Source organism: Aegilops tauschii, chromosome 1 (assembly GCF_002575655.3).
Source record: "Aegilops tauschii subsp. strangulata cultivar AL8/78 chromosome 1, Aet v6.0, whole genome shotgun sequence".
Lineage (NCBI taxonomy): Eukaryota > Viridiplantae > Streptophyta > Magnoliopsida > Poales > Poaceae > Aegilops > Aegilops tauschii.
Genome location: NC_053035.3, coordinates 44224615 through 44290044, shown reverse-complemented (window position 1 = coordinate 44290044; position 65430 = coordinate 44224615). Strand labels below are relative to the sequence as shown.

The window sequence follows — 65430 nt, the reverse complement described above, 5'->3', positions numbered from 1 at the left end:
ATTAGCCATGTCCCCAGTTACGGACAATGTGAGCATCTGGAATTGGATTATCGAGAGATCCTAACATTGTTACTTTTAAATGAATTGGGTTATAAATAACTTTGGGCATGAGATTGAGTTGGAGGAACTAACTCATTAATGACATCAACTTTGTAGTAACTTCTGATTAACTTGAGATAGGACAGAATTAGCTTTATGCAAATTTAAACTTAGAGCCTCCACCAGCCAAATTATCCTCATTTTACTATGTATGACTTGCCAATACATTCAATGTATTGGCCTATATGGCTGCAACGTTTCATGTTGCGGGATTTTTATCCAACGAGTAAGTGATACGATGTAGGGTTACAATGTCTACACTCAACTTTGTCGTTGGTGTTGATGGACTCCACCTTTCTTTGTTGCTATTTCTGTTGTGTATTCTAGCCCAAGGGCTATATGAGGTATACTCTAGATTTACGTTACTTTTTAACATGTGATGTTATGGTATTTTATCGAGTACTATTTGTGCTAGCATACTGATCCAACGATAACACATAGGCACAGGAGTTTCGGTTTCTTAACGGATCCGAGTCGCTACAACCTACCAATAGTTATGCAATTCTTAGCACTACAAAAAAAGACACTTCCGTGATGATACGTGTTTGTCACAGTAGGTCACGTTTTTTGTCATGCATGTACATCCATGACGATTTTATGACAGAATCAAGATAGGCATACATGTGTTGTCGGAGAAGTATTCCATGACATTACCAAAATTATCATCACAGAAGTGTCTATTTCCATGATGATAAATCACGCGTCATAGAATTGCTTTCGTCAAGGGTGACCGACACGTGGCATCTACTGTAATGGGTCATTGTTAAGCTATCGGGTTTCGGTTTGGATCCGATAACCCGTTAACAGCCCCAACCAATTGGGATTTTCCACGTGTAAAATTCTGAGTGGCAAGAGGAACCGCGTGCCGCCTCACCATTGGGACAGATGTCATCCACTCATTGGACCGAAGGCGCCTATGATACGTCGACACATGGCATGGCCCAATAGAGGCCCATTCCAGTGAAAAGGCCAGCCATTTGACTTGGTCAAAAGGTAGTGGGCCAGCCCACGGAAAGCCTGTTAACGGCATGCTTGCATAGAGCCCATTTACAGTCCGCTAAATCACGGCCCGTTACGGCCTACCCGAATTTGGCCCAATAGCATCATCTGGGCCGTCCAATATGATTCCAGCCTGTTGTAACTTCCGGCCCATGTATGGCCCATGACATCTTTCGGCCCATAGGAGGCCCTTTGTAACTCTGGGCCCACTAAAGGCCTGAGAAGAAATTGGCCCATAATGAACAGTTTATCGCTTTATATCCATTAACGGCCCATTATTCTGTTGGCAGTTTCCAGCCTGTGTTAACTTTCGGCCTCCTAAGGGCCCATTTATTCTTGGGCTCATTTCCAGAATCACGGTCCGTTACTGGCCTGTCTCACTTGTGGGCCAAATTCAGCCCGTGGTTACAGTCGGCCTGTTTGTGGCCCGTTAACCCATTGGGTTGTTTTCATAGCGTCATCAAATATGGCCTACTAACGGCTCGTTATGGTCGGGCCATAAAATAGACGACTATCACTCTAGTCCGTTTACGGCCCATTTGGTGGACCGTTACACGAATAGTACGGCCCACGTTTGGCGAAATGACTATATGGCCCGTAGAAGGCCCATGGATCCAACGGCCCATAGAAGGCGCATGGATCCGTCGGCCCGTAGAAGGCCCATGGATCAGACGGCCCGTAGAAGGCCCATGGATCATACGGCCGGTACATGGCCCATGGATCGTATGCCAGGTACGTGGCCCATGGATCGTACGACTCGTGGAGGGTCATGGTCACTACAACGTTTGGGCGAGTTGGCCCCCGTTTGAACGATATAGCATATTCAAAGAATTATCCTACTCTATACTATCGCCTCTAAAAAACATACACTATACAATAAGGAGACTAAGGCATAGAAACGTAGAATAATCCTACACTATCACTACAGGAAACAGCTATTTTGCCGTCTGCCACGGCGGACGGCAAAGGCTCGAACGGCGGACGGCAAAGGCCTTTGCCGTTAGCCACGGACGGCAAAAGGCTCCGGCAAAGTAGGCTACGGTAAACAGGTCCTTTGCCGTCTGCTTTTTATGGCGGACCGCAAAGAGTCCTTTGCCTACAGCGGCGGATGGCAAAGAGGAGGGACGGCAAAAATACTGGACGTCCGCCAGCGTTAGTCCGTTAGGCGGCTAACGGCGGCCTTTGCCGTCCGCCAGCGGACGGCAAATTTGAGCGCCTCTTTGCCGTCCGCCAGTTGACGTCAGCAATGCGTCAGCGCCCGCTGTTTTTTGCCGTCTGCCACGGCGGACGGCAAAGGCAAAGTCTTTGCCATCAGCTTAGCTTTGTCGTCCGCCACGGTAGGCAAATTTGCCAAATGGCCCATCTCTCAGGAAGCACAGGTGGGCGCCACGTGCCCCCTTTGCCGTCTGCCACCGATGGCAAAGGTGTCTTTGTCATCCGCGGCGGACGGCAAAGAGCCTGCACTGCCTCTTTTTATTCTGTTTTTCTTATATCCAACAATTATCACAGGAAATATATCACAGCAAATATATCATAGGAGCCAGCACATATATATCCAATATAATAAATATCCAGCACATATATATCCATACATACATAGTAGGTTGCACATAGTTCCATCGATCCATACATATTACAATATGCAAAGTTTCATCATAGCAATCTAGTTTCATCATAGCAAGCGAGCACAATACAAGAAGTGCATCAAAGGAAAAAACAAGCAATCCATCATAGAAAGCTGGCTTCCGTGAAGTGAACGAAACCTGCAAAATGACAAATAAGAAAGTTAGAAAAAGAAGACTAGAAGAAGAATTAGACTAGAAGAAAAAGAATAGAAGAAGAAGAAGACTAGAAGAAGAAGTATATGCCATTTATTAGCTAACCTAGGTGAAATGGATCGTTTATGAGCTATCTTAGGTGAAATGGATCGTTTATGAGCTAAGTTAGGTGAAATGGATCGTTTATGAGCTAACCTAGGTGAAATGGATCGTTTATGAGCTAACCTAGGTGAAATGGGTCGTTTATGAGCTAACCTAGGTGAAATAGGTCGTTTATGAGCTAACCTAGGTGAAATGGGTCGTTTATGAGCTAACCTAGGTGAAATGGGTCGTTTATGAGTTAACCTAGGTGAAATGGGTCGTTTATGAGTTAACCTAGGTGAAATGGGTCGTTTATGAGCTAATTATGCAATTTTTGACATAAGTTAGCTAAGTACATATCGTTTTAGAGCTAACTTAGGTAAAATGGATGGTTTATGAGGTCAGTAAGATTATTAAGTCATTTTGGAGGAAAAGAAGCTAACTATAGGTCATTATGGTAAGCATATTGGAGGAAATAAAGCTAAGTCTAGGTCTTTATGCATTTGTTAAGCAAAACACTAGAGAAACTTACCGTGATCAGGGAGGTGTAGGAGCGGGGTGGCTAGTGCCGCTACCTGGAGAAGGATCGTGCGATGCGTTTCTGGAGTTAAGCTGCACCAAAGATCATTTCCAATGTCTCGTTAGCATTATGACACTCAAATGTTAAGACTAGCAAGTAATGTCCATTCAAATTAAACCCACCGTGCTCCCAGGAGCAATCACTGGCATCGGCGGAGCGGGCTGACCGGACTTCTCGCACACAGACTGCACATTTGGTTTTCACAACAGAGTCATACTAGTTAGTAATGAGACTCAAATGTTAAGACTAGCAAGTAATCTGCAGAAGAAACTTACCACAAGGAGCTCGTACATGGCCCTTGCCTGCATGTCATTCCGTGCCCTCTCCTCCTCCATCATCTTTCTCGTCCTCTCCTCCATCTCCCGCTGCCTCTCCGCCGCCTCCGCCAGAAGTTTCTCCGTTCTATCTCTCCCAGTCTGTATAGCAGCCTGCAACACCACTCACATGACCATTTGTAATCATTGATGGAAGCGCACACAATGTAATGGAGAAAGATAACTGAGCACGTATCACTAACCTTGATGGCGAGTTGCACTGGCCGTTCACGAGGCCTTATCTCAGGAGCGGAGCTCGACTGGCGCGCCTTGATCTCCGGGAGAGTGCTAGGACAACGGATAAGTCCATCTCCAATGGCTATGGAGCCATGGGACCTCCCGCCACCAGATATCATCACCAGCTCTGGATCAATGGGACCCTGGCTCGGGTTAAAGTCCTCCCCTTTCCTCGCCTTCCCCTCATCTCTATATCTCACGAGCTTGTTGTGGGAGGAGATGTTGGTGAAGTTGTTTGCATCATCGAGGTCAGACTGAGAGAAAGCCTTGACTTTCTTGAAAGAGCCAGTGTGGGCCATGGCATACAGGTCGTGCACCTCTGGCACCTTATCCGCCTTATTGTAGCGTGCCTGAAAGAGAGAAACAATGAAAATTAGTAATTAAAGGGCTCAAGCTAGCATGATGAATGAATTGCATGAATCATGAAGCAAACCACATACCCAGTTGCGCCCGAACTGATATAAGTTGGAGCTGCCTTGATGGTGTGGCACACCTTCCATTTGGGCACGTTTGTCCTTGGCCTCGTTGTGGAGGGCTAGCCATTCTTTTGAGCACCACTCATCGACCAACACCTCCCAACAATCCATCCGATCCGCACACCATCTCGGAGGCGCCTAAGTTAGCAAATAGAAACTTGAGCGCTACGGCTAAGAATTACTAAATGAAGGAACTTAAGTAGAAGGCCTTAAGAATTACCTTCATGTACTGCTCCTTACTCAGGAACTTTTCGTGGCACGCCGGCTTGGTCTTCTTGATACCACGCAAGGCATAGTAGTCTCGAACAGCCTGCACCCGAGCCTCGTGCCGTAAGTTCTGGAGTAGGCGCTTGCAGACGTTCTGGATAACATTTGCCGCGTCCTCCTCGTATCCCTCCTCACACCTGTAGAATGTCTGCAATCAAATGAGACAATATTGATTAGTACAATTAATAACTAGCTAGTTGAAGATTTTGAAATGTGTAAAGGAGAAATTACCCAGAACGTCCTGATCACCATGTCTGCCCTCGTGTTGCACACGACACCGTCGATAATGACATCCGGCGGGGCCGGGGCAGCCACGTAGTGCTCCCAGCTCAACCCAAGCTCTGGAAGCCGACCCTCACCAGGCAACGTGACAAACCCCGGGAAGTTTTGCCGGCAAAGAACTCCAAGGACGGAGTTGGGCCGGCGGACACTATGATGGTGGTCCCAACCCCTGCAGCATGACAAGGCCAATGCATTAGTTATTTGAAGAAACGTGAATGCAGAAGGTACAAAAATATTAAATGCACGTACGTACCTCTCCCCATCAGGGAAAATCAACCACCTCTGCTCGCGGGTCGCCAGCACGGACGGGAGCCGTGTAGCACCACGCTGGTAGACGGTGCCACCCTCCTCCTCAAGATCAGTCGGCTCCCCGCCATCATCAGCATGGCCACTCGGCTCCTCTGGCTGATCCGGCCAGGTACCCCATCCGGACGTGTGCTCCTCCGGGGTCTCGTGGGGTCGGGGTGCCGTGTCGGGTCGGGGTTTTTTTTTCCTCTTTTTTCCTTTTCTTCTTCTTCCTATTCTTCCTTTTCTTCCTCTTCTTCTTTTTTCTTCTCCTCCTCCTCTTCTTCTTCTTCCTTTCCTTTTTCCTCTTCTTCTTCTCCTCCTCTCCTCTTTTTTCTTCTTCTTCTTCTTTTTTCTTCTCCTCCTCCTCTTCTTCTTCTTCCTTTCCTTTTTCCTCTTCTTCTTCTCCTCCTCTCCTCTTTTTTCTTCTTCTTCTTCTTTCCTCAAACTAAAGTAAACCTAAAACTAAACCTAAAACTAAAACTAAACCTAAAACTACAACTAAAACTAAATCTAAACTAAAACTAAAACTAAAAAGGAAAAAACAGAAAAAAAACAGAAAAAAGGAGGGCTCACCTGGGGGGTGGAGGAGGCCGGTGGAGCAGGGGGGCGGGGCGGTGGAGGAGGCGGCCTGGGGCGGCGGGGGGCCGGGCCCTGGCGGTGGGGCGCGGGGCGGCGGGGGGCCGGGCACGGGCGGTGGGGCGCGGGGCGGCGGGGGGCCGGGGCGGGGGGGGGGGGCGACGGGGCGGTGGGGGCGACGGGGCCCCGGGGCGGCGGCGAGCCGGGGCGGGGGGGGGCGACGGGGCGGTGGGGGCGACGGGGCCCCGGGGCGGCGGCGAGCCGGGGCGGCGGCGGCGGGGTGGGACGAGAGAAATGGCGAGGGAGAGAAGAAGTGAGTAACGGGCGGGGGGTACGGGCCGTTAGGTAGTGAGCTCTTTGCCGTCCGCCCCTCTTTGCCGTCCGCTTTTTTGCCTCTTTGCCGTCTGCTAGCGGACGGCAAAGAGGTGGCCCGTTAAGTTTTTCCCAAACGGGAGGGGGTGGGGCCACCTCACTCTTTGCCGTCCGCCAGTGGACGGCAAAGATTCTTTGCCGTCTGCTGGCAGACGGCAAAGAGCTGGCAGATGGCAAAGAGCTTCTTTGCCGTCTGCCCTTTCTTTGTCGTCTGCTTTTGGGTAGCTGATGGCAAAGAGCTTCTTTGCCGTCAGCTAGCAGACGGCAAAGAGCTGGCAGATGGCAAATTAGCTGATTCCAGTAGTGTATACAATAAATAAATTACAGCCGATTATACCCACTGGGTATTATGGTTCGGCACCAGTAATAATAAAGCATACACAAACAACAAATTACATACACTGGGCAAATACAGCTCATACATCATGGACGCGCATCAATAGAACTTACCATTTGAACTATAATCTCTTCAGAAAATAGGATTGGCCGGATTCAGATAGCACAAATTTCAGCCTGCAAAATCTCCAATTCCTTCATGGTTATCTCAGTCTCTCGTTTCATTTTCTTGACTCCTGCATCCAATACCTGCAAGTCTAGTGTCAACTTGTTGATTGCATGTTCAGAATCATGTACACGTTGTCTTGCCACCTCTAGTTGATGCTCGAGAACATCAGCACATTCCAATTCCAATCCATAATCATTTGGTAACGGCCATGCCGCACTGCTCGCAGATCTTTGTGTTGATGTCACTTCATCCTGAAATGTTTCTGTAAGTACACATGGCTAGGGCAAAAATATAGTTACAACAGTGAAGCGAGCAAGACAGACTATTTTGTACATGGCAAAACAAGACTAACAATAATGTTACATGTCATGAAGCATAAGCAGGTGATATTTTAAAAGTTATAAAAATGGTAGTCTGTGCAGCCCGCATACAGAAATCTCTCTTAGCTCACCAGAGGAGCATGATGTTTGGGCAAATCCAAAGCACAGACAAGTTACAAATTTAGACAACATGTTGCGTATAAGCAAGCAGTTGGCCATTCTGTAGCTCAATTAAAGTCTTAGGGAGCATAATGAACAACAGAGGGATTCATACAAACCTACTGCAGCAAGAAAAACTATGCAATCATTAGCCTAGTATAAACTAGATTGTGAGCCTCATGTAGTAATAGTTGGTTAATAGACTTCAAAGCTTCAGGCACACTTCGCCAGAGTAAGTAAATGGTAAGGCCTTTAATTATGTCAACTAATAGTTATACAGTACCCAACATCAGACATCATTGTTTGGGCATTGTAAGTGCATCTAGTGCCACCCCTAGTTGGTTTTGGAGTATTGATGACAAACTTGGTTGAGGGACTAATGTGTTTGTGAGAATTGCAGGATAACACAGGTAGTAGTCCCATATTGATTCGGTTTACTTACCAGAGATGACCCCTAAAAATATGTGAAGACATTGAAGACAATGGTGGTCTGTGAAGATATTCACATTGAACACTATGACAGGAGAAGACATCGCGTGAAGACTATGGAGTGCGACGACATAGTTGTTTCGTAGTTTCCTTTTCTTCTTTGTTGAGTCATACGAACCACCGTACTGTTAAGTGGGGTCCAAGTGAACAAAGTCAGAGTGACTGATGTGATGCTCAACCAAATCCTATGTCTTCGAGCGAAGACACTGAGAGCAAATCTTATCCAGAGCTGGATGAGTCAGCTTTGCTTGTAGCCCAAGCTGAGCTGCCGCGTGTGTTTGAAATTTGACCGTTGGACACGTGTCAGTTCCTTAGTGACCCAGGGTCATTTTGGACAAATCAGGTCGGGTTGCCTCCTGGCTATGAATAGCCCACCCCCTACACCATAAACTGGTGGCTGCTTAGAGTTAGTGCACGGCTTTTGTCGTTTGAGAGCAACCCACCTCCGAAGCCTTTGAGAGAGAAATCCTTGCAAGGACAAAGCCCAAAACACCCAGAGCCAAAGAGTGTTAGGCATCACTGATGTCTTTCTGTCCGTGTGATCTGAAGACTTATTACACTTGAGGACCGCGAATCCTCCAGCCGGTTAGGCATCGCGTTCTGAGCATCCAAGAGTCATTGTGGATTGCCGGTGAACGAAGTCTATGAAGGTTTGGAAGTCTCCCTTGAAGACTTACCAGAGTGATTGGGCGAGGACTAAGTGTTCTTAGCTCAAGGGGAATAAGGTGAAGACATGGTCTTCTGAGTTGAATCTCAGCCTCCTAACCAGACGTAGAGTTGTCACAACAACTGGAACTGGTCCAATAAATCCCTTGTCCTCTCCGAGCAACTGGTTCTATCCTTCCTCTCTCACCTTACTTACAGTTTGTCTTCATGAAGTCTTTGCCCACTTTCCTGATCTGATTGACTTCACTGTGTGAAGACTGTTGTCTGTTTGGCTTCATACTATCTTCCATCCTGATCCATACTACCTAGCTGCTGATAGTCTTCGTGCTTTCACTACATTGCTTACTTGACTATGGCTTGTCTAGTGTAGTCTACCGTTCGGTGCATGTCAATAGGTTCATTTCTATTGTTTGTCTTCAAAACACCCCTGTTTTGAAGACTTTCATAAAAATCGCCTATTCACCCCCCTCTAGTCGAATACTAGCACTTTCAATTGGTATCAGAGCCTGGTGCTCCCTTGTTCTGTGTGATTCGGTTTAACCACCTGGAGTTTAGCTATGTCGACTGCAGGGATAATCAAAGTCTCCGCTGCATGCCCTGTCTTCGATGGCACTGATTACCCCTACTGGAAGAATAAGATGCGTATGCCTCTTGAAGCCATTGACGTCGATCTCTGGTATGTCATCAAGAACGACGTTCCCAAGGCCAGTGAAGGTGTCACTCCTGCTGATGTCAAGAAGTTCATCCAACTGGACTCAACTGCCAAGAACATCATCTGTGGTCATCTGACCAAAGGGCAGTATGGTCGTGTGAGTGCTCTGGAAACTGCGAAGCTAGTCTGGGACTGGCTCTCCAAGGTCAACGAAGGCGTCTCAACATAGAGAGATTCAAGGATCAGTGTTCTTCGCAATCTCTTCAATCGCTTCAAGAGAAATGACAATGATAATGTCCAGCTCACATTTGATCGCCTCACTGATATCACCAATGAGCTTCATGCACTCGGCGCCACTGAGATCACCAAGCACGAAATCGTCAAGACACTTCTGAGATCTCTTGACAGGTCATTTGACACACTGGCCCTGATGATTCAGGAGCGCACTGACTTCAAGACTCTCGATCCGTCTGACATACTTGAGAGGCTCAACACACATGAGTTCCAGCTATCTGAGAAAAGAGATATCTATGGTCCCAACTATGGCCGTACTCGCGCTTTGAAGGCAAAGGTTGTCTCCTGATCTGAAGAAGAATCTGACTGCAGTTCTGGGGATCCTGGAGATATTGGAAAGGAGCTTTCTCTGCTTGTGAAGAAGTTTTAGAAGTTCACCAAGAAGAAAGACTTCAGAAAGTCTTCAAGATCCAGCTCAAGAAATGATGAAGCTTCCTCTCGTGATCACAAGAAGAGAACTTGTCACAAGTGCAAGAAACCTGGTCACTACATCTCTGAGTGTCCACAGTGGGACAATGAGACAAAGAAGAAGAAGAAGAGCAAGGAATATGATTCTGATGACAAGAAGAAGAAATCCTCAAAGTCTTCTTCCAGATCTTCATCAAAGTCTTCATCACACAAGAAGAGCTCATCAAGCAAGGCTCGTGCATTTGTTGGCAAGGAGATGGATTCAGAGGAGGAGTCTGCTTCCGAGGAGGCAGAGGTGGAGTCTGAAGAGGAATATGATTCTGGAGTAGCAAGCCTGGCTCTAGCTTCTGCATACGTCGCCAAGTCCATCTTCAACACTGAAGACAATGGCCTCGTCACCAACGCTCATGCCAAGGATGAGGATGACTCTGCTTCCACCTACTGCTTCATGGCACGTGGTGCCAAGGTAAACTCACGCGACGCTTACTTTCAAACATCAAGTGAAGATAACTCTGAATGTGAATCTAAACCTAGCTACAAAACACTTGCTAAAATTGCAACTGAACAACAGAATGCTATGGAACATATTAAAAAGCTGTTAGACAAAAGCGATGACCTGTTGGACATGGAAATGACCCGAACTCAGTCCTTAATTGAATACATTAAAAATCTTCATGTTAAGTATGAGTAATTTGAAAGTCGTCATGAATCGCTCTCCTCTCATGAAAAGCTTTCCTATGATTATCTTCAAAGGAAGCAGGAACTTGAGAAATTGAGATCGGCTCATGAAGATCTTCAAAAGGAGAACGAGTCACTCCGCGCTCAACAGATCAGTTCCGCTCAGGAAGGATTTGAACCACCATGTCTAAAATGTATTGAGCGTGATAAAGTTGTCTCCGTTGCTGAATGTTCATCTGCTGCTACTATTGCAATATTTTCAACTGCTAATGTGGTAACTAACCCCTCTGCTGAGGACACCACTACTGTTGCTGATGATAATGCCAGGTTGAAGTCATTGCTTGAGACAGGAACGTAAAAAAGTCTCAAAGGGCATCAGACACTATGTGATGTCCTCAAAAAGTAGATTCTGAACCGAAACCCTAGGAAAGAGGGTGTTGGGTTCGAGAGGAAAATGAATGTTTATGGTTCTTACTGGATACCTGAGCAGTACCCCAAAACCACATGGGTTGCTGCTAAGGAACCTTCAGTGGACCCATCTACCTTATCTGGCTTCACTAGTGCTAACCCAATTATCATTGATGAATCCTTTGATGCAAACTATAAACTGTTCAGGAATCAGAATGGTGAAGTGTTTGCCAGGTATAGTGGTACTAACTGCAGGAATGGACCACCTCTTAAGAAGATGTGGGTACCCCAAACGTTGTCTCGAAAGTCTTCCCGTGAATGTCGTCATGACACCACCAGGGAAGAAGACAAATCCCGGACCAAAGGCTTCATATGGTCCAAAGGCTTCATTTAGATAGAGGACTCACCTGAGTCACCCTAACGCCAATGTTTTACAGGGAAATCATACTCAGACTTTTGAATATGAGTGTGTTTCGTCAAACCGCTATGTTCATAAGTCTAAGAACTTTTTTGCTTATTCTTATGAGTATTATTCTCCTCCTGCAAGGCTATTTGCTACGGCTCCAAAGCCGAAATTCTCAGATGCTACACTTAGACTCATTGCTTCTAAGCCACCCCTGAAGATGTGGGTGGTTAAGAAAACTTAACTCTCTTTTGCGGGGAAAGGTCTCCAGCCGGAAATCAAAGGCGTCTGATGCTTATGCTGGGGACCTTACACATCTTGTGGGACGCAAGATAAAATGTCCAAATGGTCTTACTATGTATTTCGTCCCGGGATTCCTTGACATTCATCCTATCTATCCTAACCAAGATCTGAACTTTTATGTTCCGCTTGTTCGTCAAATGTTTCTGCTTCACAACTCTCTTGGTTAAGCCTATCCCCCAAACTGTACTGTAGGATATGACACCTCAAGCTTCAGAATGGATTATGGATAGTGGCTGCACCAACCACATGACTGGTGATCGAAGTCTTCTGATGGATTCAACGCTTCGCCCGTCTGATAAAAGTCATATCACATTTGCTGACACTGGTAAAATCAAGTCTTTGAAGGGTATCGAAAAGATGATCTTTATATGGTAGATTTCTTAGTAGGACCACAGTTAGCCGTATGTCTTCTAGCAAAAGCTTCAGAGTGCTGGCTCTGGCATCGGAGGCTAGGACATGCGGGCATGAGGAACCTGTACACTATCGCGAAGAAGAAGCATGTCGTGGGCATCGAGGGCGTCAAGTTCAAGAAGGATCATCTGTGTGGTGCCTGTGAAGCTGAGAAGATGACTAGGGCCAAGCATCCCTTGAAGACAATCATGACGACATCTCAACCCTTCGAGCTACTTCACATGGACTTATTCGGCCCTACTCACCACTCTACTCTTACTACCACTGCTTGTCTCTATGGTTTCGTTATTGTTGATGATTACTCAAGATATACATGGGTGCATATAATTCTCTACAAGACTGAAGTGCAGGATGTCTTCACACGGTTCGCAAATCGTGCCATGACGAACTATGGCGTCAAGATCAAGCACATCATAAGTGAGAACGGCACAAAATTCAAGAACACCGGCCTCGACACTTATCTTGATACACTGGGCATCACTCATGAGTTCTCTGCTCCGTACACACCTCAGCAGAATGGCATCATGGAGCGCAAGAACAGAACCCTCATCGAGATGGCTCGGACGATGCTTGATGAGTACAAGACTCCAATGAAGTTCTGGCCTGAAGCCATTGATACTGCATGCCACATCATCAACCGAGTTTATCTTCACAAGCTTCTAAAGAAGACATCATATGAGCTGCTAACTGGTAAGAAGCCAAACGTCAGTTACTTTAGAGTATTTGGTGCTAAGTGCTGGATCAAGGATCCACATCACACTTCAAAATTTGCAGCGAAGGCACATGAACATTTTATGCGTGATACGGAAAAGATTCGCACTCCTACAGAGTCTTCAACCTCTTTCACTATAAAGTGGTTGAAACTGTGGATGTGCGGTTCGATGAGACTAACGGCTCGCAAAGAGAGCACCTGCCAAATGTGCTAGATGAAGTCCCTCCTAGTGAATCTATCAAGCTTATGGGTACTGGAGAAATCATACCTTCAGAAGCTCAGGCTGAAGACGAACTCATCATTGCACCAAGTCAACCTGAAGACAATGCTCAACATGAAGTCAGTGCTGATACTGAAGACAATGATCTGCGAGGGCAAAATCTTCGTCCAGTTCATCCCCGTGTTGCAAATGAAGTACATTTTGAGAAGATAATTGATAGCATCAATGCACCTGGTCCACTCACTCGTTCAAGAGCAACACAACTAGCAATTTTTTCTGGGCACTTTGCGTTTGTCTCTATATCTGAACCCAAGAAAGTTGCTGAAGCCTTTATGGAACCTGAATGGATTCAAGCTATGCAAGAAGAGCTTCATCAGTTCGAGCTGAACAATGTCTGGGAACTGGTGAAGCGTCCTGATCCTTGCAAGCACAACATCATTGGCACCAAATGGATCTATCGCAACAAACAAGATGAGCATGGTCAAGTTGTCAGAAACAAGGCTCGTCTAGTTGCTCAAGGTTACACTCAAATAGAAGGAATTGACTTTGATGAAACATTTGCTCCCGTGGCAAGGCTTGAAGCCATTCGCATACTGCTAGCCTATGCCAACCACCACAACATCCTTCTGTACCAAATGGATGTGAAGAGTGCCTTTCTCAATGGCAAGATTGAAGAAGAAGTGTATGTTGCACAACCACCTGGCTTTGAAGATCCAAAACATCCTGACATGGTATACAAGCTCAACAAGGCACTGTATGGCCTCAAACAAGCTCCTCGCACTTGGTATGACACTCTCGAAGACTTCCTGAAGAGCAAAGGCTTCAAACCTGGTTCTCTAGATCCGACACTCTTCACGAAGACATATGACGGTGAACTGTTTGTGTGCCAAATCTATGTGGATGACATTATCTTTGGCTCCACTGACAAGAGATACAGTGATGAGTTTTGGCACATGATGCAAGAGCAATATCAGATGTCCATGATGGGTGAGCTGAAGTTCTTCCTTGGTCTTCAAATCCGTCAGTAGAGGAATGGCATCTTCATATCACAAGAGAAATACTTCAAGGATTGCCTGAAGAAGTTTGGAATGCAAGACTGCAAAGGATACACGACGCCAATGCCAACCAAAAGTCATCTGGGTCCTGACGACAATGGTAAAGAGTTCGATCAAAAGGTATACCGCTCCATGATTGGTTCTTTACTTTACTTATGTGCATCTAGGCCAGATATAATCCTTACCGTTTGCACGTGTGTCCGATTCCAAGCGGCACCAAAGGGGTCGCATCACCTAGCGGTGAAGCGAATACTTCGATATTTGGCTTACACCCCAACGATAGGACTATGGTATCCAAAGCGCTCAACATTTGATCTGATTGGGTATTCTGATGCTGATTATGCTAGTGACAAAGTTAATCGCAAGTCCACCTCAGGAACATGTCACCTTCTTGGTCGATCACTTGTCTATTGGTCTTCAAAGAAGCAGAACTGTGTGTCCCTCTCCACTACTGAATCTGAATACATTGCTGCTAGATCGTGTTGTGCTCAGCTTCTATGGATGAAGCAAACTCTCAAGGACTATGGCATCAACACGAAGAATGTATCACTCTTTTGCGACAATGAAAGCGCCATCAAGCTGTCCAAAAATCCAGTTCAGCGCTTGAAGATAAAGCACATTCAGATCCGTCATCACTTTCTCAGGGATCATGTCAACAAGGAAGATATTGATATCATTCACGTCAACACTGAAGAGCAATTGACAGATATCTTCACTAAGCCTTTGGATGAGAAAAGGTTTTGCAAGTTGTGGTGTGAGCTAAATATCTTAGAATCCTCAAATGTCCTGTAATTGGACACACATCCTAACGCTTATGCATGTTGACGACTTAGATGTGCAACACATGAAGTAACGTATATCTTCAATCAATGAAGACTTACCCTCTGAGTGTGAATACATTAATTTGGAATTTGACTTCGGAGCACCATGATAATTGTGCGCCGTGTCTGGGTCTAATATTTCCTATACGGTGGGTAACGCCACAACCAAATTCTTATTGAAGTGTTTCTCTTGGTGTTATGATTGCAAAGTCTTCGCATTTGGATTGTCTTCAACATTGATTTGTCTTCATGATTTATCTTCGCAATGTTGAGTTGGTTCATATATATATATATATATATATATATATATATATATATATATATATATATATATATATATACACACACACACACACATATATATATATTTGTGTTCTGTCCTCTACAGCATTCACTTATGGCTATGTCTTCACTCTTGAATCTTTTTTGAACTAAGTGAATGTGATCGGACCCTAAACTATTCTGTGCTTCTACCCCAACTCTATCTGTCCAAATCATATGCATTCTATTGAAACCTGTCTATTGTCTTCTCTGAGTCCTTTTCAGCAGAGGACAATCTGACAAACATTTAATCTGTTTTAATGCTGCATCCTTATTGCCTGAAAACCGGAGTAGCCGGAACGACCACCCGACAATCCAGGCGTGCGTGGGAACATGGAACAACTTTTAATGAGTTGCATGCATGCCACGTGTCTCTCAGATGTGAACCGCCAGGGGCACCTGCGTAATTGCATTGCGCCGCCCTCCTCCTTCTTATAAATACACACCTGTGCGATCATTATCTGTTCTTCCCCTCGCCACCTTGCACAAACCCTAGCGCATCCGCTAGCTTGCGTCGACGCCGGAGACGAAGCGCTTAGCTACCGCGACTTCTTCGACGCCGTCTTCACGCCGGCCGCGGACCTCGTCCTCTCCGCCGCTGCCGTAGGTGTCTTCCACCGCCAAGTTAGGGCACGGGAGATTGAACTGCTCGGCTTCTTTTCCAACCCGTCTAGCAGTTCGTCCAGGGTAAATAAATCTTACTTTTTACTACCTTTTAGATCTGTCAAATCCGTCCACTTCAACCAAAAGTGGTTTCTTCACTTCCAAATCTAGATTTGTTCTCTTCTGCATCTCATACCATGCTAAGTATATTCACTTATGCTGCCTAACTAGTTAGATTCCTCACTTGTACTTATTCATGGATTTGTACAAATCTGGAACCAACTCTCTCCAAATAAGTGAATGTCTTCGCACTATGAGGTTAATGTCTTCTAAACCGATTTATCTTCAAAATCTTCTAAGAATGCATATGACCTCTTCCCCTTCCCTCGCATCTCTAATGTTGTCACAGGTACATGCACTACTAGGAAAAGGCCTACTAGTGGCGCACCAGTTTTGCCTACTAATGGCGCACTACTGGTGCGCCACTAGTACCACGCCACTAGTATTTTGTACTAATGGCGCACCACTGGTGCGCCATTAGTATAGGCCACGGTGCACCATTACTATCTGACAATTTTTTTTCAAATATTTTTTCAGAAATATTTTTTTCAAATATTTTTCAAATATTTTTTTCGTTTTTTTCTTAATCTCGGGTCAATATGCTTAATCTCAAGTCAAATCGCACTAAGTGGTCAAACTTCCCGAAAGGTCACCCATCCTCACACTACTCCAGCCCGAGCACGCTTAACTTTGCAGTTCTATCCAACCCCAGCACCACCTCACTTAACAACCACTTGTTGATATATCTATCATATCAATCCTATTAAACCTTGTTGATGTCTAGGACTTTGTTCATATTCATGAGTATGATGAAATTTTGAAAAATATTTCAAACTTCCCGGTCATATTACGAATCATTTTTTGAAAAAAATTCCAAAAAAAATTCAAAACCAATATTTTTTTTCTGTTACTAGTGGCGCACCTAGCAAATGGTGCGCCACTAGTAAGTTTGAAATTTTTTGAATTTTTTTGCCTCTAGATGTTGAAAGCCCCGCAGTTAAATCCTTATGTAACTTTTCGAGTAGATGATTTTTCATATATAAAACTTTTTAATCCGAGTTCGTATGCAAAAGTTATGCCCATTTTACAAATTCCAGAGAGATTTTGCAAATAAAGTCGAAATTCATATTTGTAAATTTTCCCAACAACTAGACGACATATCACATGGGAAACTTATTTTCTTTTATTTTTTGACATTCCCATCATTTTCTTTTATATTTTTTAAAACTGAAAAGGCAGTCCACGGGGGGGGGGGGGGGGTTGCATTCGGTGGAATGGGCCAAGTTACTAATGGCGCACCGTGGGGGTGGTGTGCCATTAGTAGTTCAACTAGTAATGGCGCACCACCCCCACGGTTCAAAAAACTACTAATGGCGCACCGTGGGGGTGGTGTGCCATTAGTAGTTGAACTAGTAATGGCGCACCACTCCCACGGTGCGCCATTAGTAGTTTAAAAAAACAGTTTGAAAAAAAATTTGTAACAAAATTACTAATGGCGCACCGTGGGAGTGGTGCGCCATTACTAGTTGAACTAGTAATGGCGCACTGTCCTCTGGTGCACCATTAGTAATTTTGAAAAAAAAATTACTAGTGGCGCACCGTGGATGTGGTGCGCCATTAGTATTTGGACACTAATGGCGCACCAACACATGGTGCGCCATTAGTATATAGTAGTGGCGCACCACATGTGTGGTGCGCCATTAGTGTCCATATTATCTTTAGCCCTTTTCCTAGTAGTGATGACTGTGGGAGAATCCCTTGGTTCTCATAGTCTGCATTCATTTGCATAATATTTACATCGTCACATTGAATCACCTGAAGCCAGTTCTTGTCTGAAGCCAATCAGACGGAAGCCATTCACTGTACTGAAGCCAATCAGCTTGAATATTATGGCTTTAGAAAAGTCTGCTTGGAAGGGTGGCAGGCAACGCCGAGGCAACACAACACTTCATCTGCCTCCTGCTTTGTATGAGCAATACAAGTCAGACCCTGACGAAAACTACAACCAGCGCAAGAACCAGATCCAGTGGATCTGAAGATAATGGGCTGAGGAATGGTTCAAGTACAGATTCGTCACGCCTGAATACGCTGAGAAGAACGCCATCAAGTACCCATGGGGAGACTGTCTATATCGCGGCTTGGTGCCGAAGAGCAAGGCTGAAGCCATTGCTCAAGAATTCTATCCTTGCATGGTCAGAGGACCGCAGCCTGAAAATACCAACCCATCTTCTTTATTATGGTCTCGTGACGACAATCTCTTCAAACACAACTTTAAGTTTGCAAAAGATTCAACTGCCCAGAACAAAAAGGACTATGGCCTCAACTTCAACCATGGCCCCTCTGCTCCCAGATCTGATGGGACACGTGAAGCCACTGAGAACAAAATTGGCCCCTTTGCCAATTTTAATGGGCTTCTGTCTCACATTGCTGCTCAGAGAGCAGTAGTGGAGCAATCTGATGGTGATGCTGATACTGAAGCTGCTCCCTCACCTCCCAAAGAAAAGAAGAAGAAGAAGGCAAAAGCTTCAAAGCCATCTTCTTCACCAAAAGCTTCAATGAGGAAGCCTCTGATGATTGCACTGCCTGAATCCAGTGTGCAGTCTGAAGACTTATCTCGCGTGTCCAAGAGGACCAAGAAGCCATTGCCCAAGAAGGCCACTGGGCAACCCCTGACACCATTTGCTGTGCTACGCAACAAAGATGAAGCCATTGATCTGTCCAGTGATGAAGATCTTGCTGATGATGCTTTGGAAATGCTTATCAAGAGCAAGCAAGAAGCTGAAATCTTCAACGATCTGCTGCTCTTTGATGTTGATATTCTGAATAACTTCATCGATGAATGGTTCGACAACCAGGACATCAGTATTGATGATCTTTAGCTCCTTGTGGACATCAGCGTCACTTTCCATGGTGCCATTGCTGGTGAACTGGCCTTGGCTCAGAATATTGTCGAGCTGAAGAACAAGATTGATTATGAGAAGGCTCACTTCAAGAAGAACATGGACAAGCTCAGCGTGGCAGATGTTCAAATCTTCAAGAAGATGCTGAATGACCTCAAGGAGGAGTTCCACAAAAAATGAACTCAAGCTAAAGGCTCAAGGCAGCGCATGAAGTATCTTGCTGAGAAATGCGTTCAAGCCCACAATGAAGCTGAGAAGCGGAAAGCTCTTGGGTGCCCTGGCATTGATCCCAGGATGGCTGCCAAGAATAAGAAGACTGCTGAGACCCACACTACACCAAGGCAGGAAGAACCTTGCATTGTCTTCCCTGCCAGCATGACAGGCTCGAAGCCTAAGGTCCCCTCAGCAGCTTCAGAGCTGAAGAAAACAAGGGCAGCCGAAGCTGAAGCCAAGAAGCGCAAGCACAAGGATGTATCTGACGATTCTCCTTCCAAGAAGAAGCTGAAGATTAAGGGAACTAAGTCTTCAAAGAAAGAGCGTGCTGCAGCCTCTTAGCCACTCATTGTTGAACCCATTTCAGTTGCTCCCCCTGCTGCCACAAATCAAGAACGTCGAGTTGTACTCCACCAGCCTGCTTCCACAAAGGCTCATGAAGAACAAGTTCTAGCTGTTGACCCCAATGCAGCTGAAGACATTGGTCATGATGACAATGTTGAAGATGATGAAGTCCTTCAAATCGAGCATCAGTTGGTATCATCGCCTGCTCCAACAAGCAGCGAATACATCAGCATTGGTCGTCCATTGACGCCAATTGCTCAGGATGATTCATGGGCTGAGCGCCCGCAAGAAGAAACCCTAGTTCATGATGAAACACCCCGCACTCCACCAGCGCAAGTCACCAACCCAATGGTGAATGACGACTACATGGAGACCACTCCATCGGCAAAGGCGTCGCCCGTGTTCCAACGGCTTCGCAAAGGCCTCAGGCCATCGTTCTCCATGTCAACCATCCCAGAAGAAGATTGAAAACAATCTAGCTCAGTGGCATGTCAAGTGTTCCCTGAAGAGAATCCTTCTGCGACGGTTCCTAAGTCTGAAGCCAAAGCTGCTGAAGACATTCTGGCTGCATCAGCTGATGAAGAAGAAAGAGAAAGCAGAGAAGAGAGAGTTTCTACACCCCCTGCCCCAGATCAAGTCATTCTGGAGGAGAATGTGATTGTGCAAGACCCTCCGGTCATTGACCATATGGAGGTTGAGAATATTGAGGCTGCCGCAAACACTGCTGAAGCCAATGACCCTGTCTTGGCTAAAGATCATGTGGAACCTGAAGCAAATGCTGTGCCTGAAGCCAATGAGAATCTTGAAGCTTCTATCATGCCGGTTGAGGGAGTCCTGGATTAAGGGGTCTTCGGACATCCGGACTATATGCATATGCCGGGCTGTTGGGCTATGAAGATACAAGATAGAAGACTTTGTCCCGTGTCCGAATGGGACTCTCCTTTGCGTGGAAGGCAAGCTTGGCGGTTAGGATATGAAGATTCCTTTCTCTGTAACCGACTCTGTGTAACCCTAGCCCCCTCCGGTGTCTATATAAACTGGAGGGTTTAGTCTGTAGGACATGAACAATCACAATCATAGGCTAGCTTCTAGGGTTTAGCCTCTATGATCTCGTGGTAGATCAACTCTTGTAATACTCATATCATCAAGATCAATCAAGTAGGAAGTAGGGTATTACCTCCATCGAGAGGGCCCAAACCAGGGTAAACATTGTGTCCCCCGCCTCCTGTTACCATTAGCCTTAGACGCACAGTTCGTGACCCCCTACCCGTGATCCGCCGATTTTGACACCAACATTGGTGCTTTCATCGAGAGTTCCACTGTCTCGCCACCATAAGGCTTGATGGCTCCTTCAATCATCCACAACAACGCAGTCCAGGGTGAGGTTTTTTTCCCGGACAGATTTTTGTATTCGGCGGCTTCGCACTGTGGGCCAACTCGCTTGGCCATCTGGAGCAGATCGATAGCTATGCCCCTGGCCATCAGGTCAGGCTTGGAAGCTTGAACTACACCGCCGACATCCGCGGAGACTTGATCTTTGACGGATTCGAGCCAATGAAAGCCGCACCCGGCCGCCACGATGAACATGACCTAAATTTGTCATCAGGCTGTGTGCAGGAGATAGTGCCTGTAATCGCTCTAGCCCTAGATCCAGAACAGAGCGCGCCATCCAAGGACGGGAAGCTCAACCTCGCCACGGAGTCCGCAGACTCAGCGGCGCTAGAGCCGAACACACATCTGACCTCCAAGGAGGCCTGTGTCATTGGAACCTAGGACTCGTCTCCGGCCGTGGGCTCCGAACCGCATGTATCCGCACCCATCGAATCTAACCGGGCGCCGATCTTAGAGTTCAGCTCCGCGGACATCTTCCAACACTCACCCTTAGGCGATGTGTTAAACTCATTAAAGACTCTCTCCTTGTCAGGAGATTCTTGGCCGAACTATGTCCGGCTTGAGTGGGAAGCCGACGACGAAGAACTTTGTTTCCCACTCACCACCCACTTGATAGCCACTGTCGACGATTTGACCGACATGCTTGATTTCGACTCTGAAGACATCGACGGTATGGACGATGATGCCGGAGAAGAACAGGAACCACCGCCCACAGGGCGCTGGACGACCACCTCGTCATACGACATATACATGGTGGATACACCCAAAGAAGACAATGACGATGACATAAAGGATCCAGTTGAGGATAAACCTACGGAGAAGCAGCCTAAGCACCAACGTCAGCGGTGCCGCTCTAAATCACGCCATGGTAAAAATAGCGATACCGGCACAAGAGAAAATAGCACTCCGGACGATGCCGAAGACAACGAAGACCCCACCAAGCCAAGTTTCGAACAGGCTAAACGGGAAGACGGGCGAGCCAGCCCCGATGAACAGGCCATGAATGACGACTCGGAGGACAGCAATTACATGCCCCTCTCCGAGGACGAGGTGAGCCTCGGCGACGAAGAATTTATCATGCCTGAGGATCCCATTGAGCAGGAGCGCTTTAAGCGCCCGCTTATAGCCACGGCGAAGAGCCTGAAGAAGAAGCAGAAGCAGCTTCAAGCTGATCAAGATCTGCTCACTGATAGATGGACTGAGGTCCTGGCAGCCGAGGAATACAGACTCGAACGCCCAACCAAAAGTTACGCGAAGCGTAAATTGCTACCCCAATTCAATGACGAGGCACTGGAGCTAGCACTACCAGCGCATAATGCGGCTGACCGACCACCACGTGGCCGAGATAAAGCGGCAATTCAGTCGGAACACCAGCCGGCACCACGTCGCTGAACAAATAGAAACACAACAGGTCGGGGATACACACATGACCTGCGGTATGACTTGGAGAACAGAGCAGGCCAGACCAGATCGATCTATGGATCGCGGGGGGGGGGGGGGTGGGGCGGGTGGGGGGGGCACCCCAATGCGCAACGACGACCACCACGCCGGATATAACAAATACACACCTGTCCGGGCCGAATACCGCAGACCGGCTCCATCCGAGCTGCGTCCCGACGTAGCCCGACACAGAGGCGCCGCACACCCCCTATGCTTCACCGATGAAGTAATGGAACATGAATTCCCAGAAGGGTTCAAACCCATAAACATTGAATCATATGATGGAACAACAGATCCCGCGGTATGGATCGAGGACTTCCTTCTCCATATACATATGGCCCGCGGTGATGATCTCCATGCCATCAAGTATCTCCCACTAAAACTCAAGGGACCAGCCCGACACTGGTTGAACAGTCCCCCCGAAAACTCCACTGGCAGTTGGGAGAACCTGGAAGATGCATTCCTTGAAAACTTCCAAGGCACTTATGTCCAACCTCCGGATGCCGATGACTTAAGTCATATAATCCAAGAACCCGAAGAGTCAGCCAGGAAATTCTGGACTCGGTTCTTAACTAAAAAGAACCAAATCATCGACTGTCCGGACGCCGAAGCCCTAGCGGCCTTTAAGCATAACATCCGTGACGAGTGGCTTGCCCGACACCTCGGCCAAGAGAAGCCGAAGTCCATGGCAGCCCTTACAACGCTCATGACCCGCTTTCGTGCGGGTGAGGATAGCTGGCTAGCTCGTAGAGACAGCACCTCAAGTAAACCTGGCACTTCAGAAGCCAGAGATAGCAACGGCAAGCCCCAACGCAACAGACACAAGCGTCGAAATAATGGCGATAACGCCGAAGACACGGCCGTCAATGCCGGATTTAGTGGCTCCAAGTCTAGTCAGCGGAAAAAAGCCGTTTAAGAGAAATAATCCGGGCCCGTCCAGTCTGGACCGCATACTCGATCGTCCATGTCAAATCCACGGCACCCCCGATAAACCAACCAATCATACCAACAGAGAATGTTGGGTCTTTAAACAGACCGGCAAGTCAAACACCGAAAATAAGGAAAAGGGATCGCAAAGCGACGACGATGAGGAACCCCGGCCACCAAACACAGGGGGACAGAAGAAGTTTCCTCCCCAAGTTAAAATGGTGAATATGATATATGCTACCCATATCCCCAAAAGGGAGCGGAAGCGCGCACTAAGGGTCGTCTATGCGATGGAGCCAGTCGCCCCAAAATACAACCCGTGGTCCTCCTGTTTGATCACTTTTGATCGAAGGGACCATCCGACTAGTATCCGTCATGGCGGTTCAGCCGCACTGGTGCTAGACCCTATCATTGACGGATTCCACCTCACACACGTCCTCATGGACGGTGGTAGCAGCCTGAACCTGCTCTATCAGGATACAGTGCGCAAAATGGTTATTGATCCTTCAAGGATCAAGCCCACAAAAACCACCTTTAAAGGTGTCATACCAGGTGTAGAGGCCTGCTGTACGGGCTCAATCACACTGGAAGTGGTCTTCGGATCCCCGTATAATTTCCGAAGCGAAGAATTACTCTTCGATATCGTCCCCTTCCGCAGTGGTTATCACGCACTGCTCGGACAAACCGCATTTGCTTGTTTCAATGCGGTGCCGCACTATGCCTACCTTAAGCTCAAGATGCCCGGACCTCGCGGTGTTATAACAGTCAATGGACATACGGAGCGCTCCCTCCGTACTAAGGAGCACACCGTGGCCCTTGCAGCAGAAGTACAGAATAGCCTTCTTAGGCAAAACCTCAATTCGGCAATAAAGCCCCCGGTCACCATCAAGCGAGTCCGAGCTAATCTACAACAGGACCGTCCGGCTCATCCAGAGCTTAGCTAGCAATTCAGCCTTCGTCCCGGCCCCAATAAAGCGGTGAAATTCGTGCCGCGCGTACACAACTACGCACTTAAAATACCATGGGCATGGATGGAGGCACAGCTAGAATGCGGTCCATAATGCGGCTCAACCGCTCCTGGATCCGCATACCTTCACTTTTTCTCTTTCTTTCAGTTTTTTCTCTACTCGAGGCATTTTCTGATAAACCTGCTCAGCGGACCCATAGCGGGATGGATACACCAAGAAAGCTAGGGGCTTGGACGTACAAGGGAATACCCAGGTGGTCTCTGCTAACGATCGTCATACCTGTTTTAAATACCCGCACGCAGCTCGCTCTTGGTCGTGGCATGTTAAATAGCCTTATTTGCTTATTGCACTACTTGTACACATACGCCTTGACGTATTAATCAAATTACAATGAAAAAATTTGCAGTGTCTGCTTATTACCTAATGTTTTCCTTGTCTATTTATTTTCAATTGCACTCGTACACTCTGGTACGCCTTAATTTGCCAGGGGCTTCATTGTACCCCATAACACAGCAAGAAAGTCCGAACACTTTTACAATACAGTTCGGCACCCCGAACTTATAGCATGATATGCATCGGCTCCGAATCATGTCTTTGGTCAATAGTTGGGTTGCCCGGCTCCTGTGCTTGCTACCTTACGTTCCGCTATATCGGCTAGGGTAGCAAAGGGAGAACTACTGCGATTGTGTCCCGATTCTTCCGGACAAGCACCTCGGTAGAGAAAGCCGAAAACTGACTATCATGATGCGGCGAGAGCTGGTCAGCTGTTCGAGAGGTCTCCAAATCGTTAGAGATTTTTTCCGCTTTATGCGAGGAGTCGGTCTTTATCCGATTAGGCGTGTATAGCGCCCCAACTTCGGCCTTCCGAATACCAGGGGCTACACCAAAATTTAAAATTATAGAACTCCTATGGCTAAGTGAGGGTGATAAAGCTGTATAGTCCGATTGCCTTGTTCGTTGCACTAAACACCTCCTTAAAGGACCAAAAATTTGGATAAAGGGTGTTTAGATTTATCCCGAACACCCCGGTACTAGCTACGTGGGGGCAGAAGCCGACGACTGGCCAACTCTCAGATTTTATAAACGGCCGCACAGGAGGTAAAATTTTAAATAACAAGCATTATATTACATAAAGACCTTGTTCCGTATTACAGGACAAGATAAAATAATGCTTTCATGGGAAAATGATATCCTTGGCACATTGCTCCGCCACAAGGCGGGATCCCTTCATGACACTGTCATAGTACATCTCGGGCTTGCGATGCTCCTTGCCTGCGGGCGGACCTTTCGTCATCAAATTCGTGGCATCCATCTTCGCCCAGTGCATCTTGGCGTGGGCGAAAGCCATCCGCGCACCTTCAATGCAGAACGACCGCTTGACGGCATCAAGCCGAGGGCAGGCACTGACCAGCCGCTTCACGAGTCCGAAGTAGCTACTAGGCATTCGCTCGGCAGGCCATAGCTGGACTATTAGGTCCTTCATGGCTAGTTTGGCCGCCTTGTGCAGCTCAACCAACTGTTTTAGCTAGTCGCTAAAGGGCACCGGATGTTCTGGTCCAAGGTATTGAGACCAGAACAACTTCTCTGTAGAGCTCCCTTCTTCGGCTCGAAAGAACTCTGCAGCATCTTATATGCTACGCAGCAGATCCGCAAACGCTCCTGGAGAACTCCAAATTCGGGTAAGTAAAAGGAATGTTTCCTTCACATACTTGCTTTGCATAATAAAAGCCTTACCCACCGCGATCATTTTGGCCACCTAGATTTCCTGGAGGGCGCTCTAAGCTTCAGCTCGGGCATCTTGCGCGCTCTGGCGGGCCTTGGCAAGTTCGGACTTTTGGGTCTTAGAATGACGCTCCAAGGACTCGTACTTTTTGAGGGCGTCCTGGAGCTCTTGCTGGACCTCGCTGACCCGGGCCTCCTGCTTCTCGCGTGAGGCGCGTTCCTTCGTCGCTTTGTCCTTGGCCTCGGCCAACGCCTTCTTGAGGGCCGCTACTTCGGTCGTGGCCCCTAATAAAGTTCATGACACTTTAGTTAGCTCGAACCATTCATCCTCCATAAATATAAGCACATGTTAGTGCATACCTTGGTTGTCCTCCAGCTGCTTCTTCACGAGGTCGAGCTCTTCCTCGGCCCGCTCCAGATTCTGCTTCAATCCGGAGACCTCCGCAGTGTGAGCGGCAGCAGCCAGCAGCGACGCCTGCTTATTCACATAGACATATTATGTTAGACTCCTGCGAAAATTATTTTGGTCCTCTGTTCGGTTTTTCTTTCCGAACACCGAATAGAGCATCAGGGGCTACTGTCTACAAGGTGATATTCTTTTACAACTACATTACTTACCTCAAAGCCTGTTAGAAGGCTAATGCAGGTTTCGGTCAGTCCATTCTTGGCGGACTGGACTTTCTCAATCACTGTACTCATAAGAGTACGGTGTTCTTCTACAATGGAAGCGCCTTGTAGCTCTTCCAGCAACCTATCCGGTGCCTTTGGATGGACAGAGGTCACTGGTGGAGGCGGCTTGCCCCCCTTGTTCAGGAGAGGCTGCCTGCCTGAATCCGGAGCCACTTCGGTCTCCGAAGCTGTATTCGGCTGAGGGCCGAACTGGATGCGGCCCCATCGTCGGGGTCTGTAGGGGTCTTCCCCCCATGTGTTCGGCAACTGGGGTTTTATCCTCTGGCATCACCGGAACGGTCTCCCCTTGGCCGGTATCCCTCGAAACAACACCTCGGTGTTGTCCATGGCCTTGGGGGAGGTGGCCGTCGGAAGGGACCCATTGTTCATCGCTGACGGGTCCAGCGACCCCTCTGCCGAGGAGGATAGCTCGATGTTGGACTGGGCCGGACTGCAGATGCATGGTCTAATACATTAAAAATGATAAAGTGAAAAGACTGGAAATATTACCGTGTCTGGATACTTCCGATTCGGCCCGAGGCTTGGCCCTGGGCTCCCACTCCCCGCTGCTATTGGTGGCTGCGACGGAGTAGTCCGGAAGGAAGGTTTTTCCCTTCTTGGACACCTCGGCCTCCCCATGTGTGGAGGCCTTCCTCTTATTTTTCCCCTCAGTAGGGGGGGGGGGACGGGTCTTCTCCTCCTCTTCCTTGTCGTCTTCGGCGGAGGAGTGTGTCTCGGCGTCTTTGAATGTCACGTCCGAAGCACCCTTGCGTCGGAGACCATCTCTGGTCCCCTTGGCCCCCTTCTTGGCTTTCTTCTCTGGCACCTCACAAGGCGCCGGAAACAGTATCTTCGTCAGAAGAGGCATTTCTGGATCTTCGGGTAGCGGAGCCGGACAGTCAATCTGCTCCGCTATCGTTACCCAGGCCTGAAAAATTGGCATGGAGGCTTAGGTTCCTCCCGCAGGTATGCCGGTAAAAGGTATACCTTGCAAACATAAAAGAACTTACTGGATTAGCCCGACGTTTTGCGCTAAGCCCACGATCTTCGGTCGTGGGCGGTGGTACCTCGCCGGTCTTAAAGAGCACCTTCCAGATGTCTTCGTGTGTTGTACCGAAGAGCTCCAGCAGCATCTAGTGCTTGGCCGGGTCGAACTCCCACAAATTACAAGTCCGGATCTGGCATGGAAGAATCCGGCGGAAGAGCATAACCTGTACCACGTTGACAAGCTTGATTTTCTTACTTATCATGTTTTGGACACATGTCTTGAGCCCAGTCACTTCTTTCGCTGAGCCCCAGGCTAAAACCTTCTCTTGCCAGGAGGTGAGATACATGGGGACTCCAGATCGGAATTTGGGGGTCGCCGCCCAGTTGGTGCCGCGCGGCTCGGTGATGTAGAATCACCCCGATTGCCACACCTTTACAGTCTCCACAAAGGAGCCTTCGGACCAGGTGACATTGGGCATCTTGCCCACCATGGCGCCTCCGCACTCTGCTTGTTGGCCGCTCACCACCTTTGGCTTCACATTGAAGGTCTTCAACCATAGGCCGAAGTGAGGTGGGATGCGGAGGAAGGCCTCGCACACGACAATAAATGCCGAGATGTTGAGGATAGAGTTGGGGGCCAAGTCATGGAAGTCCAGCCCGTAGTACAACATCAGTAGGCGGACGAACAGGTGGAGGGGGAATCCCAGCCCGCGGACGAAGTGGGAGAGAAACACCACCCTTTCTTGGGGCTTCGGGGTAGGGATGATCTGCCCCTTGGCCGGAAGCCGATGAGTGATGTCTTTGGACAAGTACCCGGCCTCCCGGAGCTTCTTGATGTCCTCCTTCTTGATGGAGGAGGCCATCCACTTGCCTCCAGCTCCGGGTCCAGACATGATTGGAGTGCTTTTTGGGCAGAAGAGATGGGTGCTTGGGCGCTGGAGCTCGAGAATGAATGAGCAGAGGAAGAAGAGGGGTGGGTGAAAGAGGGGAATCCTTATCCCTTTATAAAGGCAGTAAAAATCATGCGCCTCCCCACTCGCCCTAAAGCTCGCTTATTTCCCAAGCGCCGTGCTGATGGCATGGTTGGGTTGCCCGTGCCCGTATTGATGAGAATACCGTGATAAGGGGACACGATCTCTGCTTTGACAAGACGTGCCAATGAAACCGCGCCTCGAAATACGGAGGGGCAGGATAAAAACGGTTCGAATAAAGACCGGGCCGTGGCGTGATGTCACGCTATGAGTTGTCAGCAGATTGGACTCGTGGGATATTATAGTCTCTACAGTGGTATGTGGAATTTGTTTTGCAGAGCCGGACATGATTCTTATGTTCAAGATCTACTTTGGAGTATTCGGAGAAGGAACCCGCCTTGCAATGCCGAAGACAATCTGCGTGCCGGACTCATCGTCATTGAAGCCTGGTTTAGTGGCTACTGAGGGAGTCCTGGATTAAGGGGTCCTCGGACATCCGGACTATATGCATATGCCGGGCTGTTGGGGTATGAAGATACAAGATAGAAGACTTTGTCCCGTGTCCGGATGGGACTCTCCTTTGCGTGGAAGGCAAGCTTGGCGGTTAGGATATGAAGATTGCTTTCTCTGTAACCAACTCTGTGTAACCCTAGCCCCCTTCGGTGTCTATATAAACTGGAGGGTTTAGTCCGTAAGACAAGAACAATCATAATCATAGGCTAGCTTCTAGGGTTTAGCCTCTATGATCTCATGGTAGATCAACTCTTGTAATACTCATATCATCAAGATCAATCAAGCAGGAAGTAGGGTATTACCTCCATCGAGAGGGCCCGAACCTGGGTAAACATTGTGTCCCCCGCCTCCTGTTACCATTACCCTTAGACGCACAGTTCGGGACCCCCTACCCGAGATCCGCCGGTTTTGACACCGACACCGGTCCCCACTGACGGCGCTGTTCGTCCCCCAAGGCCTCACACAATGGAGTTGGCTTACAACCGTGATATGGAGTTGGTCACTGTTCACTGGCCTGTCCTGGTTCCTCCCACTGGTCCCGGACCACAGTATGGTTATCATGTGCAGCAGCGACCACAAGTGCAGAAGCCTAAGCCACGACTACCAAGACTCCCAGGTGCTGCTACATCTCCTGGATCTTTTAGTGTCAATAACTTCAGAGCACACAACACCTTCTTTCACAATGACAAGAATCCATACTCGAAGCCAAGGATCTCTTCAGATCGCTTCTAGAGCCATCAACAACGCAGCTACTACTCTTGTGTTCTATAAAACCAAGAGAGAATCTTTCCTCACATGCACCTTGACTGTGAATCCATGGCTGGGCTCCCCTGTCTTGAAGAAGCTATGGATTGCTTTTGGGATGCTGGCCTTCTGGAATTTGTCACAGCCAAGGAGCACTAGAATGAAGAGCTTCTGCTGCAGTTCTATGCTACTCTTCACATACGTGGATACAACAGGGATTCGAAGACATGGATCCTTGAGTGGATGACAGGTGATGTGCACCATGAAGCTAAAGCTCAAGATATCATCGAGCTTACCTCCCTGCCCACTCCAGGCGAATTGTATGAGCCTGGTTGTCAACGCCACACAGAAGGACTGCAAAGCATTTTTCAGCGGCCTGAACCTAATATGAGTCAGATGCTCAGCATGATGAAGCCATTGCCTCAAGATGTAGAATATCCCAAGGAATTCTTTGTCCAGGACCTCGAGTACTTGCCCCACACAGTTTATCATATACTGAGGCGTACTCTATGGCCAATCAAGGGACATTCTTCTGAAGCCAAACTTGAAGGCGCCATGAAGACTTTGGTTTTCTATATTGTCAATGGCATCAAGTTCAACTCCCAGGATTTCTTCATTAGACAACTTGCTGCATCTGAGATTGATCTGTTTGGCCTGAAGTTTTGTGCTCCATGGGTAATGCGCCTAATCAAGCTCCATTCAACTATCAGCCTTCAGCACGCAACCATCTTGTCTTCTTGCCTGAGGTTGATCTGTCAGTTGAAGCCATCTACCCCGAGCCTGCCAAGGAGCCGATATATCTTCACAATGCTGATCATAAAAGCTTCACGCAGCCCATAGAGGGAGTTCATGTTCCAAATGCTGCTATTCCTGCTTCTCCACTTGCTGGCAATGTGCATCTGCCTCACCGTGCAAATACCAAAGCCACTTCCAGTACGATTGCCTAACGGCCTCGGAAGCGTTCTCGTGTCCTCAGTGATCGAGAGCTTCTTGTGGCCTTACATCAGAAGCAGGACAAGCACCATGACTGGCCGAAGCATCAGATGCATAGTCTCTTGGTGGATGTCAATCGCAATCTGGTCACCAAGAACTCTTTTGTTTCCCATGAGAATGCACGGCGGTCCTGGAAGATCCTAACTCTGCTATGTTCTAAAGATGATCTTCGTGCAGATGGCTTCATCGAAAGCTTCAAGTTTGACTCCAGGACTCCACCTAATGCAAGCTGGCGCCGTACTCACTCACTTGAAGATTCTGAGTATTCATCTTCGGCTGCAACTGTTGTTGCGAATGTCATCGATGAAGAAGACGACGCCACTTCACCGACCATGGCTGCACTGCATATCGACTCTACACCAGGCCCATCTGCACCACCAAACTCCAACAATGACCCTGCTCCACCATCAGCTCCTTCTGGGAACGAGTAGATGCTCTATGTCTTCAAACCTTTTTGGTCATTACTGACAAAAGAGGGAGAAGCATATGAGTTGATAGTCTTCAAGCGGGTCCTTATGGGTGGCTTCATTATTTTGCCAAGTTCTTACAACTCTCGTCTTTTGAAACATTTGGTTCTCTGAGTTGTAACACTTAAACTTGATGGTCGCTTGCTACTTTTTCTGCTCTTCTGTGATGCGATGATAAATTCCGCATGAAGTCATTCTGCATACGCCCATTTTCCATTATGCATATCATTATCTTCGTTATCATTTTATATGCATAACGTATTGTCTTCACACTTTGAAGATGGCATCCACAAAGCAAAACCTGCCATGTGCATTGGCATTCAAACGCAAATCATCTATATGCACATATTCAGGGGGAGCCTCGTCATATGTATGAAGACAAAACTCACAACACTAAACTTTCACATACTTTTATCCCCGTTGAAAACTTCAACCAGTTTGTCATCAATCACCAAAAAGGGGGAGATTGTAAGTGCATCTAGTGCCACCAATAGTTGGTTTTGGAGTATTGAAGACAAACTTGGTTGAGGGACTAATGTGTTTGTGAGAATTGCAGGATAACACAGGTAGTAGTCCCATATTGATTCGGTTACCTACCAGAGATGTCCCCTAAAAATGTGTGAAGACATTGAAGACAATGGTGGTTTGTGAAGATATTCACATTGAAGACTATGACACGAGAAGACATCGCGTGAAGACTATGGAGTGCGAAGACATAGTTGTTTTGTAGTTTCCTTTTCTTCTTTGTTGAGTCATAGGAAGCACCGTACTGTTAAGTGGGGTCCAAGTGAACAAAGTCAGAGTGACTAATGTGATGCTCAACCAAATCCTATGTCTTCGAGCGAAGACAATGAGAGCAAATCTTATCCAGAGCTGGATGAGTCATCTTTTCTTGTAGCCAAAGCTAAGCTGCCGCATGTGTTTGAAATCTGACCGTTGGACACGTGTCAGTTCCTTGTGACTGATAACCCACAAGTATAGGGGATCGCAACAGTTTTCGAGGGTAGAGTATTCAACCCAAATTTATTGATTCGACACAAGGGGAGCCAAAGAATATTCTCAAGTATTAGCAGTTGAGTTGTCAATTCAACCACACCTGGATAACTTAATATCTGCAACAAAGTATTTAGTAGCAAAGTAGTATGGAAATAACGGTAACGGTAGCAAAAGTAACAGTAGCAGTTTTGTAGTAATTGTAACAGTGGTAACGGTAAAGTAATTAAGAAAAGATTAATATGTGAAAAGCTCGTAGGCATTGGATCAATGATGGATAATTATGTCAGATGTGATTCCTCGTGCAATAGTTATAACATAGGGTGACACAGAACTAGCTCTAGTTCATCAATGTAATGTAGGCATGTATTCCGAATATAGTCATATGTGCTTATGGAAAAGAACTTGCATGACATCTTTTGTCCTACCCTCCCATGGCAGCGGGGTCCTATTGGAAACTAAGGGATATTAAGGCCTCCCTTTAATAGAGTACCGGACCAAAGCATTAACACTTAGTGAATACATGAACTCCTCACACTACGGTCATCATCGGGAGTGGTCCCGATTATTGTCACTTCAGGGTTACCGGATCATAACACATAGTAGGTGACTATTGACTTGCAAGATAGGATCAAGAACTCACATATATTCATGAAAACATAATAGGTTCAGATCTGAAATCATGGCACTCGGGCCGTAGTGACAAGTTAAGCATACACTAGTAGAAAAAGGGTCAAATGTGAAGCACGTTAGTGCCGATTCGATTTTGAGCCGGCACTAATGTGTCCATTAGTGCCGGTTCCAACGGCTAGCCGGCCGCTCTCATTAGTACCGGTTCGTGGCGAACCTTTAGTACTGGTTCGTGCCACCAACCGGTACTAAAGTGAGTGGTGGCAGGATGTTGTCAGTCGGGACCCCCTCCAGCACCTTTAGCACCGGTTCGTGTTACGAACCTGTGCTAAAGGTAGTCCTACTAAACCCTCCGTCCACCCTAGCTCGCTCTGTTCTTCCGCTTTCCCCTCTCCTCTCTGTTCTTCCCCTCTTCCTCTCGAGCTCATCACACATTTTGCCCAAAATTTGTCAAGATTTGAAGGCCCCCATCCATTCAAATGATCACAAAGGTTAGCAACTTTGTCCTTTCATCTCTCATTGCTAGATTAGCTCTTGTAATGCTTTGTATAGTGATTAATTTGTGAGTTTAGTAATTTGGGAGGAATTATATGTGCTAGTATTTGATTTACATGCAATTTGAGGTAAAAAATAACACTTAATTAGTTTGCATATGTAGGTGTGGTTTACTTAGTGCCTTCTAAATCTCTGTCGTAACCACCGTCGATCGCCCGCACCGTCCCGTCGCCGGCACCACCTAGCTTGTGGTGAGCCTCTTGTTCATGAATGTTTTACATTACCAAATTGATGTTTGTGTGATTTGGATATATAGTTACTCGTATAATTATCTTACTTGTACGTTGTTTGTTATACATCGTGCCATGGTTTTGATATCCGTCCCCGTCGGCCCTCGTCCTTGTTATGATTCGGATGTGGTATATTCTCTTTTAAAACTAGTTGTTGCATTGCGTGTTTATGACAAATTATGCCCATCAAGTTGACATAGATATTTTTATGTAGGAGGTATGTGAACCGGAAATTCCAACCGACCCTATTGTCGAGCGGTTAAATTTAGTTGAAAGAGAAAATGAGTATTTGAAAGAAAAATTGAAAAGAATTGAGGGGGGGAAGATGGAATTGGAGTTACATGTTGCCGATGTCGTCGATGATCACAAGGTCAAGATGGAGAAAATGCGCTTGAAGATTAGAAAGATTAGAAAATATGCCATTGATAGTGAGGCTTGGTATCATTATGCTGCTGGATCAATTGTTACCTTAGTTGCAATCTTGATCGCATTTGTTGTTGCATTTAAATGCTTTAGCTAGAGAGTTATTTGTTTATTGCATTTAAGTGTTGTATGAACTATATATATGTATGAACTTGTATTAATTTGGTATTTTCGGTGTTGTGGAATGAAGATGAGCCGACAATGGATGTATGATGACCGATGCTCTCCCGAGTTCATTAATGGTGTGCATACTTTTCTGCTTGCGGCTGAGGCAAACAAGCGGGCGGATGGTTTTATGCCTTGTCCATGTGCTGTCTGTAAGAATGATCACAATTACTCTATGTCAAGAACCATTCACGTCCACCTGTTTAAGTCCGGTTTCATGCCCCACTATAATGTTTGGACCAAGCACGGAGAAAGAGGGGTTATGATGGAAGACAATGAAGAAGAAGAGGACGACGACAGCTATCCTGGCCATGGGTTCCCTGAATATGATGATACAACAATGGGGGAAGAAGCTGAGCCGGCAATGTGGGAAGAAGATGAAGAAGAGGCATCAGATGAGCCTGCTGATGATCTAGGTCGGGCCATTGCTGATGCAAAGAGAAACTGCGCAAGTGATTTGGAGAAGAAGTTGCAGCGCATGTTAGAGGATCACAAGAAATTGTTGCACCCGAATTGCGAAGCTGACAAGAAAAAGTTGGGCACCACACAGGAATTGTTGCAATGGAAGGCAGAGAATGGTGTATCTGACAAGGGATTTGGAAAGTTGCTGGTAATGATAAAGAATATGCTTCCAAAGGACAATGAATTGCCCGAGAGTATGTATGAAGCAAAGAAGGTTGTCTACCCTCTAGGGTTAGAGGTGCAGAAGATACATGCATGCCCTAATGACTGCATCCTCTACCGCGGTGAGTACCAGGATTTGAACGCTTGCCCGGTATGCGGTGCATTGCGCTATAAGATCAGCCGCGATGACCCTGGTGATGTCGAGGGCGAGCGCCCCAGGAAGAAGATTCCTTCCAAGGTGATGTGGTATGCTCCTATAATACCATAGTTGAAATGTTTGTTCCAAAACAAAGAGCATGCCAAGGCGATGCAATGGCACAGAGAAGACCATAAGAAAGATGGAAAGTTGAGAGTACCCGCTGACGGGTCGCAGTGGAGAAAAATCAAGAGAAAGTTCGGGAAGGAGTTTGCAGATGACGCAAGGAACGTATGGTTTGGTCTAAGCGCAGATGGCATTAATCCTTTTGGGGAGCAGAGCAGCAACCATAGCACCTGGCCTGTGACTCTATGTTTGTATAACCTTCCTCCTTGGTTGTGCATGAAGCGGAAGTTCATTATGATGCCAGTGCTCATCCAAGGCCCTAAGCAACCCGGAAACGACATTGATGTGTACTTAAGGCCATTAGTTGAAGAACTCTTACAGCTGTGGAATGGAACAGGTGTACGTGCGTGGGATGAGCACATGGGGGAAGAATTTGACCTAAAGGCATTGCTGTTCATGACCATCAATGATTGGCCTGCTCTCAGTAACCTTTCAGGACAGACAAACAAGGGATACCGCGCATGCACGCACTGTTTGGGTGATACCAACAGTATATATTTGGAGAATTGTAGGAAGAATGGGTACCTGGGACATCGTTGATTTCTTCCGAGAAGGCATCCCGGAAGAAAGAAAGTCAAGCATTTCAAAGGTGAGGCGGATCACCGGACGAAGCCTCGCCATCGTACTGGTGCTGATGTACATGATATGGTCAAGGATTTGAAGGTAGTCTTTGGAAAGGGTCCTGGCGGACAACCTGTTCCGAATGATGCTGACGGATGCGCACCCATGTGGAAGAAGAAATCTATATTTTGGGACCTGCCCTATTGGAAAGACCTAGAGGTCCGCTCCGCAATCGACGTGATGCACATGATGAAGAATCTTTGTGTGACCCTGCTTGGCTTCTTGGGCGTGTATGGGAAGACAAAAGATACACCTGAGGCACGGGAGGACCAGCAACGTATGTACGGAAAAGACGGCTTACATCAGGGTCATGCCAGCTACGCTCTTACCAAAGAAGAGAAGGAAATCTTCTTTGATTGCCTGCTCAGTATTAAGGTACTTTCTGGCTTCTCGTCGAATATAAAGGGAATAATAAACATGGCAGAGAAAAAGTTCCAGAACCTAAAGTCTCATGACTGCCACGTGATTATGACGCAACTTCTTCCGGTTGCATTGAGGGGGCTTCTACAGGATAACGTTCGATTAGCCATTGTGAAGCTATGTGCATTCCTCAATGCAATCTCTCAGAAGGTAATCGATCCAGAAATCATACCAAGGTTAGAGAATGATTTGGTGCAATGTCTTGTCAGTTTCGAGTTGGTGTTCCCACCATCCTTCTTCAACATCATGACGCACGTCCTAGTTCACCTATGCGAAAAGATTAACGTTTTGGGTCCTATATTTCTACACAATATGTTCCCCTTTGAGAGGTCCATGGGAGTCTTAAAGAAATATGTTCATAACCGTGCTAGGCCAGAAGGAAGCATCTCCAAGGGCCATGAAAATGAGGAGGTCATTGAGTTTTGTATTGAATTTATTCCTAACCTTAAGCCTATTGGTGTTCCTGAATCACGGCATAAGGGCAGACTGGATGGAAAAGGCATGCTAGGAGGGGATCAAATAATATTTATGGACGGACATTCTCTCACTGAAGCACACTACACAGTTCTACAGAATTCTGCCTTGGTGGCTCCGTATATGGACGAACACAAGAATTTTCTACGCTCCAAACACCCGGAGCGGTCTGATGACTGGATTACACGTGAACAAACCAGGAGTTTCGCCGGCTGGTTGCAGACACATACCATGCATGACGCCTCTATTGAAGATGACCTGTACTCACTGTCCTAGTTACCATCTTCGAATATAATGACTTACAAAGGGTACGAGATAAATGGTAATACATTTTACACGATCGCCCAAGATAAGAAGAGCACCAACCAAAATAGTGGTGTCCGCTTTGATGCAACAACCAAGACGGGAAAGGAAACATATTATGGTTACATAGAGGACATATGGGAACTTAACTATGGAGGTGGTTTGAAGGTCCCTTTGTTTCGGTGCAAATGGGTCAATATGACACGAGGCGGGGTAACAGAAGACCCGCAGTACGGAATGACAACAGTGGATCTCAACAATCTTGCGTATGCAGACGAACCATTCGTCCTAGCCAATGATGTGGCACAGGTTTTCTATGTGAAGGACATGTCTACCAAGCCGAGAAAAAGAAAAGATAAGGAAGCGAATGCATCATACGATGAGCCAAAGCGCCACATAGTTCTTTCTGGGAAGAGAAACATCGTGGGAGTGGATGACAAGACAGACATGTCAGAAGATTATGAAAAGTTTGATGAAATTGCTCCATTCACAGTGAATATTAACCCGAGCATCCAGTTAAATGATGAAGATTTTCCATGGCTATGGCGCAAAGGGACACACGGGAAGAAAAAGTTTCACACCCAAAGATCTGGGATGTGATCGGTTTCACTATCATCACTTTCTTCTGTGTTTCACACCCAGGAGGGAATCTCTATAATAGTTAGGGTAGTTATGTGTTTTGGCATTTGAAACGCGAAGAATTTTTATGTGCAAACAAATTCTTTCATGCATTTACTGATTTTTTCAGCTAAATGACCCTGAAATTGAAAAGCACTTCAAATGAACTCAGAAAAGGTTGAAAGTTGGCATGGTATCATAATTTCACCCACATAGCATATGCCAAAAAGTAGAGAGGGTTACCGCAAAAACTGGATGCACTTCGTGTACAAAATGGACAATCTCTTTCGAAGTATCAGGGTTTCGGACGAAAACTCATCTGTTACAAAGGCATTTCATTCTTTAAATAACCTAAGCATTACCAAATTGAATATAATGATAAAACAAACTAATATTAAACATAAGAAAAAAAGAATCACGGAAAAATCTATTTTCAAAGTTAAGTTATTCACAAACTAGTGATTCACAAAAATTTCAAATAATTCAAAATTTAAACTATTCAAATTTGAAAACTACCGGCACTAACAAAAAGTTTGTAATTTTTTGTACCTAAAGCAAAAATATTCACAAAGAAACTCTAAATACAGCAAAAAAACAACTCAAAAATAAATAAACAAAAATAAATAAAGCAAAAAAATAAGAAAATAAAAAAGCCCGCATACTGCGCCACAACGGCCAGCATACGACTAGAAACCCAATGTGTTGTTGGGCCAGGATGTAGGCCCGCAAAGGCCCAGTAGGCCCACAGGGCAGCACAGAACAGGTAGCCCAGTAGGCCTGCTTTGGAGAGGAGCTTATAAACCAGTGCGGACGCCTCTCGGCTAGCGAGGTGGGACTAAACTTGCCGCACCGCACCTGCGCCAACGCAACCCCTTTAGTACCGGGTCGTGGCTCCAACCGGTACTAAAGGGTGGGTCTTTTGTACCGGTTGGTACCCCCACCCGGTACTAAAGGGGGTGCGCTTCCCGCCGCTTCGCCTGGCCAAAACAGACCTTTAGTACCGGTTGGTGGCTCCAACCGGTACTAAAGGGGTGGTCTATATAAGAAAACACTTCAAAAAAATTCAGTTTCTCATCTCTCCCTCGGCTTCTTCTCCTCTGCCCGTCGCCGCCATCCCTCGTTGCCGCCCACGTCGCCGTCCCCGTCGCCGTCCGTCGCCGTCGCCGCCGCCCCTCGTCGCCAGCCCGGCCGTCCCCGTCCCCGTCGTCGCGCCCCGCCCCGTCGTCCCCGCCCGGCCCGTCCCCGTCCCCGTCGCCGCGCCCCACCCCGTCGTCCCCGTCGCCGTCGCCGCCGCCCCTCGTCACCGGCCCGGCCGTCCCCGTCGCCGCGCCGCGCCCCGTCGTCCTCTCCAGGCCCGTCACCATCGCCGTCGTCACCGCCCCGTCCCATTCCCCGTCGTCACCGCCCGTCGCCGTCCCCGTCACCGCCCCCCGTCGTCTCGCCTCACCGGTGAGCTCCTGCCCCGGCCGCCATGTGTCCACACACACACACATTGTTTTTTAGTTTTTTAGTTATAGAAAATTTTCTGTTTTTTAGTCATAGAAATATCTATAGAAATGTTAGAAATTTTCCTGATTTTTAGTTATAGAAATATTAGAAATGTTAGTTATATAGAAATGTTATAAATTTTTCTGTTTTTTAGTTATAGAAATATTTATAGAAATGTTAGCAATTTTTCTGTTTTTTAGTTATAGAAATACTAGAAATGTTAGTTATATAGAAATGTTAGAAATTTTAGAATTAGTTTTAGCTAGATGAATTAGATTAATGTCAAATTGTTAGACGATGATCGATGCTTTTTTAGTTTCTTATAATTTCAGTTATAGAAAAATTTAGAATTTGCATATAGAATTTTAGTTATCACAATCCAATCATTAAAAAATGTTACTTTTTGCGGGCATATAGTATTTGTTCTCGACGATGCCCGGCCCGCATCCTCGCCGTCGACCCGTTCGCGACGATGTCCGGCTGACCCATGTCCGGAACTGGGCTCTGCCGGGTTGGCACTGGGAGGTGCTACCTGGAGGGGCGCGCCGCTTGGTGAGGAACCCGGCCTCGGGTCCCGTCGTCGACCCTGATCTTCTTTGGTGGCGTTTGCGTGGGCCACATTCGGTGCAGAGGGAGCCGGCCCCGCCGGAGGTGGTGCGTCGCTGTGTCAGGGAGCAGGACGAGCACGTCCATTGCTACATGGCTGCTATGGACGTCAGGTTCTCCAATACCTGGCAGGTTCTTTGGGCAGATGACCGAAGATATGATCCTGTGATGGTTCCTTCTCTTTGGGTGTCCACCGCCCGCGCCCCAGGAACCGCGAGTGGCCTAGATTCTTCTGTAGTATTCGATCTTTATTAGCTACCTAGCCAGTGATGTATTCGATATATAATATTCGAGACGATGTATTTGAGATTATATATATTATTAGAGACGATGTACTCGAGATTCTATATTATTTGAGATGATGTATTCGAGATTATATATTATTCGAGACGATGTATTCGAGATTATATATTATTCGAGACGATGCATATTATGTACTATATGATTCAGTTTTTCGTTATTGATTGCATCCATGCATTGTAACTTGAATACTAAATTGTTTTATATTTCTTCTGGATTAGTTAAAAGCTATGGCGGACAATACCGGCAGAGAGGGAGAAGAGGCCATGTTCGAGATCATACGTAGCCCTAACAGGCTAGATGATCTGAATGAAGCAGATGACGGCTCCCAATATCTGAACAATACCGGGGAGGGTGATGATAAGATATTCGATCTCGACGACCGAGCTAATGAAGTCATGAACTATGATTATGATTATGATGACGCAGACAATGATTATGATGACACAGATAATGTTGATCTTGAAATAACAAAGACTACCGACGAGGTATATTTATATAAGCAGGCATCTGGTGATCATCACATGTTTTTTTCGTTTGAAGATATATTAACGAATCGATCTTTCTTCTTTCAGCCCTCCGGATCAAGCAAATCTGCTTCTACAGACAGCAGGACAAAGCGAGGCCCGGGCAAAAAGTTGAAGGAGGGTGTAAAGTACAACATCGATTCCATAAAAGCTAGTGGCGAACCCCTCACGCCTAAGAACATTGCGAACAAGTTCATTCGTCAGTGCGGAGTTCTTGTGAAGGACCAACACCCGATCTCCATTCAAGAATGGAAAGAGCCAAAAACTAAACGTCCAGATGTTACTTGGGTCGACGACAGAGCAAAAGAAAAGCTTTGGGATCTCTATGGAACATTTCACCCTACCAGATTATTTCACTGATGCAGATGTGCAGAAAGTCAAGGACGCTGCTCTTAAGAAGATGGCAATTGCATTCAACACCCACAAGAAAACTGTATGGGCCAACTACGTCGCTGCAGAAAGGAAGACTCCAGAATTCAAGGGAACACTGGAGAAGCAAAGAGAACACCGGCCCGCTTTCGTGAAATTCAAGGAATCAGAATTATCTAAGGAACGGTCGAGAAAAAACAAGGCCAATGCCGCAAAAAAGACGCAGTTCCATAGGCTGGGGCCAGGTGGCTACGCGGTGGCAATGCCTAAGTGTGATAAGTCTGAGCAAGAGATGGAGGATGCAGGGGTCACTCCGGTTACTAGGAGCTGGCCCCCCAGGTGCAGAACTTGGTTCTATGCGGATGGGGGGGGTGTTGGACCCGAAGACAGTCCTGGTTTCGAAGAAGGCAAGTCTAAAAGGAGCCGGACAAAAGTTACTTGACGCAATAGAAGATGCTCGAAAGGGGGTGTTCACGCCCAACAGAGAGAACGACGAGCTTACGCGCGCCCTGGGAAATCCTGAACACCCGGGAAGAACACGAGGCAAGGGCGTTATTCCCTGGTATGAGGGCTTTTCGGAATGGAACGACGACTACAGGTGCCGTGCAAGAAAGAAGATGGAGGAGGAGAAGAAGAGGAAGCTGGAGGAGGAGCAGAGGAAGCAGGACCTAGAACGCCTTCAAGTCCTAGAAGCAAGGCACGCGGACTTGGCACTCAAATTCCAGCGGCAACAACAGCAGATCGACTCACTTAGCCAGGAAAGGGGGTCTCAGCTGCGGGAGCAGCTAGCGGATGATCGTCTAGCATTGGATAGCACCGTCCCATCCATGCCGAGAAGCAGCGTTGGTTCCGCCCCGGGCGACGCACTGCTGGATAGATACCCTGTGGATGACATCATAGAGATCACTAACTGTGAGCTACACTTCAAAATGAAGAACATATCCATGAAGGTGGCGCACTCCGTTGCTTTTACAAATCCCCCCGAAGCAACCTTCCATTGCAACGCGATTCCAGCGGGCTATGCTCGTGTCTTGGTTGATGAGGTGGTGGACCACTATTCAGGGCTAGAGCTTGATATTCCTGGAGGTGACGACGAGCTTACATTGGGAGAGGCCATACATCATATCATCCTATGGAGAAAGGATTGCATCATCTTTCGAAGGCCACCGACACCGCGTCAGCCGACTCCTCCTCGAAGTCCGCCACCGAGTTAGCAGACTTCCGCTCCTCCAAGTCCACGAACGCGTGAGCCGACCCGTCCTTGAAGTCCGCCACCGTGTCAGCAGACTTCCGCTCCTCCAAGTCCACGAACGCGTGAGCCGACTCCTCCTCGAAGTCCGCCACCGTGTGAGTAGACTCCCGCTCCTCCAAGTCCACCAATGCGTGAGCAGACTCCTGCTCCAACTCAGCCACGTCAGCCGTCTCCGCCGCCTCATCAATCGCAGAAGAGACACGCCGCAGCTATGGTGCGTAGCGGTACGAGTCAAGGTAGTACAGGAGGTACAGGCGGAGACAAGCGATATAAATATGGTCCAAGCCTCGCTCCTCTTCCTCAGAGGCCTTACGACATGACCAAGGAGCAAAACAAAGCCATAGTGCAGGCCCAAGTGGACGCCCATTTTGCACCGACACCGGCACCGCCGCCAAGGGAGAAAGTATCTGAGAAAGTTATTGACCACTTTATTCATATGGCAAGAAAACCAGCTCCCAAGCCTGTTGACTCAGACTATGAGCGCCAAATCAGGAAGGCACATCGAGCATGACTACAGAAAGAAGCGAGCTCGAGCTCGAGCCAACAAGCAGCTGTCAAAAAATGCGGGAAAACCGTTCCCCAGCTGGGAGAACAGGCGGCACAATCGATCCCCCCGCTTGTTGTGCCAACAACACATGAGCGTACGCGCGCCCTATATATATGTGGGCAAACCGTTAACGTTCCCTAGCTGGGCAGTGTGGTAATAACCGAGGAGTATATAATGCAGGCTAAAATGCTCAATATCACTGTTGGACAACTCCTCAAAATCGAGCCCATGTCTCCGCTTAGAGAGGAGGAAATAAAACGGAAATATGTCCGGGGCCAACCTTTGGTCGAGCCAGACGAGGTCAAGAACCTCCCAACGAGAATGTATGAATTGCATCAGTGGTAGATGAACATTACCAAGATTTCCAATCGAGAGTCCCTCATGGTGAATGTCAAGGAGGAGCATTACTTCCATGAAAAAGCTGTGTCCGTTGAGTATTCAGAACTATTTCAGTTATTCAATCAAGATGCACTCGACAAATCGATCGTCAGTTGCTATTGTCTGTAAGTGATTCCTTTCTGTAATTTAAGTCTCAAGCTAGCTGTAGTGATCACTTTGATCAATCATTACCTGTAATTATCCTCACTATATTCTTTTCTGTGGTATTATGCAGGATGAAGATGTATGAAATGAAAAAATCTGGACGCTATGGCATTGGGTTCGTTGACCCAAATACCATTAATGAATACACATGGAAACTTCCAAGTTATCGAGCAAGTTTAGAGGAAAGCATGCTAGAATTCTTGAAGCGCCTCAATACCAATGAAGATATACTACTTCCTTACAACTTCCTGTGAGTCACACTGTCTTGTACTACAAATTCTGTTTTTGCTTACTAGCTAGCTAGATGTTAATAATTAAGTGTATAGGGTTTAGGGTAGTTGTTTAGTGTTGTGCACATGCCCACTTAATTAAGACATGCAAACATGTGCGCACGCAGTTTCCACTGGATCTTGTTAGACATTAAAGTTGACGAAGGAAAAGTTGAAGTACTGGACTCACTACTTAAAAAAGAAAGTGACTACACCATCTTGAAGGGGATAGTCAACAGGTAATTTCAATCATTATTAACTATATCTCGGCCTATTTAGGTTCGTCATTTCCTGATATGAACTATTTAATAACCCCTTTATTAATTTTCTTTGCCGGCGGGTAGGGCTTGGGCAAAGTTCATCAAGGTGACTCCAGGAAAATGGGTAAAAAAGCTGTTTTGGTATCGACCCAAGGTAAGTAATTAAGTAGTACCAGCTAGCTAGCTAGCTACCATATCTTTAATTCTTGTTTCAATACCATTAATTAATTATCATGCTTGATTAATTATTACCTAATTAAATTCAATTCTCGTAAAGTCCATGCAGCAGGCGCCGGGGCGTGATGTGTGTGCATTCTACGTTTGCGAGAACATTCGCATGATGGCGTCCGAAAGGAGCAGATCTGATAGACAACAATGGGTACGTTTCACAGAACACTATTCATGATTTTTACATGATTATCAATATTGATCTCCTTCTTAACAGTTCCATGACGTGCAGGAGAAGCTCCTACCAACGGAGCGCATACGAGCACTTCAAGAGGAAATAGCGGGATTTTCGCTCGACCAGGTCATAGATCCCAAAGGAGAATACTATTACCCGCTACCGCCCCCATGAACCACTTCTCATCGTGCTCCGAAGGCACCAAGACAACATGTAGGAGAAATTGTATATATACCTGGGGAAATTCTACATGCATGTGTATGTGTGAATTATAATGGTGGTTGTGAGACATTCGATGATATATATATATATATATATATATATATATATATATATATATGTATATATGATCGGTTCTAGCTACGAGAAATTCTATTTATATATACGTGCATAACGTGTACAATATGTAGTATTGTAAAATACCAGCAAACAAAAAAATATTAAATGGAAAAAACAAAATTAAAGGAAAAATAAAAAATAAAACCAAAACCCCCTCAAATATTGTAGTACCGGTTGGTGTTACCAACCGGTACTAAAGGGCTCCCCGCCCCCGGCGCTGGCTTGTGCCACGTGGGTGCACTTTAGTGCCGGTTCGTGCCTAACCGGTACTAAAGGGGGGGGACCTTTAGTCCCCACTCTTTAGTGCCGGTTGCGGAACCGGCACTAAAGGCCCTTACAAACCGGTGATAAATCCCGATTTTGCACTAGTGATAGCAAAGTCATAGCAACATCAATCTTAGAACATAGTGGATACTAGGGATCAAACCCTAACAAAACTAACTCGATTACATGGTAAATCTCATCCTACCCATCATCGTCCAGCAAGCCTACGATGGAATTACTCACGCACGGCGGTGAGCATCTTGAAATTGGTGATGGAGGATGGTTCATGATGACGACGGCGACGGATTCCCCTCTCCGGAGCCCCGAACGGACTCCAGATCAGCCCTCCCGAGAGAGATTAGGGCTTGGCGGCGGCTCCATATCGTAAAACGCGATGAATCCTTCTCTCCAATTTTTTTCTCCCCGAACATGAATATATGAAGTTGGAGTTGAGGTCGGTGGAGCACCAGGGGGCCCACGAGGCAGGGGGCACCCCCAGGGGGTAGGGCGTGCCCCCACCCTCATGGACAGGGTGTGGGCCTCTTGGCCTTGATTCTTTCTCCAGTATTTTTTATTAATTCCAAAAATATTCTCCGTGGAGTTTCAGGTCATTCCGAGAACTTTTATTTCTGCACAAAAATAATACCATTGCAGTTCTGCTGAAAACAATGCCAGTCCGGGTTAGTTCCATTCAAATCATGCAAGTTAGAGTCCAAAACAAGGGCAAAAGTGTTTGGAAAAGTAGATACGATGGAGACGTATCAACTCCCCCAAGCTTAAACCTTTGCTTGTCCTCAAGCAATTCAGTTGACAAACTGAAAGTGATAAAGAAAATCTTTTACAAACTCTGTTTGCTCTTGTTGTTGCAAATATGTAAAGCCAGCATTCAAGTTTTCAGCAAAGATTATGAACTAACCATATTCACAATAACACTTAGGTCTCATGTTTACTCATATCAATGGCATAATCAACTAGCGAGCAATAATAATAGAACTCAGATGACAACACTTTCTCAAAACAATCATAATATGATATAACAAGATGGTATCTCGCTAGCACGTTCTGAGACCGCAAAACATAAATGCAGAGCACCCCTGAAGATCAAGGACTGACTAAACATTGTAATTCATGGTAAAAGAGATCCAGTCATAGTCATACTCAATATAAATTAATAGTAATGCATGCAAATGATAGCGGTGCTCTCCAACTTGTGCTTTTTAATAAGAGGATGATGACTCAACATAAAAGTAAATAGATTGGCCCTTCGCAGAGGGAAGCAGGGATTTGTAGAGGTGCCAGAGCTCAAGTTTTGAAGCAGAGATAAATAATATTTTGGGCGGCATACTTTCATTGTCAACATAACAACTGAGAGATCTCGATATCTTCCATGCTACACACATTATAGGCGGTTCCCAAACAGAATGGTAAAGTTTATACTCCCCCACCACCAACAATCATCAATCCATAGCTTGCCCGAAACAACGGGTGCCTCCAACTAACAACAATCCTGGGGGAGTTTTGTTTGCAATTATTTTGATTTGATTTGAGCATTGGACTGGGCATCCCGGTGACCAGCCATTTTCTCGTGAGTGAGGAGCGGAGTCCACTCCTCTTGAGAATAACCCGCCTAGGATGGAAGATACAGACAGCCTTAGTTGATACATGAGCTATTCGAGCATGCAAAACAGAATTTCATTTGAAGGTTTAGAGTTTGGCACATACAAATTTACTTGGAATGGCAGGTAGATACTGCATATAGGAAGGTATAGTGGACTCATATGGAATAACTTTGGGGTTTATGGAAGTGGATGCACAAGCAGTATTCTTGCTTAGTACAAGTGAAGGTAGAAAAAGACTGGTAAGCGACCAACTAGAGAGCGACAACAGTCATGAACATGCATTAAAATTAATCAACACTGAGTGCAAGCATGAGTAGGATATAATCCACCATGAACATAAATATCGTGGAGGCTATGTTGATTTTGATTCAACTACATGCGTGAACATGTGCCAAGTCAAGCCACTCGAATCATTCAAAGGAGGATACCACCCTATCATACCACATCACAACCATTTTAATAGCATGTTGGCACGCAAGGTAAACCATTATAAACTCCTAGCTAATTAAGCATGGCATAAGAACTATAATCTCTAATTGTCATTGCAAACATGTTTATTCATAGTAGGCTGAATCAGGAACGATGAACTAATCATATTTACAAAAACAAGATAGGTCGAGTTCATACCAGCTTCTCTCATCTCAATCATTTCATCATATATCGTCATTATTGCCTTTCACTTGCACGACCGAACGGTGTGGATAATAATAATAGTGCATGTGCATTGGACTAAGCTAGAATCTGCAAGCATTCAATTCAAGGGAGAAGACAAGGTAATATGGGCTCTTGGTTAAATCAATAATAATGCATATGAGAGCCACTCAACATTTTCATCGTGGTCTTCTCCTCTCGACCCCCAAAGAAAAGAAAAGAAATAAAACTATTTACACGGGAAAGCTCCCAACAGCAAAAGAAGAATGAGAAATCTTTTTGGGTTTCTTTTAATTACTACTTCTAAAAGAATGGAAAGTAAACCAACTAATTTTTTTATTTGTTTTTCTTAAGGTTTTGCAAACACATAAGAAGAAAGCGAGAAAAATAAAATAAACTAGCATGGATAGTACAATGAAAAAGTATGAGCACCGACAACTAGCATGAGTGTGTGAACATGAATGTAATGTCGGTGAGAAATACGTACTCCCCCAAGCTTAGGCTTTTGGCCTAAGTTAGTCTATGCCCATGGATCAAAGTTGTAGCTGGGGTCGTACTGAGATGCAGCAGCTACTGCCTCATGAGCTGCAGCTTGGAGGCGAGCTGCCTCCGTCCTCCTCTCATATTCGTTTGCCTCCTCCCTGGTTATAAAGTATCTCCTTTTTTCCTGAAAGTCAAAGAAAGTGGGAGCAGGGAGAGCAACATGGACAGTATGTCATCTGTCAAAGATTAGTCGGTACCGGAGGAACTATTCATTCCTCTCAAGAATCTAATGGCTAACCATGGCACTGTAATCTAGATAAGCAGGAGGCAACTCCATGTCACTTCCATGTATGAGTACACCAAGATAATTAGCTACACGAGTTACATAAATCCCACCAAACAAGTCTCCATTTAAACTACTATTATGCAACCTACGTGCAACAATGGCCCCCAAGTTATATTGTTTATCTCCTAGCACAGCACTCTTGAGAACACTAAGATCTGGAACACACATGTGACATGCCTCGTCCTTGCCATTTATGCATCTACCTATAAAGAGAGCAAAATAATGTATAACAGGAAAATAAATGCTCCCTATGGTAGCTTGTGCTATTTCTCTAGATTCCTCCACAGTGATACTAGCAAGAAAATCTTTAAATTCTTATTTGTGAGGTTCACTAACACTACCCCATTGCGGGAGTTTACAAGCAGTATTAAAATCATCTAAGTCCATGGTATAAGATTTATCATAAAGATCAAATAGGACATTGTGAGAATTGCGCGAAGATGTAAATTTAAACCTTCTCACAAAGGAATCAGTTAAGTGGTAATACTGAGGGCACTTATCTAGCATGAAGCCCTCGAGTTCAGCATTACACACATATGCGTCAAATTCATCCTTGATGCCTGCTTGGACCATAAACTCCTCTGACAGCCATTCACAAGGCCGAACTTGAGCTTCCCTCGGTGGTTCATCGTCCTGCTCACGTATTGCGGGCCTGGGTCCTTGCTTCCTTGAAGAACCACCTTGGTACATTTTCCTAAACATATTTCTTCCTCTGAAAAATTTCTGAACATTTTAGTAACTCAAAATAAAAGTGAACCAAACTCAACAAAATTGATAGCAACTACTCCCACAAGTGCCTAGAGACTATATCATGCATTAGAACTACTTGGGACCATATAAATTTGACATGCAAGCTCAAGAACAGGGTCACCTTAGCAGCAAAAATTTGCAATGAATAAAGCACTAGAACAAAAACTAATTGGACCATTGGAGGAGTCACATACCGAAGAACAATCCCCCAAAGCAGTTTTGTGAATGGAGCTTTGCGCAAGGAGATCGAAAATGGCAGCAAAATGAGCTAGAACTCGTGCTTGAGCTAGTTGGTGATTTTTTTGGAGGAAGAAGGAGTGTGTGGATGCATGAATGAGTGGAGGGGGGCCACCAGTGGCCCACGAGGCAGGGGCGCGCCCCAGGGGGTGGGCGCGCCCTGGACCCTCGTGGCCAGGTGCTGGCTCCCCCTGAAGTGTTCTTAGTGCCAACAATTCTTAAATATTCTAGAAAAAATCATATTTCATTTTCAGGGCATTTGGAGAACTTTTATTGTTGGGGTATTTTTTATTGCACGGATAAATCAGAAAACAGACAGAAAAATACTATTTTTGTTTTATTTAATGTAAATAACAGAAAGTAAAAGGAGAGTATAGAGAGTTGTGCTTTCTAACTTCATCCATCTCATGCTCATCAAAAGGAATCCACTAACAAGGTTGATCAAGTCTTGTTAACAAACTCATTCCGAATCGCATGAAACCGGAGAATTTTCGAATAGCACTAGGTTACCTCAACGGGGATATGTACATCCCCAATAATAAGAATATCATATTTCTTCTTGACAGTAGGAAGAGGAAATTGAAAACCTCCAATAGTATTCGTTGAAATTTTTCCTATAGAATTTATACTGTGGACTTGAGGTTGTTTCCTCGGTAAGTGTACCATATGCTCATTACCATTAACATGAAAAGTGACATTGCCTTTGTTGCAATCAATAACAGCCCCTGCATTATTCAAAAAGGGTCTACCAAGGATAATCGACATACTATCGTCCTTGGGAATATCAAGAATAACAAAGTCCGTCAAGATAGTAATGTTTGCAACCACAACAGGCACATCCTCACAAATACCGACAGGTATAGCGGTTGATTTATCGGCCATTTGCAAAGATATTTCAGTGGGTGTCAACTTATTCAATTCAAGTCTACGATATAAAGAGAGAGGCATAACACTAGCACTGGCTCCAAGATCACATAAAGCAGTTTTAACATAGTTTCTTTTAATGGAGCATGGCATAGTTGGTACTCGTGGATCTCCAAGTTTCTTGGGTATTCCACCCTTAAAAGTATAATTAGCAAGCATGGTGGAAATTTCAGCTTCCGGTATCTTTCTTTTATTTGTAACAATATCTTTCATGTACTTAGCATAAGGATTCATTTTAAGCATATCAGTCAAACGCATACGCAAAAAGATAGGTCTAATCATTTCAGCAAAGCGCTCAAAATCCTCATCATCCTTTTTCTTGGATGGTTTAGGAGGGAAAGGCATGGGTTTCTGAACCCATGGTTCTCTTTCTTTACCGTGCTTCCTAGCAATGAAGTCTCTCTTATCATAACGTTGATTCTTTGATTGTGGGTTATCAAGATCAACAGCAGGTTCAATCTCTACATCATTGTTATTGCTAGGTTGAGCATCAACATGAACATTATCATTAACATTATCACTAGGTTCATGTTCATCACCAGATTGTGTTTCAGCATCAGAAATAGTCATATCATTGGGATTCTCAGGTGTGTCTACAACAGGTTCACTAGAAGTATGCAAAGTCCTATCATTTTTCTTTTTCTTCTTTTTAGAAGGACTAGGTGCATCAACATTAGTTCTCTGAGAATCTTGCTCAATTCTCTTAGGGTGGCCTTCAGGATACAAAGGTTCCTGAGTCATTTTACCCCCTCTAGTCATAACTCTAATAGCATTATCATTTTTCTTGTTATTTAATTCATTGAGCAAATCGTTTTGAGCTTTAAGCACTTGTTCTACTTGAGTGGTAACCATAGAAGCATGTTTACTAATAAGTTTAAGTTCACCTTTAACTCTAGACATATAATCACTCAAGTGTTCAATCATATAAGAATTTCTTTTCAATTGTCTACCAACATAAGCGTTGAAGTTTTCTTGTTTAGCCATAAAGTCATCAAACTCATCCAAGCATTGGCTAACAAACTTAGTAGACGGGATTTCAGCTTTATCATATTTATAGAGAGAATTTACCTTTACTACCTGTGTCGGGTTATCAAGACCATGTATTTCTTCAATAGGCGGTAAATTCTTAACATCTTCAGCTTTAATACCCTTTTCTTTCATCGACTTCTTTGCCTCTTGCATATCTTCAGGACTGAGAAATAGAACACCTCTTTTCTTCGGAGTTGGCTTAGGAGTTGGTTCAGGAAGTGTCCAATTGTTTTCATTAGTCAACATATTATTCAATAACAATTCAGCTTGATCAACAGTTCTTTCCCTGAAAACACAACCAGCACAACTATCCAGGTGGTCTCTGGAAGCATCGGTTAGTCCATTATAAAAGATATCAAGTATTTCATTTTTCTTAAGAGGATGATCAGGCAAAGCATTAAGTAATTGGAGAAGCCTCCCCCAAGCTTGTGGGAGACTCTCTTCTTCAATTTGCACAAAATTATATATTTCCCTTAAAGCAGCTCATTTCTTATGAGCGGGGAAATATTTAGTAGAGAAGTAATAAATCATATCCTGGGGACTACGCACACAACCAGGATCAAGAGAGTTAAACCATGTTTTAGCATCACCCTTTAATGAGAGGAAATAATTTAAGGATAGTAGTAACGAGTTTTCTCATCATTAGTGAATATGGTGGCTATATCATTCAATTTAGTAAGATGTGCCACAACAGTTTCAGATTCATAGCCATAAAAAGGATCAGATTCAACCAAAGTAATTATCTCAGGATAAACAGAGAAATCATAATCCTTATCAGTAACACAGATAGGTGAAGTAGCAAAAGCAGGGTCGTATTTCATTCTAGCATTCAGAGACTTTTCTTTCAGCTTAGCTAATAATTTCTTAAGATCAGATCTATCATTGCAAGCAAGAAAATCTCTAGCAGTTTCTTCATCCATAACATAACCCTCAGGCACAACAGACAATTCATATTTAGGGGGAGAATCTTCGTCATCACTTCATCAATATTATCAGTTTCAATAATTTCATTCTCTCTAGCCCTAGCAAGTTGTTCATCAAGAAATTCACCTAATGGCATAGTAGTATCAAGCATAGAAGTAGTTTCATCATAAGTATCATGCATAACATAAGTGGCATCATCAATAACATGCGACATATCAGAATTAATAGCAGAAGCAGGTTTAGGTGTCGCAAGTTTACTCAAAACAGATGGTGAATCAAGTGCAGAGCTAGATGGCAGTTCCTTACCTCCCCTCGTAGTTGAGGGAAAGATCTTAGTTCTTTCGTCTTTCAAGTTCCTCATAGTGATCAGCAGATATAAATCCCAAGTGACTCAAAGAATAGAGCTATGCTCCCCGGCAACGGCGCCAGAAAATAGTCTTCATAACCCACAAGTATAGGGGATCGCAACAGTTTTCGAGGGTAGAGTATTCAACCCAAATTTATTGATTCGACACAAGGGGAGCCAAAGAATATTCTCAAGTATTAGCAGTTGAGTTGTCAATTCAACCACACCTGGATAACTTAATATCTGCAGCAAAGTATTTAGTAGCAAAGTAGTATGTAAATAACGGTAACGGTAGCAAAAGTAACAGTAGCAGTTTTGTAGTAATTGTAACAGTGGTAACGGTAAAGTAACTAAGCAAAGATCAATATGTGAAAAACTCGTACGCATTGGATCAGTGATGGATAATTATGTCGGATGCGATTCCTCATGCAATAGTTATAACATAGGGTGACACAGAACTAGCTCCAGTTCATCAATGTAATGTAGCCTGTATTCTGAATATAGTCATACGTGCTTATGGAAAAGAACTTGCATGTGATCTTTTGTCCTGCCCTCCCGTGGCAGTGGGGTCCTATTGGAAACTAAGGGATATTAAGGCCTCCTTTTAATAGAGTACCGGACCAAAGCATTAACACTTAGTGAATACATGAACTCCTCAAACTACGGTCATCACCGGGAGTGGTCCCGATTATTGTCACTTCGGGGTTACCGGATCATAACACATAGTAGGTGACTATTGACTTGCAAGATAGGATCAAGAACTCACATATATTCATGAAAACATAATAGGTTTAGATCTGAAATCATTGCACTCGGGCCCTAGTGACAAGCATTAAGCATAGCAATGTCATAGCAACATCAATCTTAGAACATAGTGGATACTAGAGATCAAACCATAAAAAAACTAACTCGATTACATGGTAAATCTCATCCAACCCATCACCGTCCAGCAAGCCTATGATGGAATTACTCACGCATGGCTGTGAGCATCATGAAATTGGTGATTGAGGATGGTTGATGATGCCGATGGCGACGGATTCCCCTCTCTAGAGCCCCGAACGGACTCCAGATCAGCCCTCCCGAGAGAGATTAGGGCTTGGCGGCGACTCCGTATCGTAAAACGCGATGGATCCTTCTCTCTGACTTTTTTCTCCCCGAACGTGAATATATGGAGTTCACTACTGGAATCAGGGATTTTGCCGTCTGCCAGTTCTTTGCCGTCTGCTAGCGGACGACAAAGAAGGTCTTTGCCATCAGCTATCAAACAGCAGACGGCAAAGAACCGGCAGACGGCAAAGAAGGTCTTTGCCATCTGTCATTTCGTTGCCGTCCGCTGGCAGACGGCAGAGAAGCTTTGCCATCTACCAGCGGACGGCAAAGAGGTGGGGCTATCTTTTATTTTGCGGGTAAAAAAAACCTTTGCCCCCACCTCCTCTATGTCTATCCCCTCTTTCCCCGCCCCTCTCTCTCTCCCGCTCGTCTCTCTCCCTCTCCCTCCCGCGAGCAGCTACGGCGGCCTCCCTCGACCCCGCGCTGCTGCGGCACCTCGCCTCCGCCCGCCGGTGCGCGCCGCCACCTCACCGGACCCCAGGAGCCCCGCCGCCTCGCGCCGCCACCTCCCCACAAGCTCGCCGCCCCGCCGCGGAAGCCTCGTCGCCGGTCGCCCCGACCTCGAGATCCTCCGCCGCCATGGGAGCCGAGCACCGAGCTCCTCTGCGCCCCGCCTGCGTCCCCGCGTCGCCGCCGCCGCCCCACGCTGCCTTGCGCCGGATCCAGCCGCGGGAGGTCCGGCCACTCCGGATCCGGCCTCCTCCTCGCCGCATCCAACCAATCACTCTGCTCTGCCCTCTGTTGCCAACGGGCAAGTCGTCAGATGAAAGGCGAAACGACAACGGAGAGCAGCGCAGAGCCCCCTACTTTTCCGCCTCCGTCACCGCGCCCATGGCAGGCGGCCGCGGCGGCTGAAGGAAGACGGCGACCCCCTCCTCCTCCTCATCCCGGAGCAAGTGTGCTGCTCGACGGGGGTGGCGGCTAGTGCTGCCTTCTCGCCGGCACAGACCCTGCATCGCAGGGTAAGTCTCTCTCTCTCTCATATTGCCCTACTGTTAGCTAAAATACTGTTACAGTTGTCTGCGTGTCCATTAATAGTTCTTCTAATTACAGGAGCTAGTCGAACATTCACAATTTTCCTGTGTGAGTTACGAATTTCATACCTTCTTTAGTTACTGCAAATTCAATGTTTATTCCCTGTACCGAAGTAGTCTGAAGAACAAACATTAAATTTCTCTGCCGAAAGAGCCACTCAAATATTAGTGATTTCTCTTGGAGAGATACATGTCTTCTCTAGTTGTGGATTTGGGCATTTGGCATATGTTGGTCTTCTATATATCTGGCTCTGTACCCACAAGTAAAGATGAACCAGCTTAATTTAGCTACTTGGATGCCCAAAATTGCTTCAGGCAAGGAGCGTTGGCAAGGTAATTGCTGAAGTCCTATATATTCAGGCAACAAAGGTGATGGGTATGTCTTGTTTTTTGGGTTTTTTTAATCTTCACGTGTGTGTTGTAACTGTGTATGTGCTGACTACTCACCAACAGGGGTTAAAAGTAACCCGTTGCCATGTAAAGTTGACTAGTTGTGTTGCGTTGTGTGCGTGTGCGTGTGCATAACGTACACATTGTTGAGCAATATACTTAGTTGACCACTGAGATTCCGGAGAGTTTCTGGCATCCAAATTAAGGGAGTTCAGAACTGAAACCTGGCTTGCAAGCTACAACTTGGGCTAGAGCCCTCACAATGCAGAACTGCTCCGCTCAAAAAACAGAGCAGCTAGCCAACCAAACTGAGATACAATGTAGACCAGGCAGGCAGCAAGTACTCCAACTAGTTGGCAGAATAATTTTTTTTCCTTCCAATCCCCTTCCTACTATTGTGATTACCACCAGCAAACAACTGTTGATCAATAGTACTATTCACTTCTACTATTGTGCTCGGCAGAGAATTTTATCCGGCCTCCTCCGCGGGAAAGAATACAGTGGATCTTTTTTGGTTAGGCGAATTTTATGTCTGTACATGCTTGATATGAAACGAGGGGTTTATCTAATGAACCACACATATGGTTTCACATTCCACCTGTGTGCTCACAATTTAAATGCAGTATATTTTACTCACTAATACATCTTGAACAATCAAAAAAGCTGAGTTAAAAGGTTCCACCTGTTTCTGATATAATTCTGCTCTAAAAGCCCTACACTATTTTTGTCTTGATCTAAATGCTGAGTTAAAAGGTCTTAACTTTGCACTAATTTAAGATTGTCTTGATCTCAAGTGCTGGCTCCTACAGCATTACATTTCACCAAGTGAAATGCTACATTTCTACTCCTAACCCATTCTCTCTTTCTTAGTGTTTTTGTTATGCAGGTTGGAAGAAAAGAAGAAAATCCAGAGAAGATCTTAGTAATAAGATAGTTTTTAGGAAAATAGATATTTAGTTTTAGGTCATTTCTTGTAATTTCAGATATGGAGTGCTTGTCTTTAGTTTTTGTTTTTACTTTGTGAAACTTGCTACCTATGGATGAAACTGTGTAATATTGATGAAACTATGTATATGTATGGATGAAACTTGCTACTATTGGTAACATGTGTTGGATATCCTATATTGGTCATATATATATATGTGTGTGTGTGTTTGATTTTCTGTGAAAATGAATGGATATAAGAAGAAACATAATTAATGCCTACTTGGTCTCTTTGCCATCTGCCAGCAGATGGCAAAGAGCCTGCAGTCTTTGTCGTCTGCCAGCAGATGGCAAAGAGGCCTCTTTGCCATCTGCTGGCAGACGGCAAAGAGCTTGTCTTTGCCGTCTGCCAGCAGACGGCAAAGAGCCATGACCTTTGTCGTCCGCCAGCAGACGACAAAGTGCCCTTTGTCGTCGCTTGTTCAGCCGGACGTTTTGCCGTCTGCTGGCTGACGGCAAAGGCCTTTGCCGTCTGGGATCTGTGCCTTTGCCGTCCGCCATGGCGGACGGCAAAGAAGCTGATTCCAGTAGTGGTTGGAGTTGAGGTCGGTGGAGCACCAGGGGGCCCATGAGGTAGGGGGCGCCTAGGGGGGTAGGGCGCGCCCCCACCCTCGTGGACAGGGTGTGGGCCCCCCGGCCTTGATTCTTTCTCCAGTATTTTTTATTAATTCCAAAAATATTCTTCATGGAGTTTCAGGTCATTCCGACAAATTTTATTTCTGCACAAAAATAACACCATGGCAGTTCCGCTGAAAACAGCGTCAGTCCGGGTTAGTTCCATTCAAATCATGCAAGTTAGAGTCCAAAACAAGGGCAAAAGTGTTCGAAAAAGTAGATACGATGGAGACGTATCAGTGACCCAGGGTCATTTTGGACAAATCAGGTCGGGTTGCCTCCTGGCTATAAATAGCCCACCCCTACACCATAAATTGATGGCTGCTCAGAGTTAGTGCACGGCTTTTGTCGTTTGAGAGCAACCCACCTCCGAAGCCTTTGATAGAGAAATCCTTGCAAGGACAAAGCCCAAAACACCCAGAGCCAAAGAGTGTTAGGCATCACTGGAATCTTTCTGTCTGTGTGATCTGAAGTCTTATTACACTTGAGGACTATGAATCCTCCAGCCGATTAGGCATTGCGTTCTAAGCATCCAAGAGTCATTGTGGATTGCCGATGAACGAAGTCTGTGAAGGTTTGGAAGTCTCCCTTGAAGACTTACCAAAGTGATTGGGCGAGGACTAAGTGTTCTTAGATCAAGGCGAATAAGGTGAAGACACGGCCTTCTGAGTAGAATCTCAGCCTCCCTAACCAGATGTACAGTTGCCACAGCAACTGGAACTGGTCCAACAAATCCCTTGTCCTCTCCGAGCAACTGGTTCTATCCTTTCTCTCTCACCTTACTTACAGTTTGTCTTCGTGAAGTCTTTGCCCACTTGCCTGAACTGATTGACTTCACTGTGTGAAGACTGCTGTCTGTTTGGCTTCATACTATCTTCCATCCTGACCCATACTACCTAGCTGCTGATAGTCTTCGTGCTTTCACTACATTGCTTACTTGACTATGGCTTTTCTAGTGTAGTCTGTCGTCCGCTGCATATCAATAGGTTCATTTCTATTGTTTGTCTTCAAAACACCCCTGTTTTGAAGACTTTCATAAAAATCGCCTATTCACCCCCCTCTAGTCGAATACTAGCACTTTCAGGCATCTCATTAACTGAGGACAAATAAAGCAATTGAAAAGAGCAAGTTAACTATGCCTGAAACAAACAAGCAATTGAACTGTTGAGTTGGCAGCATGCATACATGCATGCCTCAATAACATTCATGGCCTAGCCACATTAACTATATAAAGGAACAAGTTATGTAATATTGTTTCCCCCCCTATTAAGTATCTTGACTAGTATGTAATCAATATCCTAGTAATGATAGGGAGGCTAATGATGTGAATGTGCGTTTGGTTATGACATTTATGACATCGACAACTCTACCATGGCAGGAAGCAGTTTCACACTATTCACTACTATAAGATGTTTTAGATATTTAAAAGTAGAGTACATCCATAATGAGTGAACAGACACAATAAAACGTGTTTACATACATCTGATTTACAAAAAAAAAATTTGGAACATCATATAGTAGTGGGTGGAGGGGGTTTTAATCAATGGCCCAATGACTGGGTTACATGTGAAGAACCCTACGCAAGCACAATGTCAGACAAATAGGATGTCCTGGTAATTGTAATATAGTGTGACTTACCTTAACTGGTTGAACAGGCTCAGCGCTGCTCCTTCTTCTCTTGCAAGGCTCCTTCCTAACATCTTGTACATGGAAATCCTCAATCTTATCTTCATTGCACCCCCTCTGCAAGGTGACACAAACTAGTTACTGGTCTCCTTGGAAGATAAATATGCATACTTTCCAGTCTGTGGACAACAAAAAAGGATGATATTATGACAAAACAACACCACATAATGAAACATGCCACATCTCTTGCACACAATGAAATGAGCATTTACTATGTGTTCACTATGTAAAAACTAGGCATACCTTTGAACTGGATCTCCAGGTACTCTTGGAGAGCCTACTTTAGTGTACAACCAAACCTTTATGTCACCTATGAGTTATACAAGCCCCCAACTGCAGCAGCCCTTAGTGTTTAAATCGTTGACAAGCTCTGTTAGGTCAAGAATAGCAAGTAATCAAAGCAAACAGTCATAGTACGGCTGGCTGATACAAACAAGCAATTGAACAAATGTGTGAGCAAATCTTACATATCAAGAAAAGAAGCATAGAAGGAGGCTTAAAGACCATCACTTGACTGACCAGATTTAAGGGGCATTTAAACATCATGTGCAACGTATGAACCAACATAAACATTGCATATTTCAGATTCTATAATGAAATGCACATGTATTAGGTTATGCCATGTATGATGATGCCTAAATGTACACTATAGCAGGCAGGAGCAATTCATCATTGCACGCACAATTGAATTGCAAATTAACGCCAGTTCTATTCCGCCTTTTCAAAGCTTATTGTCAAAATAAGCCATAAAAGATGTAAAGAAGTCATTTTGAGTTATGTGCTTGGGCTTAACTTATTTCGCTTTAGAGGGGGGGGGGGGTGGGGGGTGTTTCGGGTAGAAGCTCACTAAAAATTGAAGGGAAGTGGAATAGTGAAATGACTCTGTTGTCTGTCTATATTACACTCAAAATGCCACTGCTCACTCCCGCGTCACACCTGACCCTCAAGTATAAACAAACACGCAAGTGTTCATTGCCCTGCCTGCTTGCATCTCCTCTACCCTTTCCCTCTACCTCGATCCCCTGCCTGCAGCGCTAGGGTTCCTCCAGCAAGCCATCGCCACTGGTCCCATTTGGCCTGGTCCTCGACGATGCTCTTTCCAGCTAGGCTACATGGCTAGCGGGTAGGGACAAATCTCCCCGGCTGCTCCTCCCTCTGGCGCCGCCCCTCATTCTCATGGTCTCCAGCAGCTGCTCTGCTGTGGTCCGTCCAACGCACTACTCCGGCGGGCGCCGCACAACTACGGCCGATGCCACACTATGGCAGAAGGCACCTCCTTCCACCTCCCCTCCTCCCAGGCCGTGTCCTTGAAGTGCTATTGAAGGATGAGCTCATCCAACAAGGTGAGGACCTCCTCTGATTTTTTTGCCAAATTTTCATTCTGATCTGCTATACGACGAATTGCTATGAGCTGCTTCTGCTGCTGCTATATGATCATTGCTATGAGCTGCTCTTGCTACTGCTATATGATGAATTGCTATGAGATGCTGCTGCTATATGATGAATTGCTATGAGTTGCTACCGCTATATGATGAATTGCTATGAGCTGCTGCTGGTATATGATGAATTGCACGCTGCTGCTGCTGTTGTATGATGAGTTGCTATGAGCTGCTGCTGCTACTATATGATGCTTTCAGGTGGTGCTGCTATATGATAATAACCAACAACTTGGACAATCGAATTTCGATAAATAATTGTTGTTCATTTAAATTTAGGTCATGCGTTCTTCATTTAAATTAGCCAATGGGTTCTCTATGGAAGACATTGACCAAAGTAGATTGTGCCAAGTAGATGGTATCTTTGTATTTGCATTTTGAACAAAATATTTATGGTTTGTTTTCCTACCATATTAATTACTACACTGGGTTAAATTTGTGATGTTTGCAAGTCAAATTAATTTTCATATGGACATCAAAATGACAAAATATAATGCAATCTAGACTTTTCACTGATCATACCACAGATAAGCTGAAAAGGCAGGCAATGAAAAGAACTGGTTGGCTTATTACCTAGAGCTTATATTCAAAGGTGCTTATTTTCTTAGGATAACTCGAAATAACTGTCCCTAAGAAACTTAGCCAATAGAACTGACATACAAATAACATGTCACAATGATTGCAATGGGAGAATCCGGCAAGAGAACTGGGCCAGAGTGACCTACCATAGCACACTGTATAGGCTCACCGCCGCCTCTCCTTTTCTTGCAATGTTCCATGAAATTGCCACATACATCTTGTACTTTTTCATTGCGTAACCCTATCTGCAAGTTGACACGGCTAATATTAGACATCTCTACATGATAATACATTGCATATCCCTTGCACATATTTAAACCACCAATTAACGATTGTGTGTGTAGCATAAACTAGCCATGACTCTGTGTGCTGGACTAGCAAGCACTCTAAGGGAGCCTAATGTAGTGCACTGAAATTCCTACATGCCACCTACGATTTTGTGTAATGTACTACCTCTGTTCCAGCGAGTATCATGTATGACAGCTACATATCTAATTTAGCAGCTAGTAGTAGAAATCATTATCTACACAAAGGGATTACTGGTCAAAAATCCAAGCAAAGCACGCTGGCATGCACACAACATTACAAGAGAGATAGACGCACTTACAAGATCATAGCAATGCCTCAGTCCAGTATCTTGGTTGGCCAAGCTGTTAGATCCAGAAGAAACATCGTCCTTGTAGTTTTTGCCAGCTGCATGACATGTAACAGCGACCTATTAGTATATTTGAAGTACATATGGCAGGTGATGCTAGACGGGTTTAAAGCTGAGAAGTACCTAGGCCGTGGCGGCTGCTTGGCATCTTGCCAGACGGTGGGAATCATGTTAGAAACGTCAAGGGCGATGAAGCTGCGCTGGCTGTCTGGGTCCGGCAAGGAGATCTAGAACCGTCGAGTAGGGTGTTTGTGGAGCGGCTCTGGTAGGGTGGACTACGGTGTGGGCGAAGCGAATCTGAGGTCGTGGACGAGGGCATCGGTGAAGCCGCTCCGATGGTTGGGTTCAGGATGGTGTCGATGATGTAGATCTACGGTCGTGGACGGGGCGTCATAAGCTGCTCCGATAGGTTGGACGAGGGTGCGACGAAGCGGATCTGAGGCCGTGGACTTGTGCATTGGCAAAGCGGCCCCAGTAGGGTTGAGAATGGTATAGGCGAAGCTACTCCGGAGGGTTGACGATGGTGTCGGCGAAGCGGCTCCGGTACGGTTGAGGAAGGTGTCGGCAAAGTGGATCAGAGGCCGTCGACGGGGGCGTCGGTGGGGCGGCTCCGGGGGGTGTGGACGAAACATCTCCGGTGGGGAGTATGAAGGATCCACTGCAGATATGCTGCAGTTGACGAGAGTACCGGCGAAGTAGATCCGGTGCCATGGACAAGGCCGGCACAGAATGGGCTGTGGTACAGTGGTGGATGAGCAGTCTACTTGTTTCTAGGGGAGGTGGGAGGAGTAGACGCGGCCGCAGAAGCAGATCCGGCGAGGTGGACACCGCTGGAAGGAATGGGTTTTGGTACGCCGGTGGATGAGCAGTCTAGGATTTCGAGAGGGGAGGGGTAGAAAGGCCGACGAAGTACGAACAAAGTGATGTAAGATGCTCTAGTGCTGTGGAGTTAGTCGTTTTTGCCGGAGGGGGAGAGGAAATGGGAGTGCCGTGTGGTGGGGGGAACCGAAAGTTACCAAAGCAGCCCCAACCTATTATGTAAATGAGGGCCGTATTGTAACTGTTGTTCTGCATGCACCAAGGACAAAAGGGGAATTTCGCATGCTAAAGACTAGGCAGCGAAAATTTTAGAAGGAGGCGGGAGATTTTGCCGCCTGCGGGATAGTTCGTATCTAGTTTCAATTAATTTTGGACAGTGCTAGCGGGAAGGTCATGCGAGACTGTGTACATGGGGCACACGTCAGCAGTTAATAACTGGTGTGAAGTCCACCCAGACAAAAACACAATAACTCGGGATGATGCACTAATAACTTGGAACGTTCACACGGGTGCGGCCAATCTTACGGGTGTAGAGGCGCGTTCACAAAAAAAGGGATCAAATGCTCAGCCTATGTAGTTCTTGTGTAAATATATAATTTAGTGCCATTGGTTATTTACTTTAAACATAATGCATTGATGTGTTATTGTAGACGCGCACAAAAAGAAATGGATACTGTAGTCACACAAATGAAATGGATATTGTGGTCCGCTACTTAAAAGTGTTACCTCATATGATTACATAGCCTCCATTTCATAAATTGCGTACCCGTTGAATTCATATATGAATATTACATATACTACTTCATAATAGAACCTTAAATCATCCAAGACTAATTAATCTGAATGCAAGACTAACAATAGTGCATGTACATGATCGCTACATTGGTTGTTTGAAGAAACATCAGTGTAACTTTGACATGCAGAATTGAAAAGGATTATTTAGAAAAATGTGATATGTGAGTGTCCAATCTTTATAGCGTTTAATCGATACTGTATCTTTGGCCACTGTACAAAGTAGATATTTATTTATGTTCAAGCGATGCACGTCCACGATTGCTAGATAGTGATATGTGAATGAATTGTGCAATCTCTCTCACACACATACATATCTCATTTCTCCGTGGGCATCGGAATCACACGCACGCACTTCATGTATTTCTCTCCCTCCATAAAGGTTATAATTCGTCTTTCTACCCCGTCCTACAAGTCTCTCACACAGAAACACACATGCTCTCTCTATCGAACATGCCCACCCCTTTAATTCTGCCCACCCACCACCACTAATGTCTCAAAGTATAATTATGTCTCGCACACATATGCCTAAGGTTAACTTGAGCTAGATCCCATTGTAGGTATTCATATGGTTCCGGGACTCAAAAGACGATGGAGGTTATTATTGACTTGAAGGCCAAAACCTCCATCGTCTTTTGAGTCCCGGAACCATATGAATACATACAATGGGACCCAGCAGAGCACCTTTTGTTTTGAGATTTCGCTCTCTCTCTCTCACACACACACATGTAGACATTGTTTCTCTCTTCAATTTTTTTCCGGCACTTGCATGCACACCGCTTGTTTATCTCCGTGATGTTTTAAGTATGCCTCGCACACATGCTATCTACCTATCCCTTAATATAGATATGTGTCACACAAACTCCTTCTCCCTATATCTAAGTGTCACTGCACCTCCACCCCCCCACACACACTTCCTGACACCGAAGGAGTAGGGTGATACCTCGATCTTGATACTAATCTATCTACTGGCTTCTCTCTCAAACACACACACACTACCTGGCACCGAAGGAGTAGGGTGGCACCTTGATCTTGATAGTAATCTATCTACTCGCTTCTCTCTCAAACACACACACACACACACACACACACACACACACACACTCGCTAGGTGCGCCTCTGTGCCTACCGCGCGCGCACTCTCAATACGTCTTTCTCTCCCTCCCCCTCCCCACCCCAACAACGACAGCAGAAGGGTGACAACTCGATCTTGATCTTAATCCATCAATTGGTTTCTCTCTCAAGCACACACACACACATGCTAGTTGTGTCTCTGTGCCTCGCTCACACACACTCGATACATCTTTCTCTCAGTAGCCCCCTCGATATGTAGACTTCTCGCGCACGCACAGTTGTAGTGACGATGACGCTGAACCCACTGTGCCTTGTTTTTACCAGCCTCATGTGATAGTTTTCACCCTGTTTTCTGTTAATTAACAAGGCAACCTTTTCTTTGTTACTACTAGTGAATCTGAGATCATTCGAGGCAGACATATATACAATATATCACTTCAACCCAATTATCGCAGTAACTATTTTAAAAGAAACTAGCTAGATGCCCGTGCGTTGCACGACACATCAAGATGCATTCGTATGAGTAGTTTATCTTGTGAGAGAAATGGATGAATGAGGGAAGGCCTTATTTGCAAATGTGGAGAGGGGTGTGGGTATCTCTTTGCAAAATTGCCATAGTTTCCTTCCTATCCGTTAGATATAAATCCGACGACCTTATTTGTCTTTTTAGAGATTTCAACAAGTGACTACATACGGAGCAAAATGAGTGAATCTACACTCTAAAATATGTCTATATACACATCCGTATGTGGTAGTCCATTTAAAATCTGAAAAAGGCAAATATTTAGGAATGGAGGGAGTATAAGAGTAGACATAGAGATATATCTCCAGCATCATCCACAACAAACATGTGTTGGACTGGTTAGCACCGGATGCTCGCAGCGCGATGACCTGAGTTTGAATTCTGTCTTTAACTTTAGATTTTTATATTACTAGCAAGACGCCCATGCATTGCACGGAACATCAAGATGCATTTGTATGAGGAGTTTATCTTGTGGGAGAAAATGATGAACGAGGGAAGGCCTTATTTGCAAATGTGGAGAGGGGTGTGGGTATCTTTTTGTAAATTGCCATAGTTTCCTTCCTATCCGTCACATATAAATTGGACAACCTATATTGCAGGATGGCAGGCACACCATCATCACCAACTCTATTTTTTTATAAGAAAAAAAAGAGTAGAGATATCTTGTGGGAGAAAAGGATGAACGAGGGAAGGCCTTATTTGCAAATGTGGAGATGGGTGTGGGTATCTTTCTGCAAAATTGCCATAGTTTCCTTCCTATCCGTCAGATATAAGTTGGACGGCCTATATTGCAGGGTGGCAGGCACACCATCATGAAAGTGCAACTAATCCCCGGGTGGTTTTGGTAATTCATAAAAACATATAGCTCATTGAACTAATACTCTTTCAAGATCAATGTTTCAGAAAGTTCAATGTTTGGTATGGCATGGACTAGAGATGTGGACCCCTAAAAAATGCTAAGGACACATGTTGGCAAAAGCTCAAGACTGTACCTTTTTTCATTTTAGTGATCCAACATCACATTGAGTCTATAGGAAAGCCAATGTCAGGTGGTAGGTGTGACATATGCCAACGGGTGGCTTATCATTGTGGGAGCCAGTAAGACGTCGCCGGTGCCTGGAAACGGGATAAGGCGAAGACATGCACGCCGGCGAATCTTACCCAGGTTCGGGGCTCTCCGTGGAGATAACACCCCTAGTCCTGCTTTGCGGGGTCTCCGCATGATCACTAGATCAACACAAGTAGCTACAAGAGGCTCCTTGAGCTGTTTTGCTAGAGGAAGAAGAAGGGCAAGGCTAGCTCTCCTCTTCTCTCTACGTGGTGTCTGAAACTCTAAGAGATCAACCTCTCAGGGACCAACCCTTTGCATGGGTGCCTGGGAGGTTTATATAGGCCTACCCCTAGGGGTACAATGGTAATCCGGCTGGACGCGGGTCCTAGCCGTCAGTGTCTATATTCGCCGGTTTCTCCGCCGACCGCCGGGGCCCGCCGACTGGTGGGTCCCGCTGGTGGCTGGTTACTGTAGCCTCGCCCTGGTGACGAGGGCTTCATCAAGGTAAGCATGGCTACACCGCCGTCTGGCGGGATCTCACTGTAGCCTTACCCCGTCTTGTCTTCTTAATGATGCACATACTTCGAGGGAGGGAGGTAGCCGGCTATCGGGAGCCGGCTACGCCCCAGGCCGACTAGGGGAGGCATGGCCGCCTCCGAGCATCTCTCTGGTTGAAGGGGCCCGCCGCCCGCGGGCCATACTGGCGCCTGTTGTGAGTGGCGTCATGGTCAGCATGGCAA

At 45.8% G+C, this 65430-nt stretch overlaps 1 long non-coding RNA gene and 1 pseudogene across 1 annotated transcript; both read left to right on the top strand.

Moving 5' to 3' along the window:
• The first annotated feature begins 34949 nt into the window (after positions 1-34949).
• Positions 34950-36898, top strand: LOC141027372 (uncharacterized; annotated as a pseudogene).
• Positions 36899-53396: 16498 nt separating this feature from the next.
• Positions 53397-55573, top strand: LOC120968389 (uncharacterized). The gene is made up of 2 exons (XR_005762837.3): positions 53397-54014; positions 54106-55573. It is a non-coding gene; the product is annotated as an uncharacterized lncRNA (long non-coding RNA).
• Positions 55574-65430: the final 9857 nt, after the last annotated feature.